This window comes from Grammomys surdaster, unplaced genomic scaffold (genome assembly GCF_004785775.1).
Source record: "Grammomys surdaster isolate TR1022 unplaced genomic scaffold, NIH_TR_1.0 125750, whole genome shotgun sequence".
NCBI lineage: Eukaryota > Metazoa > Chordata > Mammalia > Rodentia > Muridae > Grammomys > Grammomys surdaster.
This window is the reverse complement of record NW_021620582.1, coordinates 1,486,828-1,558,916: the sequence shown is the minus strand read 5'-3', so window position 1 is coordinate 1,558,916 and position 72,089 is coordinate 1,486,828. Positions and strand designations below refer to the sequence as shown.

Below are 72,089 nucleotides of genomic sequence, written 5' to 3'. Positions count from 1 at the left end.
GTTTTGGTTACATCTCTTCAGAGAATTGTTCTTTTAAAAGATTTATAGACACATGAGATCCAGTGAACAGTCTCCGGATTATCTGTGGGTTTATACAAAATGGCCAAGAGCTGAAGATCTGTGTAACTCTGCACCATCATCACCAGTCCTTGCTTTGTGAGTGGATTGCCTTATGTCCTTATGTCTCAGCTCAGCTCTTCACACTGCAGGGCATCTTAAGAATCTGTCATTTCTAGGAACCCTGCAGTGCCCCCTAGTGAACCCACACAACCAACAAAAGTGACTTCAGGCCATCTCTACAAGCCTCATTGAACCAGCCCTTCACTTCCTCGTGAAGGAAATGCAGATGGTCAGAAGACAAGACTGGCTAGATGGAGTTCTCAATAGAAGAAACAAAAATGGCTTTAAAGCTCTTAGAATTGTTCATCAGCCTTAGCAATTAGGAAAATGCAATTTAAAACAACTTTGTGATTTCATCTCATACCAGTTAGAATATCTAAAGTAAAACATCTGACAATAAATGCTGGGGTAGATGTTGGGGAAAGAAACACATTCACTGTTGGGGGACATGAAAATTGGTGGAGCTGCTCTGGAAATAGTGTGGAAAGTCTTCAAAAAACTAAAGATAGATGTACCACATGATCCAACTATTCTACTTCAGTGTATGTCCAAAGAACTCAATATCCTTCTCCACAGACTTTTGCTTTTGTTCATTGCTGCTCCACTCAAAGTAACTAGGAAATAGAGATAACCTAATGTCCTTCTACTGGTGAATGCACAATGTGGCACTTATAGTTCTGGAGCATTTTTCAATGTAAAGAAAATCATAATTATACATTTTGCAGATAGATAGATAGATAGATAGATAGATAGATAGATAGATAGAACGAACTAGAAATTATTATTTTAAATGAGTTGACTGAGACCCAGAAAAAAAAAGGCCACATGTTCTGCCACTGAACTAACTCCAGAGGATATTGTAGAGACTCATAGCTCCACATTTTCAGATAGAAAGATACAACCTGGAGTAACCACAGAGACCAGAAAGGTACTAAGGGGAAAATGTGGTTGGGGAGAAGCACTAGAGAAAGTACGGGCAAGATAAGCATAAGTTAATGGGAAAAATAGGGAAAAGAGAACAAAATGTGGTGCATGTACACAACTGAGTATTACTCAGTTTTAAAGATCATGACATCATGAAATTTGCAGGCAAGTATAGGAAACAAAAAGAAATCATTCACAATGAGGCAATCCAGACTCAGAAAGACAAATATGGTATAGACTCACTTATAAGTGGATATTAGCCATAAAGAATAACCATGCTACAATCTACAGGCCCAATAAAGCTAAGTAACAAGGAGGGATGAATGGTAGAGAAACACATGATTCTTGCTGAGAGGAGGAAATATAATAAACATGGTGGATGTGGAGCTGGGGCTGAATTGGAGTGAGGGTGAGGATGGGAACAGAAAGGATTGGGGAGGACAAAGGGAGAGAATAATGGGACAGACAATTGGAATGGAGGTGATGTGTCTGGGTTGAGCTAGAAACCTATGGCAATGGAAACTCCCAGAAATCTATGAGATGATTTTAGTTAAGACTCCTAGCAAGAGGATTATGAACCCTGAACTGGTCATCTCCTGTAACTAGGCAAGAATTCCAATGAGGGGATTGAGATATCAAGCCAGCCACAAAACCTTTAACCTATAATTTTCCTGCCTACAAAATGTGCAGGGGTAAAGATAGAACAGAAAACGAGGAATTTCCTAACCAGTTACTGATCTAGCTTGATAACCATGACATGAGAGGGATCCTACCCTGACACACTATGCAGACAGGAGCCTAGCATAGCCATCATCAGAGAGGCTTCATGAAGTAGCTAGTGGAAACAGATGCAGAGACGAACAGACAAACATTACATGGAGTTTGGGGAATACTGTGGGGAGATGGGTAGGAAAAATGGTAAGAGCCATAGTGGTCAAAGGACAACAAGAAAACCTACAGAGTCAACTAACCTGGGTCCATAATGGCTTATAGAGGCTGTACTGCCAACCAGAGAACTTGCATGGGACTGACCTAGCCCCTCTGCACTTATGGAACAGTTGTGTAGCTTGGTCTTCACGTGCTGGTACTCCTAACAGCAGGAGCAGGAGGCTGTCTCTGTTGCCTGCCTTTGGAATTCTTTCCCCTAAGTGAGAGGCCTTCTTGAGCCTCAACAGGAGAAGATGAGTCTAGCTTTACTGAAACTTTATATGCCAAAGCTGCTTGATACCTATGGGAGGTATCCCCTTTTCTGAAGAGAAAGGAAGGAGGAGTGAGTGAGAGTGAGGGTGGAGGTGGAAGGAGGAAGGACTGGGAGAAGAGGGAGGGGAAATTGCAGTCAGGATACAAAGTTAATTAATTAATTATTTTTAAACATCTTTTTTTCTTACTATAAAAAGTAAAAAAGTGGAGAAATTTTCATTGCCCTTTATAACTTATCAATCTTAATATTTGAATAAGTTCATGAACATATACATTATTTTTAAGAGACTAAAAGCACGCTACATCCAGGTAAGAAGTCTATACCCTGAACATACTGATCTATTCTGTCAATTTCATCGCTCACCACTCTAACCTTCACCTTCAGCTTGTCATTTTGGAGCTGATGCTTCCTGGTGTCTTATTTAAAAATAATAATCATATATTATATGTGCAGAGCAATAGGAAATATAGAGTATTTCGTGTTTCATTTTCTGTTTGATATAAAATGTCAAATTTGTGTTGATCCTTTTGTAATTTTCTTTGCAATCTCAAAGTCTTAGCTGGGGATGCTGGAACATGCCTGGGATCCCAGCAACTGGGAGGTCAAGGATGGAGAATCAGAAGCTCAACATCATTCCCAGCTAAGTATTGAATTTATCTGATGTTATCGTAAACCCCATAAAACTCTATCACAACAAACAACCTACCAAACAAATGAGCCTTTCTTGTGTTAGCAGCAGCTGTAGCTTCTGGTATAGACTTGTGCTGTATTACGGGCACATCTCAACTTACACATCCCGTCTTCAGATAGCTTGAGAATGTAACAATATATGCACATATATAGTTTCAACAATGGAATTCATCATAAAAACTGAAATACAGTTCTGTATGCTGATTTTTCAATTCATGTTGTGAAAGAGAACAATGAAATCTTTGTCAAAACAACAAAAGAAAAAATCAAGATAACCAAAACAGTAAAATATAAACTTTATCCAAATGTAAAAGTTATCAAATTTATATATAAAAAAACCATCTTCCAAAGTAATTAAAACTTTAATTCTTGGTACGTTGAAGTGGAAACTTAAGGGTTTTTTGGAAAGTCAGTTGTTCTGGAGGGTGTTTTGTTGGGGTAAACACATGAAGGAATGCTTTGCTAAAGCAGACACGGGTAAAATTCTAAGGCAGACTTGTGAAGGACCATTTTGCTGAAGTGGACATAGGTGAAAGAATGTTTTGCTAAAGCAAGCACAAGAAAGAACACATGATGAAGAATTCTTCATTTATGACAAACATGTATTGGTCTGCTTTACATTGACTGAGTAGTTAAGTTCCATTTGTCAGGACTCCATAGAGAGGAATGCACCAAAAAACTTCTGGTGGTATGCTGCTGCTTCTTGCTGCTTCGTTGGACTCAGGTTGATTGGCAGAGTGATGTCATCTGAGACAAATGCAAGTGTTGAGGTCAAACCCCAGTGGAGGACACGTGATGTTTGGAGGGAGGTTAAAAGGACTCGACAGATAGTGATGAGAGATTGCTTGGCTTGCTTGTGTAGCTAAATGCTTCTCAATCTCACTTCTTGGCTGATCTTCGCTTCATCTAAATAGACACAGCCAAGAACTTTCCCTGGCATCCCTGATGATACTGGTCCCTCCTGCTGATTCATGCAGATTCAGCTGTGGTCTGGCTGGTCCTGCTAGGTTGTGACACAGCTGTTGCTATCCTAACTACTGAACAGGACTGCTGGTATATCCATGAAGTGTTTTCAAGTGGATCGAGCTACTGCTGCTGCTGACCTATAACTAAATGGCTGGTTTCCTGACAATGCAGATAGACTTTGCTCCAAAGAACCATATCTAAACAGGTCCACATCGCCTGCATCCTTTCTTTTCCACTATCTTTGGTGGGTGGTGGGCTAGAAGGAAGGTTAAAGCATTTAAGAACCATCATTAAAAGTAGAGTTCTGAAAAAAATAGTTATAGTACATGTTACTTTGAAAAACTCTAAACAGAAACCAAGAGTGCTAAAGACAACATAGGATACGTTTCTACTGCTGTCCTTATTGAAGGACTTCTCTCTAATCCTCTAACCATGACAACCACCACAGCCTTCTCTAAAGCACCTTTGTTCTGCTCTCAGGTGGAGAGAGAGGTGTGCATTATGAGAGTGTCAAGTTTTTCACGTGAACCAGCTTATGCGACACAGAAACCATGTATCCAAGAGGTATGAGTGAGGTTGACTTAACATTTAGACAGAAGGGAAAATGGGAAATAGGAAGAGAAGAAGGGCCAAGAATAAATAAGGCAGAAAGGAATGAAGCCAAAACTGAGAAACTTTTATGTACTGAGATGATAGAGTGCTACATATCCAATTCTGGATAACAGTTCTTCAGCTTCAGTTATTATCAAGGGTCCCTTTCCTTCTATTCCTTCACAGTTACCTGATTTTATGAATTGTTTATCATTTTGATTCAGATTTTTTTAGAAACATGCAAGTGATCGTATGAAAAGGCAGTCACCAAACTCACATGAGATTCAGTTGGACTCACTATTACACTTGTACACACATCAACACACTCAAACTTATACAGGTACATATTTACACACTTGCATATATATAGACACACACACACTTAACACATACATCTACTCACATACCGATACACATATATACATTCCCATGGAATAAAATTACATAAAAAAAGGCAACTGTTTTGCTGAATCATCATTTTAAGTATTGCAATGCACTACTTTAGAAAAATACAAAGTAAAACAACCCAAAATTTTGGCGTATAGAATAGGATTCGTCCAGGTGTGTTTGTGTGTGTGTGTGTGTGTGTGTGTGTGTGTTCATGTGCACAGCAGAAATTCATATAATATTGGATTAAGGAGACCTCAAAAATCTTCATACACATACCATTAATATTCTTAAAATGTTGTTAAAGGCTGAATTATGTGCCACCCAAAATATATATGCTGGAGAGCTCACGCTAAGGATTCCAGTGTGATGATGCTTGAAGACAGTTGGTTAAAAGTTAACTGAAGTAAAATAAATGTACCCACGAGGCCTAGACAAATCAGACATGGTGAGCACAGACCTGCACATCCTCTGAGAAGGACCTTGTGAGGATTCACTAACTGTAGACTTCTGTGACCACAGAGAGAAATCTCAGGAAAAGTGGGTCCTGCTCACAATTGCATCTTTGAGCAAAGAAGTTTTGTTGTCTCAGCCACTCACCCTGTTGTGTGCTGTGAAATCTAAACCCCAAATGAATATAGTTGGCCATTTTTAAATGCTACTGCACAAACACAGCCAAAAAGCTTCTGAAGGCATAACGCTACTGATCAAATAACTCAATCATTTGGCATTCTACCTTTTTACCTTGTTTTAGAGCCATTGTCTCCAAAGTAATACTTCCCCATTCTTGCCAAAATTCACCCGAGAATTCTACCTAAAGGTCTGATGGCCTTACCAATTTGCCAAGGTGCTGAGAAGACTGGAGTCTGTGTTTCCTGCACTGTGCTCCCAATGCTAATAACACAGGAGGGAAATCCCCCCTGTAGGTTCCTAACATGGCTTTGGATATTTTCACAATCAGTGCTTGTATCAAAGTGCTACTATCTCTTAAGTTTGCTTGGAACACTTATGGAGAAGGGAAAAACTGCATGACATAAATCTTCAGAGTTTGCAGGGGCTATTTCTAAAAATTTTGCAGCATATGTATATCTCAACCACTTAAAAAATCTGTATACAAGTACAATTACATATGTGTACGGTTGATGTTAAATCATTTTGATTCAGGCATGTTCTACTGCTTCAGTTCTACTGAAATTACTCTCACTTAGCTCACAAGTGCTAAGAATGCTCCCTCCAGGGGTTGCCAGCTGCCATTTTAAATAAAGACAATAACAGAAGAAACTGAAATTTTGTTGACAACATGATCAAAACACAAAGTATCACATTTCATAGGGACTATCACATAGTGAGTCTTGCTAGCAAGAGAAGAAGCATGACGCATAGTATAACCAAACAGAGAAAGACCTTTTAATGGAGGTTCTTAGGTTGGAGATTTTAACTAAAGTTATGTTAGAGATACAACTTTTCCCAAATGAACACGGTATAATAAGCTATATTAGCCTGTACCTTGACATACTAAGAACCAAATATTTAATCCCTAACAATTCTTGTCTAGCCACTGTGAGCCACGGTGGAACAGTGCACTGTGTTTGGATATGAGGTACTGCACTGTAATGACAGTGATGGATGATGACGATGCACATAAGAACGTGTGGATAGATCAACTGCATGCGAGTGAGCAGAACGAGAAACACAGGGAGCTCTGCCATACAACTCCATGGACGTGAAGCGCTCAGCCAGGCCAAATGTGTAGTGGCAAGAATGGGAAACCCTCTAGCCTGCAGCAGGTGAGTGGACTGGAAACGCATACATGAGCATTCCTGGGCTGATGTAGGCTCTGTGTCTTATGATTGTTTACAATATCCCTGTCTTCTCATTTCATTATAAAGAAAATCAAAACTAAGAATGAAACAGGGAAATATGTAAGATAGATTACTTAGTTTTTGTGTTCTATGTTAAAATATTTATGTGTGTATGTGTATTTGTATGTGCTCATGATGTGTGGGTACAACCTAGTGGAGCATGTAAAAGTACATGTGTATGTATATATGTGGAGACTAGAGAAAAACTTTAGATGTTCTTCCTCATATTCTGAAGAGCTTGTGTGTGTGTGTGTGTGTGTGTGTGTGTGTGTATGCATGTGTCTTTAAGTGTACATATGTGCACATGTGTGTGGATGCCAGAAGTCAATCTTGGGTTTCATTTTTCTGAAGCTATCTGGCTTGTTTACTGAAGACAATCTCTCTCACTGATCCCTGGAGCTCACGGTCAGGCTAGGTTGGCTGGATAGCAGGCTATTGGGATCTGTTTGTCCTCACCTCCCAGCACAGCTGTTGGGAGCTGACTCCTAGCAGAAAGCGGCTATCATCTTTGCAGCCATCTCAGGCCATATACCCTGACAAGAGACTTGTTTTCAACAGCCTACAACAGCTGAGCAGACTCTGATAAACATCTTGTTTTTCTCACATATCTTGTTTTGCTGCTTAGTGTTGCCAGATGCAAGGCACACATGGTATCCACGCTGCAAGACAAGTGGCAAAGCACCTTCAGCTGTGTTCCCCTGCTTGTCCACGAGGGCAAGGCACATGGTAAAGTGTATAAATACCCAGGATTTCCTTTCAATAAAGAGAGACTTGATCAGACCCTCTGTCTTGTCTCCATTCTTCTCGGTTTCTTACCCTTCCATCTCCACTCTCTCTCTTGCTAAACCCTGAGCCGCAGACTGGAGCAACAGAATGGGCCAGAACAAAGTGGCCCCCGAACATGAGGCAGAACAGGCTGTTACACACAGCCACCATGCGCAGCTTTTTATGTGTGCTGGAAATCATACACAGGTGCTCACAGGTCCATGGTGCCTAACTACTTCCATTTCTGAGCCATGCAGCAGCTAGAAAATTCTCCCTTCTTTTTCCTTCTTATCCTGAGTATTCATCCTCCGATGCTCTATGCACAGGAGTATAAAATCATCTTCTACAATTCTCCCAATCAGATGGAGAAGAAACCAAAATTCCACACTGTAGTCAGTGAGCACTAACTTTCCCTGAGGCTCTGGCCTGTATCTCAGCAGGGCAGGACTATGTTAGGATAAAAGAATCTATCATTGATATTCTCTTAGTAAAAATCATACACACCAGAGTGAAAGCAATGAGCAGTTATAAAAGATGCAGAAGGAATCAGACCACGGATTCCCAAGGAGATTTGAAGATTTTAAGGTCGCAACAAAAACAAGATAGTACATTTACAACTGTGAAGAACTCTTAGGAAAAAAAATACCAATGAGCTCGAATTCCTTATTCTCCTGTTTTATTTTTATTGGCTGCTAGAGCTGACATGACAGATTTCAAAGTTTTTGTGGTACTGATGAAATCCTATCTTGACTAATAAGGCATCAAATTAATTCCAAATGGTCAATACTTAACTATTACGACCAATCCTGACCTGTTACACATTCAGCAGCAAGAGAAGAATTTATAGGGAATTAGTACAAAAGATTGAGAAGAGAAGGAAAATTCCAGGACAAAAGCTGAAGAGTATACCTTTCACTTTCTGTGTAGACAATACTTAAAATGACACAATGAAAGTCCAGTTTCCTCTTCAGCCGCTTAGTCCAGTCACTGTCCAAGTGATATCCACTCAGGAAATAACAACCAGGATAACAATAGAGTCTCCTCCATTCCACAGAACTAGGATTGAGCATTGGATATAGCAGATGTTTTAGCTGGAAATGTGTTTGAGAAAAACAGCTGGGAGTGCACAACTTTCCTTCTTTCCTCTTCAAGTCCAAAGAGATGTCACAGAGTCCACAAGGAGAGCTCTTAAGTCTGAGCACCCATGATCATGGGTGTTTGTGTTCAGCTACCCCTACAGCCCCACACACTGTGTTAAGAGCGCAGAAGTACACAGCCGAGTCGCTCCAGTGCACAGAGGCTTTCCGCAGGTGGAAGGAAGAATCACTCTCGTTGAACTCAGCCTCAAAGCCATTCACTCTTTGAATCACTGGGTCTCCTGAATAGTACTTGAGGAGCAGCTGCAGCCCTTGTCCTGGGTACTGGACATACCAGAACAGATAAGGTGCCCCAGGGGAGGAAAACTTGCATCTCAGCTGCAGACAGGTTTCTTCAGAGACAGTGACATGAGCATCAGGCTGAGTCACTGACTGAGCTTGGGCTTCTCCTGGAAAGGAATATTACATCAGTTAGCTGCAGTGTAGACTTCACTGAGGACAGTCAGAATCCAGAGATTCGGGGACCACAAGGAAGCTGTACTCACTTAGGAGAAAGTGTATCCCCAGCACTGGGAGGAACACCAGGAGCATGGTTGAGCCTTGGGAAGGCTGCAGCTCTGTTGGGGAGGAACTCTGGAACAGGACAGGCAGGAAAGTGGCTGAAGAAAGCAAGAGCTTGAAAGCTGGAAGAATCTGCTGGAGAAGTCCCCTCTCAGATAAAAGCTGACACTGCAAACAGGAGCCTGGGAGGTTTTGAATATCTGATTCTTGTCACTTGCCTTTGCTAAATACTCAGTCAGCTGCAAGAAGGATCAGATGAGAACAGGTGGGGATCTTCAAAAGAAGGAGCACTAGTGAGTGCAGCAGCGCCTTCTGGAGGCCATATGAGGAACCAAATGTCTTGAAGTTCCATAGCCTGCCTCCTGCTGCTGTTAGAGACATGAAAAACTTTGACAAAGCACATTGTAGTCTTGCCATTACACCTTGGGACAAATAAGACACAAAAGGTTAGGGTTTTAGTAGTGGTGGTTTGTGTGTCAAGAAGGAAAATGTGTCAACTTGTTTTGGCTTTTCTCAACTTGACACAAACAACAGTCATCTGGAAAAGGGGAACCTTAACTGAAGAAGAAAAAAAGGAAAAAGCAAAAAAGCATATCAATTGGCATGTAGGAAAATGTATGGAGCATTTTGTTGGTGATCATTGTGAGAGTGCCAAGCCAACTGTGGTACTGTGACTCCTATTCTGATAATTCTGTGTTGTGTAAAAATAACAAATCTCCTGAAACACGAGAATCAACTCAGCAGCATCCCTCCATAGTTCTGTTTTAGATCCTGACTCTGGGTTCTTCCTTGACTTCCTGCCTTGGCTACCCTTGGTGATGGACCGTGACCTGTGAGCCAAATAAACTTTACTCTCCAAATTGGTTTTGGCCAGATTTTATTATAGCAGTAGAAAGAAAACTAGGACAGTATTTTAAACACTGCTGTCTGAAGGCAGTCTGCCTGCAAGGACAGAAGCTTGGTCTAATAAACAGGCTGTGAAAGCTCCAGGCAGGAGACAGTGAGCATTTCAACTCAGATACAGAAACAAAATGGGCAGAGTCTTAATAGGCTTGGAAGGTAAGTGTTTGTTTTTACTTCATGGATATTTACTCTCAGAACTAAGGCTTTTCAATTTGTTAGAGATCTGTATTGTGAATGTTCTATTGAAATACCATTCAGACACTGTACAGTTCAGCCATCCAAAGGGTGTCTGAAGATTATTGTGCTACTCACAGAACTGTCTCAGCATCATCAAATAGATTTTATCAAAGTTCCTCACCATAAAAATAAACTCCACAGCTAGGAACAGTTACCCCATCTCCTTCCATTAAGTTCTGCCACTGATAGAGTTTTGTATACTGGCTATTACATAGAAATAGATATTTGTTCCAAACGGTCTCTTGTGCTTTTGTATATTTCAAATTTCCTTTTGTAGCAGGAGTCAGTATACCATTCCTTTTCATTGCTGTATGTCATCCCATTCCATGGGTCGGTTACACCTTTCTGTTCATCAGTTGATAGCCACTCTGGGATGTTATGAATATGAAGATGTGAGCACTCATAGACACACCTTCATTTGTCTTTAGTATATGACTAGGAAATTCATTAGCATTTCCCAAAGCAGCTTCAATATTTTCCTTCCCATGAACAGCAGTTGTGGATTTCATGTTCCCCACACCTTAGACAAAGCTTGTACTATTATCTCTATCTGTATTACATGATTTAGTGGCAGTGTTGTGGTATTTTGTTGTATTTTTTTCCTTTTCTGAAAACACGGTGTTCAATATTCTTTCATGTGCTTATTGAGCACTTCCATATCATTCTTGGACGACTGCCTATCCACGTTTGTTCACTTTTAACCTAGGTTATTTCTCTGTTTACCACTGAAGCATGGAGGTGATTATGCATTGTGGTTGGAAAGGTGTTATCAGATAAATGATATGCAAATAATTTTCCCATTGTGATGCCATTTTCATACTATTGCTCATCTTCTTTGAATCATAAAGACAATTTTTCTATCTTCATTTCCCCTCCCTTTTGATTATAAATACTTAAGAAGGATTGCTCAAGCCATTTCAGATGAGCATACACTCTAATGTTTATTCACATATGTTTTATAATTTTCTTATTACTTGTCTAATCTAGGATCCATTTAGACTTAAGTTTTATGTATTGCATAAAAAAGAGGTGTCTTAAGACTTTCACATGGAACCATCAAAATTTGTCCCTGTTTTTCTTTTCTCTGTTTTTACTGGATATTTTATTTATTTACATTTCGTATGTTATCCCCTTTCCTCGTTTACCCCCCAGAAACCCACTATCCCATCCCACCTCCTTCTGCTTCTATGAGTATATACCCCCAACCACTCACCCAATCCCTCCTCCCTGCCCATACATTCCTCCACTGTGCAGCATCCAGCCTTCACAGGACCAAGGGCCTCCTCTCCCACTGATGCCCAACAAGGCCATCCTCTGCTACATATACAGCTGGAGCCATGGGTCTCTCCATGTGTGTTCCCAGGCTGGTTCTTTAGACCCTGGGAGCTCTGGCTGGTTGGTATTGTCACTCGCCCCATGGAAACACAAACCCCTTCAGCTCCTTCAGTCTTTTCTCTAACTCCACCATTGGGGACCCCCATGATCAGTTCCATGGTTGGCTGCAAGCATCTGCCTCTGTATATGTCAGGCTCTGGCAGAGCCTTTCTGGAGACAGCTATATCAGTCTCCTGTCAGCATGCATTTCCTGGCATCCACATCAGTGTCTGCATTTGGTGGTGGCACATGGGATAGATACCCAGGTGGGGCAATCTCCTGACAGTCCCTCCTTCAGTGTCTGCTCCACACTTGTTTCGATATTTCCTCCAGTATTTTGTTCACCTTCTAAGAAGGACCAAAGCCCCCACTCTACCCCCACCCCAACACACACTTTGGGCTTCCTTCTTCTTGAGCTTCATGTGGTCTAAGAATTGTATCTTGGGTATTTCGAGCTTTGGGGCTAGTATCTACTTATCAGTGAGAGTATAACATGTGTGTTCTTTTGTGATTGGGTTAGCTCACTCAGGATGATACTGTCTAGTTCCATCCATGTGCCTAAGAATTTCATGAATCCGTTGTTTTTATTAGCTGAATAGTACTCCATTGTGTAAATGTACCACATTTTCTGTATCCATTCCTCTGTTGAAGGACATCTGGATTCTTTCCAGCTTCTGGCTATTATAAATATGGGTGCTATGAACATAGTGGAGCATGTGTCCTTGTTATATGTTGAAGCATCTTTTGAGTATATGCTCAGGAGTAGTATAGCTGGATCCTCAGGCAATGCTATGTCCAATTTTCTGAGGAACCACCAGACTGATTTCCACAGTTGTTGTACCAGCTTACAAGCCCACCAACAATGGAGGAGTGTTCCTCTTTCTCCACATCCTCACCAGCATCTGCTATCACCTGAGTTTTTAATCTTAGCCATTCTGGCTGCTGTGAGGTGGAGTCTCAGGGTTGTTTTGATTTGCATTTTCCTGAGGACTAAGGATGTTAAACATTTCTTTAGGTGCTTTTTGACCATTCGAGTTTCCTCAGTTAAGAATTCTTTGTTTAGCTCTGTACCCCATTTTTAATAGGGTTGTTTGATTGTCTGGAGTCTAATTTCATGAGTTCTTTGAATACATGGGATATTACCCGTCTATCAGATGTGGGGTTGGTAGATCTTTTCCCAATCTGTTGGTTGCTGTTTTGTCCTATTGACAGTGTCCTTTGCCTTACAGAAGCTTTGTAATTTTATGAGGTCTTCTTTGTCAATTCTTGATCTTAGAGCATAAGCCATTAGTGTTCTGTTCAGGAACTTTTCCCCTGTGACCATGTATTCGAGGTTCTTCTCCACTTTCTCTACTATTAGTTTCAGTGTATCTAGTTTTATGTGGAGGTCCTTTATCCACTTAGACTTGAGGTTTATGTGGAGGTCCTTGACACATAGACTGAGGTTTGTACAAGGAGATAAGAATGGATTGATTTGCATTCTTCTATATGTTGTCCTCCAGATGAACCAGCACCATTTGTTGAAAATGCTTTTTTCCACTGGATGTTTTAGCTCCTTTGTCAAAGATCAAGTGACCATAGGTGTGTGGGTTCATTTCTGTGTCTTCAATTCTATTCAATTGATCTTCCTGCCAGTCTCTGTACCAATACCATGCAGTTTTATCAGAATTGCTCTGTAGTACAGCTTGAGGTCAGGGATGGTGATTCCCCCAGCAGTTCTCTTATTGTTGAGAATAGTTCTCATGATCCTGGGATTTTTGTTATTCCAAATGAATTTGAGAATTGCTCTTTCTAACTCTACAATGAATTGAGTTGGAATTTTGATGGGGATTTCGTTGAATCTATAGATGGCTTTGGGCAAGAAGGGCATTTTTAGCTATGTTAATCCTGCCAATTCATGAGCATGGGAGACCTTTCAATCTTCTGAGATCTTCTTTGGTTTCTTTCTTCAGAGACTTGAAGTTCTTGTAATACAGATCTTTCACTTGCTTGGTTAGAGTCACACCAATGTATTTTATATTATCTGTGACTATTGTGAAGGGTGTCATTTCCCTAATTTCTTTCTCAGCCTGTTTATCCTTTGAATAGAGGAAGGCTACTGATTTGTTTGAGTTAATTTTATATCCAGCCACTTCGTTGAAGTTGTTTATCAGGTTTAGGAGTTCTCTGGTGGAAGTTTTGGGGGTCACTTATGTATGCTATCATATCATCTGCAGATAGTGATATTTTGAGTTCTTTCCTTCCAATTTTTATCCTTTTGACCTCCTTTTGTTGTCTAATTTCTCTGTCTAGTACTTTGAGTACTATATTAAATAGGTAGGGAGGGAGTGGACAGCCTTGCCTAGTCCCTGATTTTAGTGGGATTGCTTCAAGTTTCTCTCCATTTAGTTTGACGTTGGCTACTGGTTTGCTGTATATTGCTTTTACTATGATTAGGTATGGGCCTTGAATTCCTGATCTTTTCATGACTTTTGTCATGAAGGGGTGTTGAATTTTGTCAAAATGCTTTTTCAGCATCTAGTGAGATGACCACGTGATTTTTTTCTTTGAGTTTGTTTATATAGTGGATTATGTCGATGGATTTACAAATATTGAATCATCCCTGCATTCCTGGGATAAAGCCTACTTGATAATGATGGATGATTGTTTTGATGTGTTCTTGGATTCGGTTTGCAAGAATTTTATTGAGTATCTTTTGCATCTATATTCATAAGGAAGATTGGTCTGAGGTACTTTTTCTTTGTTGTGTCTTTGAGTGGTTTAGGTGTGAGCATAATTGTGGCTTCATAGAATGAACTAGGTCGTGTTCCTTCTGTTTCTATTTTGTGGAACAGTTTGAAGAAAACTAGTATAAGGTCTTCTTTGAAGGTCTAATAGGATTTTGCACTAAAACCAACTTCTTGTCCCTCGCTTTTTTTTTTTTTTTTTTTTATTTTGGTGAGGAGACTTTTAATTATTATGTGACAGGAGGAACTTCTTTTCTGTTCTAGTGTATTTGGAGTTCTGTAGGCTTCTTGTATGTTCATGGGTATCTCTTTCTTTAGGTTAGAGAAGTTTTCTTCTATTATTTTGTTGAAGATATTTACTGGCCCTTCAAGTTGGGAATCTTTACTCTTTTCTATACCTATTATCCTTAGGTTTAGTCTTCTCATTGTGTCCTAGATTTCCTGGATGTTTTGGGTTAGGAACTTTTTGCATTTTGCATTTTCTTTCACAGTTCTGTCAATGTTTTCTATGGTATCTTCCTCACATGAGATTCTCTCTTGTATCTCTTGTATTTTGTTGGTGATGCTTGCATCTGTGACTCCTGATCTCTTTCCTAGATTTTCTATCTCCACTATAGCTTCTCTTTGTGCTTTCTTTATTGTTTTTTTGTTTTGTTTTGTTTTGGTTTGGTTTGGATTTTGGTTTTTCGAGACATGGTTTCTCTGTGTAGCCCTGGCTGTCCTGGAACTCACTCTGTAGACCAGGCTGGCCTCAAACTCAGAAATCTGCCTGCCTCTGCCTCCCAAGTACTGGGATTAAAGGCGTGCACCACCACCTCCCAGCTTCTTTATTGTTTCTACTTCCATTTTTAGATCCTGGATGGTTTTGTCCAGCTCCTTCACCTGTTTGGTTGTGTTTTCTTGTAATTCTTTAAGGGACTTTTGTGTTTCCTTTTTAAGGGCTTGTACCTGATTACCTGTGTTTTCCTGTATTTCTTTAAGGGAGTTATTTATGTCCTTCTTAAAGTCCTCTGTCATCATCATGAGAAGTGATTTTAAATCAGAATCTTGCTTTTCCAGTGATCCAGGACTTGCTGTGGTGGGACAACTGGGCTTTGTTGTTCTTTTCCTAGTACTTTAAGGTACAACATTAACATTAGTTTGTTTATTTAATAACTCTGATTTCCTATTTTAACTTGCCTATCTTTCTTATTTGTTATTTTAGAATTTCATACATACAGACAATATGAATAATCAAACTCAAACCTTATTCCCTCACCTTTAAACTCTCCCCTACCCTTCTCATAACTCATGCCCACAAATCTCATGTCCTTTTTTTGTTTGTTTGTTTGTTTGTTTATAACTACTGAGTCTACTTAGTGCTGTCTGTATTAGGATAGATGTAAGACCATCTACTGGGTCACAGTTATACCTCAGTGGTTACATGTTTAAAGAAAACTGACTCTCCTTCTCCAGCAGCCAACAACTGTCAATAGCTTCTCAGTTAGGGGTGGAACTTCATGAGCTCTTCCCACATCCATGCAGGGATTTTGGATGGCTTGACTGTATAGATCTTGTGCCTGTAGTCACAGCCATTTATTCATTCAATCACTGGCAGACATTTAGGCTGTCTCCATTTTCTAGCTCTTATGAAAAATGAGGCAATGAACATGTACAAGCAAGTATCTCTGTGATGGGATAGAATGCCCTTTGGCATTCTGTCCAGAAGTGACATAGCTGGATCAGAGGTTTGATCTATTTTTACTTTTCTGAGCAACACCCATATTAGTTCTCACCGTGGCTGCACTAGTTTACACAAACAGTGAATAAAAATCCCACTGTCTCCACATCATCATTTGTTGTCATTTATTTTTGTACTTTTATCCTATTTGTCAATAGTTGGTCTTAGTGGTTATGCTACAGTCATGCTTAGAGAGGCCTTTCTTGTGACTTTAAGTTGAAACAAATTTCCTGTGTTTTTCTTTAGTGGTTCAAGCCTTCATGTCTTATGCTGATGTCTTTAATATATTTGGAACTGAGCTTTATTTAGAGTAAAAGAAAAGTTACCTTTCTTTATGTTGAAGCCGGCTATATCACAGTTGATTTGATCTCTTGGAAGTGTTCTTTAATTTAGTTTGCAATTACTTATAAAGAATTTTTGTATGTATGTGCATCATGAAAATCAGTCTATAATTCTTTTTTGTTGCATATTTGTCACATTTTAATATCAATAATACTGGCATTATGAAAAGAATTTGAAAATGGCCTGAAACAATTTGAGAAGTATTGGTGTTAGTTCTTTGAAGTCTGACATAAAACTCTATGTTAAATCTATCTGGCCCTGGGCCTTTTTAGTTGTTGGATTGTTAATTACTGTTTTCATCTAGTTGGTTGTAATGTGTCTGCTTAAATGTTTTTACTTCATCTTGTTTAAGCATTTGAAAGTGATATGCATCTAGAAATCCACTTACTTTACAATTTACAATTGGAATACAAACTAGGACAAAATGTTTATTGTTTTACCTGTAGACCTTTAACGATGTCAGAGTTGGTTAGAGAAGTTTTTTGTTGCAGTGGACAGCATTCAATGTTGCTATGTTGTTCAAGGAGGTAGTAAACAACTTTGGCATGTCCACTAAGTACTAAACAAGAAAACACATGGAAATCACACAATACACTAGCGCCTCTACCTCAGACACTGAACTGGAACTGCTTACTGTGCACTCCACAAAGACTAGCAAGCATACTCTATAGGTTGTAGTGTCTACCATAAAACAAAGCTCATGGAGTCTTCTCAAGTCTATTTGGTAATATATCCTACTGACTGCTTTCATGGCTTCTCACAGACATCTGGGTTCTGTCACATGTCTTACTGGTAATGGGAGTACATGTTGGGAGGGTGGAAAGCAGAGTAGAAGGCAGCAAGAGCTCTCTGTCATGGTACTTGCAGGAGCTTCTTCTGCATTGATAATTTGTTTCCACTACTCAGGATATTTCTCTAGTTCCAAAAGGGTTAGAATATAGGCACAAGTTTCACCTAGCAATGAAAAGCAATTCCAACGTAGGCAATAATGCTAAGCTCTGTGAGCTTTTGTCAACCCATGCAGATTTTGTCTGCTGGATCTGGGCTTTGAGGACCTGATAAGTTGTCGAGGACTACAGTATAATGCTGTATATAACATTATTACAGCTTCAATACACTTTCACACATGAATGTAGCAAAGAAAGCAATGATGAAAAGAAGGTTGCTTTTGAGTTCAGAAAAACATGTAAAAAAGCACTAGTAAGCACAGACTAAATGTTAGCAGAGCAGCACTTTTCCAGAACTTTCTCAGGACAGACCAATTTAAACACAACTTCCTGGCATGTAGTATAGGTTATATCTGGGAAGGCAATGAAAGCAAGATAGAAGGCCATAATCAGATTCTGGGTACACTGACCAGATTGGGTTTTATGGATACGTTCTGATAACCAACAAAAATAAGTATGTCTTATAAGTTGAATGTAAATGCTTGTCACACAAAGCACAAAATCACGTCCAAGAACAATCCAAGGAACAAAATGCACCTGAGGTAAAAGGCCCTCTGCCTTTTTTTCCTGGAGCCTCTTTCACAGTTCCCCAAGGCATGGGTCATTCTTTAGAACAATAAGCCCCAATCTTCTGTTTCCCAGATCCATGAATCATATTTGGCACTCCTGCATGAATCACCATCGCATCTGACAGCTGTAGGTCAAATACCACAACCTTCTTACTGAATCTTGACTGCCATGATTATCAATCACAATGTTCTATCTTCAGATCAAGGATAGCTGCTGCAACCACTAGGCATTCTTCCAATTTAACTCCTGAGCACTAGAGGGCAGCCAGGAGCTTAGCTCAAAAACCAAATACCAAATACCAAATACCAAATACCAAATACCAAATACCAAATACCAAATACCAAATACCAAATACCAAATACCAAATACCAAATACCAAATATCAAATACCAGATATCTGGTGGCAGATTCAGTCAAAAACTACTTGAACCTCCAAAAGACAAATATTACATCTTTTTCCTGTGCGGGTCCTAGATTTTAATGTGTATATATCCATAGATGTGTGTATGTCTGTACTATCATACATAATGACTTAGCCAAATTTCCAGGACTTACTTGCAGGAAAAAACACTTTTCCAAATCCCCAATAGAGTTTAATTACACTTGGATGTACTTATTTTGAACTAATGTTGAACTAGTGAAATGAGTAAGGAAAGGCAAAAGATGGGAAGAAGGAGTTAAATAAAAAGGGAACCGTGAAAGTCATAGTTTGGGGCAGTAGAGAAGCTGTTGTAACAATAGAGTCATAAACAATTTGACAATAAGATTATATTAAAAGACAACAACATAACAAAATATAAAACTATACATAGTACTAACAACTGTGCAGGCTTCTGAGAAGGACACGGATGGTAAATTCATGAATTCACAAAAGCCATGGATACATGCACAAGATTGGACCTTTCAGTATTCTATGATTGTTATGAAGCTCCAATCCTATATGAGGAGCAACATCCTGTAGGTACTTACTGGGGGAGGGAAATCCATATTCCTCAGTGATATAGACACTGAAAGACATTTATCTTTGCTCCAATGACTTCCTCACTCACATCCACCCTAGAGGAAAAAATCCTAATTAAGTGCAGTGAGCCACAGGGGAAAGACATAAATGTAAGATATAAATGAAAGCTGTTGAAAGAAGATGGTGTTTGTGGGGACAGGAAGGAGAGTCAGAATAATGGAGGGAATAGCATCCAAGTACATATATACATTAACACACACACACACACACACACACACTAATAATTATAATAATACATTTAAAACTTTAAAATATCCAATAGCATGAAATAGAAGGTATCATGTATAGAGTCATTATTTCTTGCTCTTCAGGATGACATGATCTTGCTGGTTGGATGGATGATATATCAGTTTCCACAGGTAGAAAGGCCTGCTAGTCTCATGAATTGAACCAAGTCATCAGTGGGTCCTTTCAGATGAGGATTTCTGTGACAAAGATTACTTTTCTGTCAAAAGTGTTGTGGTTGTTGCTGTTGCTGTTGTTGTTGCTGCTGTTGCTATTGCAAGATCCCTGTTTGGATTGTTTTAGTTGCTACAATGAAACACTGACAAAAGAGACTTTTGTCACAAAAGTCTCTGTTTTGTCACAAAAACACTGTTTGGGTAAGAAAGAGATTATTTCAGATGCTACTTCTACCTCACAGTCCATCATTGAGGAATGAAGTGAGAACTTAGGGAAGGAACCTGGAGGCAGGAACTGAAGCAGAGATAAAGAAAGAACACACTAGCACAGCTGAGATTTCTGTCCGTGGCTCTCACAGAGCCCATACAAGTGGACATCTCACTGCTGACTACGCAGGCACTAGCTGGCAGAAACAGCGTGCTAAAGCTCTGTTGTTTGGCTGGTTCTGTGTGGAGAACGGGCAGACCCTTCTTGTTTGCTTTAGTTCTTTCTCTTAAATGGCATATGGTGCTTTTACCATAAATGTTTTTCATGTCATCCCAGAAATCCAAGTTCTTTTTTTTTTTAACAGCTTTAAAATTTTTATTTATTTTACTTTTTTGTGTATGCATGTTTTGCCTATAAGTCTTTGTATCACTTGACTTCAGTGCAGAAGATGATAATCCATATCCCTAGGTGCTAGTAATTGAAAGCTGGGTGCTCTGCAAGATTAACCAGTGTGTGTGTGCGTGTGTGTGCGTGTGGTGTTGTAGAAACAGGTGGGTGGCTAGGGTTTGCTGGTAACCAGCCTAACCTAGATTCGGTGAGACCCCGATGAGTAAGGCTGATAGTGCAGGACACTCAGGATCCTCCTCTGTCTTCTACATGTACTCAAGAGCATGCGCATAGGCACGAATGCCTGTGGACAGATCTCTCTCCAGCTCTGCGATTTAACAACTTTGTTTTGGATGTTTATGAACAAAGCTTCTCTAAGTATTCATGTTTTTGTGTGGAAAATAAGCCAACTTGGTGGTTACCTAAGAATGGAATTTGAGACACAAGTTACGTGAATGCTTCAATTTGATTAGAAGTGGTCAAACTGTTTTCCAAAGTGGATGCCCTGTTTTTGCCTTTCTTTCTTTTTTTAAAAATTTTTTATTGGATATTTTATTTACATTTCATATGTTATCCCCTTACCCCATCCCCCACCCACCCAGGAACCCCCATCCCCTCACCCTTCCTCCTTCTTCTCTGTGGATGTAACCCCTACCTACCCTCCCCCCACTAACACCTCCCCACCCTCAAAATTCCCACCCCCTGGGGCATCCAGCCTTCATGAGGTCAAGGATCTCTTCTTCCACCTATGCCCAGCAGGGCCCTCCACTCTTACATATTCAGCTGAAGCCCTGGATCTCTCCCTAAGTGCTCCCAGGCTAGTGGTTTAGACCCTGGGAGCTGTGGTTGGTTGGTATTGTTGCTCTCCTCATGGGGCCACAAACCCTTTCAGCTCCAATGGCCTTCACTCTGACTCCTCCATTGGGAACCCCATTATCAGTTCAATGGCTAGTTGTGAGCATCTGCCTCTGAATATGTCAGACTCTTGAAGACCTCTGAGGAGACATCCATATTAGGCTCTTATCAGTATGCACTTCCTGACTTCCACATCAGTATCTACCTTTGGTGACTGCACATGGGATGGATACTCCAGTGGAATGGTCTTCAGATGGCCCCTCCTTCAGTTTCTGTCCCTCACTTTGTCTCCATATTTGCTCCCTTGAGTATTTTGTTGCTCCTTCTAAGAAGGACCGAATCACCCCCACTTTGTCTTCCTTCTTTATGAGCTTCATGTGGCCTGTGAGTTGCATCTTGGACATTTCAAGGTTCTGGGCTAATATCCAATAATCAGTGAGTAAATACCATGTGTGTTCTTTTGTGATTGGCTTACCTCACTCAGGATGATAAATTCTAGTTCCATCCATGTACCTAAGAATTTCATGAATTCATTGTTTTTAATAGCTGAGTAATACTCCATTGTGTAAATATACCACAATTTTTTAATCCATTCCTCAGTTGAAGGACATCTGGGTTCTTTCCAGCTCCTGGCTATTATAAATAAGGCTGCTATGAACATAGTTGAGCATATGTCCTTCTTATATGTTCAAGCATCTTCTGGGTATATGCCTAGGAGTGGTATAGCTGGATCCTCAGGTAATGCTATGTCCAATTTTCTGAGGAACTACCACACTGATTTCCAAAGTGGTTGCACCATCTTGCAGTCCCACCAACAATGGAGGAGTGTTCCTCTTTCTCCACACCCTCGCCAGCATCTACTATCACCTGAGTTTTTAATCTTAGCCATTCTGACTGGTGTGAGATGGAATCTCAGGGTTGTTTTGATTTGCATTTCCCTGACGACTAAGGATACTGAACATTTCTTTAGGTGCTTCTTGGCCATTCGAGTTTCCTCAGTTGAAAATTCTTTGTTAAGCTCTATACCCTGTTTTTTGATAGGGTTATTTGGTTGTCTGGAGTCTAATTTCTAGAGTTCTTTGTATATATTGGATATTAGCCCTCTATCAGATGAAGGATTGGTAAAGATCTTTTCCCAATTTGTTGGTTGTCATTTTGTCCTATTGACAGTGTCCTTTGCCTTACAGAAACTTTGCAATTTTATGAAGTCCTATTTGTCAATTCTTGATCTTAGAGCATATGCCATTGGTGTTCTGTTCAGGAACTTTTCCCCTGTGCCCAAGTATTAGAGGCTCTTCCCCACCTTCTCTTCTATTAGTTTCAGTGTATCTGGTTTTATGTGGAGATCCTTTATCCACTTAGACTTGAGCTTTGTACAAGGAGATAAGAATGGATCAATTTTCATTCTTCTACATGTTGTCCTCCAGTTGAACCAGCACCATTTGTTGAAAATGCAGTCCTTTTTCCACTGGACAGTTTTAGATCCTTTGTCAAAGATCAAGTGACTATAGGAGTGTGGGTTCATTTCTGGGTCTTCAGTTCTATTCCATTGATCTTCCTGCCTGTCTCTGTACCAATACCATGTACTTTTTATCACTATTGCTCTGTAGTACAGCTTGAGGTCAGGGATGGTGATTCCTCCTGAAGTTCTTTTATTGTTGAGAATAGTTTTCGCTATCCTGGGTTTTTTGTTATTCCATATGGATTTGAGAATTTCCTTTTCTGAGTCTGTGAAGAATTGAGTTGGGATTTTAATGGGGATTGCATTGAATCTGTAGATTGCTTTTGGCAAGATGGCCATTTTTATTATATTAATCCTGCCAATCCATGAGCATGGGAGATCTTTCCATCTTCTGAGATCTTCTTTGATTTCTTCCTTCAGGGACTTGAAGTTCTTGTCATACAGGTCTTTCACTTGCTTGGTTAGATTCACACCAAGGTATTTTATATTATTGGCAACTATTGTGAAGGGTGTCATTTCCCTAATTTCTTTTTCAGTCTGTTTATCTTTCATGTAGAGGAAGGCTACTGATTTGTTTGAGTTGATTTTATAACCAGCCACTTTGCTGAAGTTGTTTATCAGGTTTAGGAGTTCTCTGGTGGAAGGTTTGGGGTCACTTAAGTATACTATCATATCATCTTCAAATAGTGATATTTTCACTTCTTCCTTTCCTATTTGTATCCCTTTGACTTCTTTTTGTTGTCTAATTGCTCTGGCTAGGACTTCCAATACTATATTGAATAGGTAGGGGGAGAGTGGGCAGCCTTGTCTAGTCCCTGATCTTAGTGGGATTGCTTCAAGTTTCTCACCATTTAGTTTGATGTTGGCTACTGGTTTGCTGTAAATTGCTCTTACTATGTTTAGGTAGGGGCCTTGAATTCCTGATCTTTCCAAGACTTTTATCATGAAGGGATGTTGAATTTTGTCATATGCTTTCTCAGCATCTAGTGAGATGATCATGTGGTTCTTTTCTTTGAGTTTGTTTATATAGTGGATTACATTGATGGATTTCCAAATATTGAACCATCCCTGCATTCCTGGGATAAAGCCTACTTGATCATGATGGATGATTGTTTTGATGTGGTCTTGGATTCGGTTTGCTAGAATTTTATTGAGTATTTTTGCATCAATGTTCATAAGGGAGATTGGTCTGAAGTTCTCTTTCTTTGTCGGGTCTTTGTGGGGTTTGGGTATGAGTGTAATTGTAGCTTCATAGAACGAATTAGGTAGTGTTCCTTCTGTTTCTATTTTGTGGATTAGTTTGAAGAGAATTGGTATTAGGTCTTCCTAGAAGGTCTGATAAAATTCAGCACTAAAACCATCTGGTCCTGGGCTTTTTTTAGTGGGGAGACTTTTAATGACTGCTGCTATTTCCTGAGTGGTTATGGGACTATTTAGATGGTTTATCTGCTCCTGGTTTAACTTTGGTACCTGGTATCTGTCTAGGAAATTGTCCATTTCATCCATGTTTTCCAGTTTTGTTGAGTATAGGCCTTTGTAGTAGGATCTGATGATTTTTTGAATTTCTTCAGTTTCTGTTGTTATGTCTCCCTTTTCAGTTCTGATTTTATTAATCTGGATACTGTCTCTGTGCCCTCCGGTTAATCTGGCTAACGGTTTATCTATCTTGTTGATTTTCTCAAAGAACCAGCTCCTGGTTTTATTGATAGTTTGTATTGTTCTTTCTGTTTCCATTTGGTTGATTTCAGCCCTGAGTTTGATTATTTCCTGCCTTCTACTCCTCCTGGGTGTATTTGCTTCTTTTTGTTCTAGAGCTTTTAGTTGTGCAGTCAACTTGTTAGTGTGTGCTCTTTCCAGTTTCTTTTTGTAGGCACTTAGAGCTATGAGTTTTCCTCTTAACACTGCCTTCATGGAGTCCCACAAGTTTTGGTATGATGTGTCCTCATTTTCATTGAATTCTAAAAAGTCTTTAATTTCTTTCTTTATTTCTTCCTTGACCAAGTAATCATTGAGTAGAGAGTTGTTCAGTTTCCATGTGCATGTGGTTTTCCATTGGTCTTGTCATTCTTAAAGACCAGTCTTAGTCTGTGGTGATCTGATAAGATTCATTGGATTATTTCAATCTTTTTGTATCTGTAGAGGGTTGTTTTGTGACCAATTATATGGTCTATTTTGGAGAAGGTACCATGAAGTGCTGAGAAAAAGGTATATTCTTTTGTTTTAGGATGAAATGTTCTATAGATGTCTGTTAAGTCCATTTGGTTCATAACTTCTGTTAATGTCAAAGTGTCTTGGTTTAGTTTCTGTTTCCATGATCTGTCCATTGCTGAGAGTGGGGTGTTGAAATCCCTCACTATTATTGTGTGAGGTGTAATGTGTGTTTTGAGCTTTAGTAAAGTTTCTTTTATGTATGTAGGTGCCCTGGTATTTGGAGCATAGATGTTCAGAATTGAGAGTTCACCTTGGTAGATTTTTCCTTTGATGAGTATGAAGTGTCCTTCCTTATCTTTTTTGATTAATTTTGTATGAAAGTCGATTTTATTTGATATTAGAATGGCTACTCCAGCTTGTTTCTTGGGACCATTGGCTTAGAAAATTGTTTTCTACCCTTTTATTCTGAGGTAGTGTCTCTTTGTCACTGAGGTGTGTTTCTTGTATACAGCAAAATTCTGGGTCTTGTTTGTGTATCCAGTCTGATAGTCTCCGTCTTTTTATTGGGGAATTGAGACCATTGATGTTAAGAGATATTAAGGAAAAATGATTGTGACTTCCTGCTATTTTTGTTATTAGAGTTAGAATTATGTTTGTATAGTTATCTTCATTTGGGGTTGTTGGAAGATTACTTCCTTGCTTTTTCTAGGTTGTAGTTTCCCTCCTTGTGTTGGCATTTTCCATCAATTATCCTTTGAAGTGCTGGGTTTGTGGGAAGATATTGTGCAAATTTGGTTTTGTCATGGAATATCTTGGTTTCACCATCTATTGTGATTGAGAGTTTTGCTGGGTATAGTAATCTGGGCTGGCATTTGTGTTCTCTTAGGGTCTGTATGATGTCAGTCCAGGCTCTTCTAGCTTTTATAGTTTCTGGTGAGAAGTCTGGTATAATTCTTATAGGTCTGCCTTTTTATGTTACTTGACCTTTTTCCCTTACTGCTTTTAGTATTTTTTCTTTGTTTTGTGCATCTCATGTTTTGATTATTATGTGACAGGAGGTATTTCTTTTCTGGTCTAGTCTATTTGGTGTTCTGTAGGCTTCTTGTATGTTTATGGGCATCTTGTTCTTTAGGTTAGGGAAGTTTTCCTCAATAATTTTGTTGAAGATATTTACTGTCCCTTTAAGTTGGGAATCTTCATTCCCATCTATACCTATTATCCTTAGGTTTGGTCTTCTCATTGTGTCTTGGATTTCCTGGATGTTTTGAGTTAGGAGTTTTTTGCATTTTGCATTTTCTTTGACAACTGTGTCAATATTTTCCACTGTATCTTCTGCATTTGAGATTCTCTCTTCTATCTCTTGTATTCGGTTGGTGATGCTTGCGTCTATGACTCCTGGTCTCTTTCTTAGGTTTTCTATCTCCATGGTTGTCTCCCTTTGAACTTTCTTTGTTGTTTCTATTTCCAGTTTCAGATCCTGAATGTTTTTGTTTAATTCATTCTTTGTGTTTTCTTGCATTTCTTTAATGGATTTCTGTGATTCCTCTTTAAGGGCTTCTACTTGTTTACTTGTACTCTCCTGTATTTCTTTAAGGGAGTTACTTAATTCCTCCTTATAATCCTCTATCGTCATCATGAGAAGTGATTTTAATTCTAAATCCTGCTTTTCAGGTGTGATGGGGTGTCCAGGGCTTGCTATATTGGGAGAACTGGGTACTGATGATGCCACAAATCTTTGTTTTCTGTTGCTTATGTTCTTGCGCTTGCCTTTCGCCATCTGGTTAACTCTAGTGTTACCTGCCTTCACTGTGTAAGACTGGAGTCTGTATTTCCAGTTATCTTGCTTGTTGCAGAGCTCCTCAGAGTCCAGATGTCTCTGTGGTCTTATTCTCCTAATCTCCTGGGTGGAAGAACTCCTGGGACTCAGGCCACCTCTTGGATCTGGAAATCCTTCTGCTCTGGGTGCAGTGGTTCCTCTAGGATGGCTCAGGATACGATGTCCCCCAAGTGCAAACCACCTTGGTGTCTGCTGCTCTGAGTGCAGTGGCTCCTCAGCTGCTCTGAGTGCAGTGGCTCCTCCAGGATGGCTCAGGATTCAGTATCTCCACAGGAGCAGACCAACTCTGTGTTGGCTGCTCTGAGTGCAATGGCTACTCTAGGATGACTCAGGATTCAGTATCTCCACAGGAGCAGACCAACTCTGTGTCTGCCCCAGCCCAAAGTACCAGGCAGGGGCAGAAGGGAAGTGGAATTCTGGAGGGGCGGGGTTTGGGTAGCTGCTGTGTCCTGAATGTCCCTGGCTCCCAGATTTATCTCTGGGGCTTAGGGAGTGAGATGGAGTTCTTACCGGCTGCTCTGAGTGCAGTGGCTCCTCTAGGATGACTCAGGATTCAGTATCTCCACAGGAGCAGACCAATTCTGTGTCTCAAAATCCAAGTTCTATCTGATAGTTTACCCAGATGACCTGTGGTAGTGTTGTAGTCTCAACACAAATTACCTGAAAATAGGGGATGTAGAGTTGACTCAGTGGTTAAGAGAACTTGCTGCTCTTGCAGAAGACCCAGATTCTTTGCCTAGCCCATCTGTTAACACATACCTTTCAATAACTCCACTTTAAAGGACTCTAATGTCCTCTTCTATCCTTCATGAGCTCCAAAGCACACAATTCATACACATACATTTGGCCAAAACAATTACATAAATGATATTAAAAAATAAATCTTTAAAAATATAACTGAAAACACATTTCTCTGAATTTACTTCCCCTGTTGCTCAGGTTAGATGTTGGACATGGAAAAGGCAACTGTAGAAGACTTAAGAAACGGGTTTGATATTTATTTTTTATTTGCCTCTGAAAATTCAGGCCCAAGGTGCATATGATCTCAATTATTCCCTGATGACTTTATTATTGACACCTTAACCGTTAATTCCAGTAGCATATTTTCATCTTGATTCAAGTATATGTGTAGCATGTTGGTAAGTGACACAGCTTCTTCTGAAGTCCCATCTCTATCCACACCCCCGCCCACACTCCCACTCTCCACTCCTGCCACATACACACATGAGATTTGGAAGGTAAGAAAGTTTTGTTCTTCTAGACACCAATTGTATTCTGGGTCTCACTGTATTTTTACAAATCTCAGTACATGAGATGTCTTTATGCAGCTGTCCATCCCAGTTGCTGGTCAAGCTGATCTTCAGCACTTCAGGCTCAGTCCCAGATACAAAGACAAAGTTTTGTGGAGATAACCCAGTCACCACCAGCAATTTCTTGGGGTGACCTCCTAATAATCTGTCTCTGACAACTTTGCTCATGCTGGATCTTTTTCTCAGAGTGTAACTTTTACCAGGAAATTATTTTTTCTATTCCAGATACCTCATCTGCGGTATGTGCTATTCCCAACTTAAAGGAAAATCTGATACTTTATCTTATTGTGGTGCAAGATTTCCAACTGTAGAAAATACTACACATGTTCTCTGTGATCTATTTTTAACCGTTTCAAGACAAAGTATTACAGAAAGCCGCTCACCATAACTGTTTCTAAGTTGCATGGACTGAGGTTTTACTTAGAAACACAGTACTGATGCAGACCACAGATTCAGCATCCACAGTTGAGACCTTCTGGTTCAGGATATGCAGGTGTGCTTCTCAGCTTGGCTCTCTCCTTCAGGAGGGCTCTGCTTAAGAAACCCCAGTTTTTGTTCAGCTTGTGCTGTCACTTCAAACACTGTGTCAACTCCCAGAGAGCACAGAAATACTTCCCTGAATCCTCTGGCTGTAGGTCTGAAATGACAAAACTGATGGACTTGAGTGATTTCTGGAAGATAACAGAATAGCGGCCACTCCTCTCTTCTGCAGTAGAAGAAGAAATTTGACGAATAAGGAAAATCATCTCTCCATTAAGAAGCTGCTTGTACCAGAAAAGATGGTATAAAATCTGACTCGTCTCATAAGAACAGTCCAGGGTGAGTTCTTCTCCTTCCTGCCTGCTTGCCGTTGACTGGACCTGAGTCACTCTCTGGGCCATATTAGATCCTGCAGAACAATCAGAAGAGTTAAAAGTTTATTCTGTGACAGTGTGAACAAAACACTGTTGGAATTGGGCATCTTAAGACCCAAAGAGAAGCCTGACAGAATACACATTCTGCTGGCTTCTCTCCAATCCCTCTTCCCCCTCATGTCTATAGGAACTACCATATGTCTGGGGCAATGTTTTCTGTTATCCTTAGTTATACAGGATGCATTCATACCAGAGAAAGCCAACAGCACCAGCACACAGAACAGGCTGTAAGGAGGCATGTGGCACACAGTCCTCTGCATGAGTGTGTATGCTCTGCCTCAGCTCAGCGATCAGTGTCTGTGTACCTGACGGTGGACATTTGCACTACCTGCATTCTTATACAGCACCCTTAACAGGAAGTGGGGTTTTGTAAGATCATAGGCCACATGTTCTATGTAGAGAGAGAAAAGGTGAAGCTCACCACAGACTGTTACTCACTTCCTCGTCTTTCTTGTTAGATAAACAAGGCAGCACTTAAAAAGGAGTATAGAAAAATTCATGCTAAGAAAGTAGCTGCTTTACACATGTGATTATTATTTAGTGGGATAATTTTAGGACCCAAAGTCAAATTTATCATGAATCATATGTGATAAGGAGTGCACTTACAGACCATTGTCATATGTTTACTTCTCTACATCAATTTGCTAATAAAGGTTAACAATTAAAAATTCTCACAGGAGCATGCATCTCACTGTAAAACACTGTGATCTGAAATAATCTTCCTCCTTTATTAAGTGCTAGGGTTTACTTAAATTCTGCAATTAACAAAGCTAGCTCTAAATTGTGTGGTAAAGGGCAGTCCATTAGATTTCCAAAAGATACCTGTTTGCTTAAGTTCTGTGAAATTGTAACAGGAGTAAAATAAGAGTCTTTGGAGGTCTAGAAGATATTCAGTTTCCTTCTAATCACCATGAGGACCTATGTGTGTATAATTAACAGCCACATAAGAATCCAGATGTTGTAGAGAGCACCTGCAGTTCCAGATCTAGAACTCAAAGACAGTCAGTGTAGTTGAGTTGATGACATTCAGGTTCAGTGAGAGTGTCTACCACCACCCCAAATAAAACAGTGGATAGCAATAGAGGAAGATAGTAAATGTTGACCATGAGCACTGGTTAACAGACACACACACACACACACACACACACACACACACACACACAGAGAGAGAGAGAGAGAGAGAGAGAGAGAGAGAAACAGAGAGACAGAGAGACAGGCACAAGGACACAGAAACAAAGAGATAGATAGAGATACATAAACAGAGATAAAGGACAATAATTAAAAACCCCATTTTTACAAACATGGATGAACTTTTAGAAGTCTAACATTGAGATTCATTCAGAGTATGGTTCTTGCACTCTTACATAGAGAACTCTACATATTACATGTCCCAAAAGTTTTTATACCATTGCCCTGAAGTATCACTTGCTAAATTCTGTTTAATTTTTATTTGCAAAATGGTCATTGATAAGCTTGCCATGTCTCTCTCTGACTCATCTATTACATGTGCATCATACAAATAGCCTGCAAGAACTTAGGGTCATGTTAATGCCATGTAAATTAGTGGCTGGATTTTTGTGTACGATAGTATTGTCATTTAGAATGCAGTTCATAATCTTTCACTTGCTCTCATTATTCCAGTGGATGAAATAACTCAAAAGGGAATCAGAATAGAAAATATAACTGAAAGAGTTCCAGACCTCTCATGAGATCAAATGACCTACAAGCAAGTACATCAGGGACTACTGTCTGGTATCTGAGGTATACTCCTCTGTCCATTTCACTGCTGAGAACTGAAAGCTGACAGCTGAGAGCACATGCCTTGGACTGCAGTCTCTATCATGAGCAGGAGACCATAGGAGCCATAGCAGCCTGGCAAGCTCAGGATGGCAAGGCTCTGCCCCTGCTCTCGTTCTCCACAGAGCAGAAGGATGCTCTCCTGATGTGCAGCTATAGCCTCTGAGATGTGGCGTTGGAGTACACTGGGTTTGAGTCCTAGGCTGGACAATTGGTATCATTCTAAATGCTGCTTTGTCTTTTTTTTGTGATTTATTGACAGACAATACTTCCTAGTGAAGATAAAGCTTAACGCTGGTGAAGAGATAGCTCAACAGTGAAAAGCACTTGGTGCTAATGATAAAGGCAGAAGCTCAGCTCCCAGGACCCATTTGACAAGCTAGTGTCCTATAAAACATGCAACTCCAGCTTTGAGGGATTAGACACAATCTCATGGCCTTCACACGCACACATGTGTGCTTACACACAAGTCTGTATATACACAAACAAAAATAAAGCTTAATATTTAAGGAATCACAAAAGAAAGTCATTCATTCAGGAAAATAGGGATAATGGTGTGCTTAGTTCAGAAGTGGGAAAGGAGGTCAATAAAGAAAGAAGAGGGGAGAAGATAAATGCCGGGGGCCTGCGCCAGCTGGAATGGGTTGGACAGGACATAGCATTAGACGCTGGCCAAAAGACTGATAGTTCTGGCCTTGTATGAAACTTAACTCTTTCTTACTGTTCTGTGCTTCATTAAGTGCCGAAGACTTAACTCTTTCTTATTGTTCTGTGCTAAAAACTTAAATGTTTATTACTGTTTTGTGCTTCATTAAGCACTTGGGAACCTTAACTGTTTATCTCGCTTATTATTTAATTTATAATTCCCTGTTCTTGAATAAATGCTAGAAAACCTAACTCTTGCTCACTTTATAAACTTATTTTATAATTCTCTGGCAATTAACATACGCTGTATAGCAGTAGAGGATTAAGTAAAGACGATCTTTCTCTCTCTCTCTCTCTCTCTCTCTCTCTCTCTCTCTCTCTCTCTCTCCTGGAAGTCCAGTCTCTAGCAAGACTATAAGGAGGCTTGGAGCAATTAACTTTTAGTGAACCAGGAAAAGAAAGTCATGCTCACAGAAAGAAGCACTTTTATACAAGCAAATATGCATAGACATGCATATGCATTCATACACACATTCATACACAAACAAACATGTCGGGCTTGATTACCTGTCTCATCAACTCCACATGTATTCATGCATACTTATGTGCACATTCCTATACTTACATATGCATGTATCTATTTGGTGGACAGAGCAAAAGCCCCCATGAGCAAGCTCCATAGAGCAAGCGCCAGTACAGAAAGAACTCACTCATTCTGGATGAAAAATAAGCTTCAATCTTTATTGCTTAGACAAAGGAAAAAAAAACTTCTTTTGATTGAGTATGAAAACTCAATCCTGTTCTTATCAGTAAGAAGAAACTTGCTGTTAAGAAAAAAATACCTGTCTCACAGTAAGAAGAAATGCGTCTTCTCTCTCTGCTTGCTCTGCCCTCTCTGCTCTCTCTGCTCCCTCTGCTCGCACTGCCCGCTCTGCCCGCTCTGCTCGCTCTGCCCGCTCTGCCCGCTCTGCCCGCTCTGCCCTCTCTGCCCTCTCTGCTCCCTCTGCTCGCTCTGCATGCTCTGCTCGCACTGCCCGCTCTGCTCGCTCTGCCCGCTCTGCCCGCTCTGCCCGCTCTGCCCGCTCTGCCCGCTCTGCTCGCTCTGCCCGCTCTGCTCGCTCTGCTGCTCAGCTTTGCCCTGCTATGGTCTGCTTCTCTTCTGCTTCTTCTATCATTCCTAGTTCTTGTACATTTTCAGGATACATGATCGCGTGATATTCTAATCCTTTTTTTTTCAAACGTTCACAACAAGTTCAAACATAAATTCAAATCACAAATTGAATAAAAAGTTACAGCAGAGATGTTTACATGTGTTTCCATTAAGACTAGCTATCTAATTAAACATTCCTTATCTATCACTAGCTCACAGGTTCATTAAGAGTTTAAAACAATAATTCTTATATCTAAGCACGGTTTTGTCAAGTGGAAAATCATATACCTAGTGTCTCATTAGTATTGAAGTTTTGTATAGATAAACCAGACAGTATTTTATTTTTTGTTCTTGCACCTAAAATAAATTGTTCATTCTCAGTTTATGACATTTAGTTATCAGATAATGGTTTCACATTCAGTCCAAATGTAATGTTATCCCTGATTGTAAATCTGCTTCAAGCCTGCTTTCTTAGTGCAGTTAGCTCATGACACATGAAAGTTTGCAGAGTCCTAATTACAACTTTCATATTACAGAGGGCTAAAAATTACTTGTATAAATTTAGAAATTCTATAGAATCATTATTAGGAATTATGGAATCATCAATTTGTCTACATAGCATTGCTACAAAAAAAAGTATGTCTTAGTTTATCTGCAGAAGATCTTCCCAATAAGGTGGGCTAATGCTCAGGATTTGTTATACTGATCTAATAATGACAGAAAAGGCATATCATAAGAATCGATCCTGAGGTGAGATTTCTGAAAGCTTTGAAATTCAGAATTATCCATCACAGCCATGTAATATGCTATGCTATCTCCAGAAAGTCATTCGTATGTTTTACCATTTCCTAGATGGCTCCTGGCAGATAAATACCACTGAGGACATTTGAAAAACACTTATAGATATTTATTATTGTTGTGTTTACCTAGAATTACATTACACATATATTTTTAATGAAGTTATTCCATGTGGCCTAGCCATACCTACCTCATCCAACAAGAAACCAAGTACCAGGCATAAGAAACCTCTTTTGATATGTTGATCATGGGAATCAAATGGATCTTGGAAAAGTGCTGGCTATTGCTGTTGGCCTTTGATCCCAGAGACTAAAGTTAAGTCCCTGCTGAGATATCATGCACAGTAGACACAGGACATGGAATATTTAAACTGTATCTGACCTGAAAGCCTCATCACTGACCACTAACTTTAATGATATCAGAAGGCACTATGCAAGTTGCCAAAGGGGAAGAGTAATCAATAGTTTATCTTTATGTAATGTTTATGAACCACAACAATGAACAGCCCTGCATGGTACTTACAAAGGTATGATAGTGCCACTCATACCTTGATGATAACCAACACATCTCTGGTTGGACTTAAAGCCCACTCAGGAAGAGGAAAACAAGAGGACCTTTTGCCATTGGGTGAATAGCCATAAAGACTGCAGCTGATTCTATTAGAAAAAAATTATATTCAAAATTATATTTTGTTCATCTGTAATATACAGATATGAAGTCACTTCTTTAGTGAAGGTTATGCAATTTACTATTTGAGTAAATTGGATTCTTCTTTTCCCACTGACTTCATTTGTATTGTAGACACCTACATTATTGATAAGTCCTCCTGGTTTACAAACTTGAATTTCTTGGAGGTAGATGTGGATATGAGAGGTAAAACATGAGGAAGTAGAAGAGGTCAATGGTCATTTAAATCACCACTTCCCTGGTCAACAGAGGAAATTAAGGTAAAAGAAAACCCTATGTGATTTCTGTCCCAGAAGTCAAAGTCAAGATCTCCTGACCCTGGGTTGTAACATCCACACGTTAGCGTCATGACAATAGAGTAGACAGGTGGAGCCTTTATAATTTATAGCTGGCACAAACCAACCACACAGAGAACTAGTTGTACAACCATTCAGAAGAGCAATTCATCTAAACTAGTTAAATACATGCAAAACTTCAGCTGTTTCTGAGGAACAAGGGGACAATGAAGAAAAGCAAGCTGTGACTTGAGCTTGGGCTGTCTCCAGCCTGAATGAGTCTAATCTTTACATCCACTGTTCCTACAAATGAAACTTCCTTTGCATCTCTGCCAGGCTCAGTCTACAGCAGGGCTTTGCTGGAGCCTCAGCTGCAGGTTTGGGTATAGGCTGCAGGTGCCTGGAGAGCACTGTGTACTTGCTGCGCAGAAGTAGGTGGCAGAGTCTTCAGGCTGAGAGTCTGAGATGTGTAAGGAGAGCTGTTTCTCACTTTTATTGAAGAAGACTGTGAATCGTCCATCTTCCTTTTTGTTGGACACTGATCGTATGGCTATCAGGAGTGCAAGGCTTTCACCAGGGAACTGCCGGTACCATAGGAAGTAGTCAAATAAACTGTTCTCATAATTGCAGTCCATAACTGTGGTCTTTCCTTCCCACACTGTCAGAGCTTGGGGACTTTGTCTCACCTGCTGCTGGTCACGTCGCCCCTTCTGCTGGCCACTCACCCCTGTGTAGAGAAATAACAACTGTTGTTAGGTTTCCAGGAATGTACTTCCTGCTTAGATATCATGACTTGCCTGGTGCCCCAATTCTCTCTTGCCTTCACATTAATCCCACACCCTCAGGTTTCAACTCCATGACTCACCAGCTAGGTGAAGGCCTAGGAGCAAAAACGATGCTGTCAGAATCTTGCCCATTTCTGCTAGTCTGAAGCTTGGGAGAACTCAGGTGGCCTTTTATCTCTCACAGAACACTGACTTCAACTTCACAGGCACCTCAGTTCTTTCAGCAGGCTCCACCCTTCACAGACAGTTTATCTGAAGCTCTTTCTGACATAGGAAGCACTTCCCATTCTGTTCAAATTTAGTTTTGCTGAAAGCAGAGTCCTGAGAATCAGAAACCCTGTCATTGTAATTCTGACATTATTGTTATTGGTAAAATTTTGTGTTGATACAATTACCAAGTATAGCAGTGTGGATTCTCTGAAATAAACAGAGGAAAAAAAGAAAGAAAGAAAGAAATAATGAAAGAAAGGAAGGAAAAGGAAGGAAGGAAAGAAGGAAGGAAGGAAGGAAGGAAGGAAGGAAGGAAGGAAGGAAGAAGAAAAGGTGGACCAATGATCCAGCTAATCTAATATTTATAAACATTTATCTAGGGGAACTGAAGTCATCATATAAGAGAGTCAGCATATAAACACATACTTGTGTGTGTATGTTTATTATAGCACCATTCACTGCTGCCAAGATATAGATGCAACCTAGCCAGACAATGAATAAGCAGAACATTGTATCTGAAACAACAGAGTAATACTCAACCAGAAGGAAATATGAACTTATGCCATCTGTAGAAAAAATTAATGTTATTGAAGGACATGATGTTATGCAAAACAAAGCAGACGTGTAGAGGCACACAACACACATATGTTCTCAAGTGAAAAAAAATGAAAGAAGGGCAAAAGGAAAGTAAAGATGATCTGAAAATAGAAGTTAGGCAAATGAGTAGGGAGAGGGGTGCTTGGAGGGGGAAGGGAGAGGACAGCAAAGGGGACTGCAAGATGAATGTGGGGAAATCACTACAAATGCATATAGTAAACTGATACCACAAACCTACTAACTTGTACAATTAATGTGTGCTAATAATTAGGATATTTATGATTAAGAAAGCATGAATTTTTCTCCATTCTAGAAGTTTATGCACACACTTACATAAAAAGACTTAAAATAGGGTTACTATATATGGGGCACAAGTAGGCCTCCCAGACTAATGAACAAAAAGGCAGTGCCAGAAATGGGTCACCTCTTTTGGTGTTTGAATAAATTTGCTATCTATTATTAAGAAAATTATAAACTACCAGAAGCCACTGAGAGAGGGACTAAATGTTCATTCAGTTTATATTCTAATCATTGTCCATCTTGGAAGAAACCCAAGTCAGGAATTCAAGCTGGAATAGTGACAGGAAACAGAGATGACAGCTGCTTAATGGCTTGCTTCTCCTGGCTTATTCATCTTATATAACTCAGGCCTTCCTATCCAGGGGTGATAATGCCCACAGTTATAATTTTTCACATGTGTCCACGTTTTAAATCCTCTTACAAGTGATAGGTTTAAATTAATTAAAACTTTATTGAATCTGTACAAAATAAAGACCAGGTTAACTAAATGTATCTAAGAATACGCCTGTGGGAAAAAAATCAGAAGTTAGTAGGATGACCTTGGAAAGTCTATGGTCTTCAGATAGGTGAGAGAGGATAGAAAACACTCTGCAGCCTGCACAGGATGAACACCTTCAAGAATGCAGCATTTTGATTGCTTTCATCACGAGTCTATATAAGCATTTAGTATCTTCCTCATATTTAATTTCATAGATGAAATACAAATATTAAAAACAGTTTGGCTTTATATGTTGATATCAAGAAGGCATTGAGTGGATGTGGAGAATAAATGAAACAACATCTGCTAAAGTAGAGAGTCTCTGTGGTATAAAATATAGAAGTTAAAATAATGTAGGAAAGCTGTAACAAAGAGAGTAATTCACTGTATATGTGATGTTACCACAAGTCTACTCAAAGAATAGCAACATCTCAGTCTAATAACCAACTATGATCTATGTGCCAAAACATCTCCAAGGATAGACTGTGGATGTAGTCCATTTAATGCAGTGCACCTCCACTTGCCAGCACATATAAACTAGGTATGGTGCACATATTTGTAATTCCAGCACATGGAAGTTAGCATCAGGAAGATCAGAAATTGAAAGACATTTTAGTTATGTGACAAGGTTGTGGTCAATATTGATACCTGAAACTTTCATAAAAAAGAAAATGAGGAGGACACAAGGACAAGGACAAGGATGAGGAAGATGACAACAAGGAGGAATCTATCCAAACAGGTTTATACTTCAACATCCTAGAGAGCATTTTGTTTTGTTTTTACAATTTTGTGTCTTCTCTTTTTCCTTACTCCTTTCAGCCAGACTTCTATCCAACATTCATCATCTATGGGGGATATATTTCTCTTGAATGTTTCAAACCACCAATGGTGCTGAACCACTACACACACACACATACACACACACACACACACACACACACACACACACACACACACACACTATGTTTTTTACTGGGCATACACACGCACCTACAAAAAGCTTTAACCTTTACACTTGAATGAAGCACATGTGTCTGGGGGTTTTTTTGTTATTTAAATTGCAGCACCAACAAGCACTATGATACTGAAGACTCCTTATAGTGACACAGATGGCTGTTCAGTCAAAATAGGCTGGTGACCTGGACAGCAGGTAGATGCTGGACAAAGAAGCCCACTGGTGAGAGATTTCTGATACAAATTAGAAGAATGAATGGTTTAAAACAATTATCAATGGTGAGGGATTTCTGATACTATATTGAAGAAGGTGTGGTTTAAAACAAATGAACTGTTTACTTCTGAAGTTTCTTTGGTTCATCCAGCCTCTTAGATGGTTCCAATCAGGACTTCAGTTAAGCATACAGATACTGGACAACAAATGCTTCAGCTAGCTTTCTTAAGACTAACCATTTTTTCTAATTTTCTTGCCCCACCAAAGGAATTTTTTGCCCCAATTCAGCAGGAAGCAAACATAAAAAATCATCATCCCAATCTCTTAAGCTGGGTTGTCTGGTTTTGGTTATTTTTTAAAGTATAAATATTGTCATTTTAAAAGATAATTTACAAATAACTATAGTTCTGGACAGGAGGGAAACTAAATAGGGAGCTTAGGTTTGGGGGATTTTATATTTCCTTTCATCTTCTCTATCATTCTTTCTTTCTTGGGTAAAGGGATGGGGGTTGAAAAGAATAAGGAGGGATGAAGTAATATTATAAGAAATTGGGAAAATGAAGATAGATTATTAAATTTATTCTTAAAGCATTTTATAGCCATAATCTTACTTTGGTATAAATCTTTATATTTAAAAAAATTGAAATTATATTTTGTTACATTGATACAGAGTTTTGGATATAAGATTTAAGATTTTCACTGGTATAAATCTTTGTATATTGATACAAAATTTAAAATTAATTGTATTACTCTTAGGCAATGTGCCTATGCAACTCATTTAAGAATACAAGGCTTAGACACAGTCCTTTTAATAGCTGCCGTTACAAACTGTTTAAAATAATTAAGTAATGCATGTTAATAGTCAGATAGTCAAACTCATGCTCATATCAGATTATAATTTAATTTATTACAATAAAATGTTTTTATTATTCAAATAATAAATAACTAAAAATAATCAGTGTTTGACAATTCGTTTATGCTATTTATAGATGAATGGTCTTCAAAAGCATCAGAGATCCATAGAATATGGCACTAAATGTTATTTCATTATTAAAAGATCTTTTGACTATGAGATATGTCTGCTCCTGATAGTATCCCCATTCCACCTCAAGGAAGGTGGTGAGCATCAATACTTCCATGTGGAGTTGCTTAGATTATGGCAAACTAGCCACTGGGGGAAAATGCCCTAACTTCATCTGCAGACAAAACGCTGTTCAAAAAAGGACAAACAGACATAAGATCATCAACTACTTAGCTCTTCCAAGACAGAATAAGTTAGTCCTTCATAAATCCTTCTTCACTTAAGGTCTATCAGATGTTCTGGACCAAAAGACTGAAGATAGATGCTCCAGTGTTATAAGGAAGGTTGGGGACTGTCCAGGCGGTCAGCTGTCTGTCTCATTTTTATAGTTTTGGAAGCTGCGTCTTTATTCTTCCTGTATACTCAGGTAATATTTTATTCCTTCTCAAGTCTCTGAGGGGGTTGAAGACTAGCTATAGTCTCACATTTGAACTTAAGTTGTTTAGCTTGAAAGGAGATGTTCTAAATTTGAAAAGATGGTTTTAGGATGGTAATACAAGTTAAAAGAGAAGAGGATTTATGTACAGAATGTTAGACTCATTGAGATAGAATAGATAGTTAAGTACCTCATCTAAGTTACAAAATACAGACTGGACTTTAAATGTAATTCATACTTAATAATTTTCATAATTGTTTCAATTATGTATTGTTTGTCACTATAAGAGAAAAAGCCTTCTTAATTGAACAAAAAGGGGTAAATGTAGTGGATTGGGCTGATGCTGCTTGTATTCTAATGTGAATTTTGGGCTTCCAAGACTGGTTGCCCCAGAGATGAAAGAGTCTGCATGTAGATGCTGAGTGACCCTTCCTCCAAGTAATCTTTGATTGGTAAATAAAGATGACCACAGTCAATATCTTGGCAGAAAGGTAGGATTTAGGTTTCATGGTGCTTGGGGTTGGAGGAAGACCATGAGGAGGAAAAGGAGTGCAAGAGGAGAAAGGACAAGCTACCATGGGTTAGGAGTAAAGAGAAGATGACCCTCTTGACTGGCCAAGGAGAGTTAAGAGCAGCCCAGATGAAACATAGTAAATAATGACTCCTTCTTGCCCCAGCCTACAACCACCATAAGATGTCCTCACAGGAGCTGTCAAAATGGCTGCACCATAACACCTCAGCTGCTGCCATCACAGGAGCTGTTCACAGTGGCATATCTTCTTTCCAGCCTCACCTTATGACTTTCTTGAGATAACACCACTGAAGCTGTCCTACAGGGGCTGTCCACAGTAACAACACCTCTTCTCCAACCTAACTGAGCAACCCACAGATATGTTACCTCAGCCAAAGCCATCTGAGGCTAAGAAGAACTTCCCACTCTATCCCAGGAGCCTGATACAGGAAAAGGGGGTAAAAAAAGCCACCAATCATCAGGCAGGAAAACCTCACCAATCCCTGAGCACAAATAACCCCCAATTTCTGAGCTCTGCAAGCTCATGACTTGAAATTTCAACAATATTCAATCTGGAAATCTCTGTCCTGGAAATCTCTGACTCCTAAGAAATCCTATATAAGACCTACCCTTTGGCCAGTTCCCCACTGTCAGCTCTTGATAGCAGAGGTAGCCATTCCTGAAATTGACTCTCCACACCCTGGACCCTCCAATAAATCTCTTTTCTGAGTTTTGCTGCCTGGTGTGACTGTCTCATCAGAAGCCAAGAAACACTGAAGAGAAAAAGAGAAGAAACAAAGAAGTGCAACCGAGCTGAGCTCCTGAGCTCTTCATGTCAGTTGGGGATGCCCTCCCCTGTCAGCTGCAATGCCTCTTCTTAGGAGGCTTCTTCTCAGAGCTGTGTTGTTCCTGAGCTCCCATGTCTCAAGATGCCCTTGCCTTGTGACACTGTTACACCTCAGAGATGTGTGGTTTCTAGGCTCCCATGTATCTGGATTTCCTTCCATTGGGATACCTTATCCCTTCAGAGCTGTGTGGTTCCTGGGCTTCTAACTCCCAGGCTACCCTTCCATCTGAGCAGAAACACAGACCTAGCCTTCAAGGATAGATTACATCTTCATGTTGTTCACTTACAAATGGCTATTTGTCAACATTATGGGCCCAGAATAGACAGATATAATACTGATAAATAGCTAGATAGATGCATGACTTTGATCTCTGATTAAGCTTAGGCATCATAGAAAACAATCCATTAATTATTTTAAATAATTTTACATCCTAGTTTACTGAGAAGTATGTTGAAGAGCCAGAGCCTTCAGCTGCTTTGAAGCAGCACTGCCCCCCTGTGGCCACATAGGAAGGTCTTCACTCAATAGTTTCCTGATCTTGAGGCCCAAGCCTTAAGGAAATACATTTACTCTTTCTCTGGGGACAATATTTTTGAGATGGAAAGAGATTTTGTCTATGTTGATGTCAGCTACAGGATGGTTTTCTTTCCTTCCCTTCCGGCCTTTTCTCCATGCACCATCATGAGTCCCCATTTTTCTATCTTTCTAAAACCACTTCCTTCTGGAAAATAAGGGAAGTCACTCATAAGAAATGAAAAAAAAATGAGAATTTCACGACTTACAATAGAAATTTATATAATAAGCAAATGGCTGCATTTCACATGAGTTATACTTTGACCCCTTATTTAGACCAGTTAACCACATGGCGGTTATTAAGCCACAAACATTCTTTTTCACTAAAATATTTATCTTTTATGCTTTGAGATTATAATATAATCACATAAATCCATTCCCTCATCATCTGTTCAAATTTCTCCTTGCTGTTTTTGAAATTTATGGCCTCTTCTTTCATTAATCATTGTTATAAATGTATGTGTATACATTTTTATTCCTAAATACATAGATATAACCAGTTCAATCTATATAACGTTACTTGTATGTATGTTTTCAGGAGTGAACAATCAGTATTGGATAACCAATTGGGATGCTCGACTCAGGAAAAGACTATTTGCCCACCATCAGCATTCTTGGTTTCCAGTAGTTCATTGTCTAAGATTGAGACTGTGAAGTGAAGTGTCTAAGATTGAGACCGAGAAATGACAAATGGGACTTCATAAAATTGCAAAGTTTCTGTAAGGCAAAGGACACTGTCAATAGGACAAAACGACAACCAACAAATTGGGAAAAGATCTTTACCAATCCTTCATCTGATAGAGGGCTAATATCCAATATATACAAAGAACTCAAGAAATTAGACTCCAGACAACCAAATTACCCTATTAAAAATGGGGTATAGAGCTTAACAAAGAATTTTCAACGGAAGAAACTCGAATGGCCGAGAAGCACCTAAAGAAATGCTCGGCATCCTTAGTCGTCAGGGAAATGCAAATCAAAACAACCCTGAGATTCCATCTCACACCAGTCAGAATGGCTAAGATTAAAAACTCAGGTGATAGTAGATGCTGGCGAGGGTGTGGAGAAAGAGGAACACTCCTCCATTGTTGGTGGGACTGCAAGATGGTGCAACCACTTTGGAAATCAGTGTGGCGGTTCCTCAGAAAATTGGACATAGCATTACCCGAGGATCCAGCTATACAACTCCTAGGCATATACCCAGAAGATGCTCGAACATATAATAAGGACATATGCTCAACTATGTTCATAGCAGCTTTATTTATAATAGCCAGGAGCTGGAAAGAACCCAGATGTCCTTCAACTGAGGAATGGATTCAAAAAATGTGGTATATTTACACAATGGAGTATTACTCAGCTATTAAAAACAATGAATTCGAGAGGTTCCTAGGTAAATGGATGGAACTAGAAATTATCATCCTGAGTGAGGTAAGCCAATCACAAAAGAACACATATGGTATTCACTCACTGACTATTGGATATTAGCCCAGAACCTTGAAATGCCCAAGATGTAACTCACAGGCCACATGAAGCCCATAAAGAAGGAAGACCAAGTGGGGGTGATTCGGTCCTTCTTAGAAGGAGCAACAAAATACTCAAGGGAGCAAATATGGAGACAAAGAGAGGGACAAAAACTGAAGGAGGGGCCGTCTGAAGACCTATCCACCTGAGTATCCATCCCATGTGCAGTCACCAAAGGTAGATGCTGATGTGGAAGTCAGGAAGTGCATGCTGATAAGAGCCTGATATGGATGTCTCCTCAGAGGTCTTCAAGAGTCTGACATATTCAGAGGCAGATGCTCACAACTAGCCATTGAACTGATAATGGGGTTCTCAATAGAAGAGTTAGAGTGAAGACTGAAGGAGCTGAAAGGATTTGCGGCACCATGAGGAGAACAATAATACCAACCAACCACAGCTCCCAGGGTCTACACCACCAGCCTGGGAGCACTTAGGGGGGGGGATCCAGGGCTTCAGCTGAATATGTAAGAGTGGAGGGCCCTGCTGGGCATAGGTGGAAGAAGAGAACCTTGACCTCATGAAGGCTGGATGCCCCAGGGGGTGGGACTTTTGAGGGTGGGGAGGTGGGAGTGGGGGGGAGTAGATAGAGGTTACATCCACAGAGAAGAAGGAGGAGGGGTGAGGGGATTGGGGGTTCCGGGGTGGGTGGGGGATGGGGTAAGGGGACAACATAGGAAATGTAAATAAAAGATCCAATAAAAAAAAAGAAAAAAAAGGAGGAGAGGAGAAGAAAAGGAAGAGGATGAACTAGGAGATAGGAGAGGAGAATGAGAGAGAGAGAGGGAGACAGAGAGACAGAGAGACAGAGACAGAGAGAGGAGATGGAGGCAGATGTTCACATGTCTGTAGCAGTCAAAGGTAGTTGGTATATCTAGGTTGGGTATTGGGTTACACTTCTGATTGTATGGGCACCTTGTTACTGATGATTACCAAATATATAGCCTTTGATTAATCTTTAAAAAAAATTTTGTTTCCAGATTTGTATATTATATAATATACAGTCTTGATGAGTCTCATCATCCAACATGCTGAACTGGCCTGCTTGAGCTCCTGATGTCTTGGAATTTCAGCCAGATCTAGTCAGGACACAGATATCAGAAATGATAACAATAGTTTCTTAAGGCCAACCAACTCCCTCATTTTCCCTACCCTTCCCCCACCCTTTAAAGATATCCCAACACCTATATTTAGCTCAAAGTAGTTATGAAGAGTTGTTTCCCCGGTTCCCTTGACTTGGGGGTCTGAAGTTTGTTTTTCTTTCTCAGGATTTTTGAAATGGTCATTATTTGAACAGGAAGGAAATAGCTAGAATTGACTGTGTAGCCATAATCTCATTTGGTAGATATCTTTACAATAGTTACTAAATTGAAGTCATAATTTCTTATTTTGGTACAGAATTTATTTTGATGCAGAATCAAAGTTTTAATTGGTATAAATTTCTTCTATTGATACAGAAAATTTAAAAGTACAAAGCTTGGACCCAGTCCTTCTATAAATGCCATTACAAACTTATCTGAGATGTTTAAGCCTGTGACTTAAGAGCCAGATAGCAAATTCATGGCTCTGAGTTTATTGTTAGGGTGTTTTCAGATAATTTAATTAGAAATAGCTGACAGTAGTTAACAGACAACAGTATAGATTACATAGAAATTTGTTTTCAAAAATGTCAGAAAATCACAAAATATGACATATAATGTTATTTCTTCTTTTATTGTCGAGACATATCTGCTCCTAGCAGCTCCGCTTTTGTGGATTCAAAGAAGAAATTGAGTGTCTCTACCTCCAGGTGAGGTAGTATACTGTGGCTTGGTAGCCACTGGGCAAAAATTGCCTATTCATCTACAGACAAAATACTGTCCAGAGAAAGGATACAATGTGTGGAATAGTTGACTAATAATCTCTGCCAAGTCAGGATAATCAGTCCTTTGAAATTCTGCGTTACAAAGGTCTGACAGATGATCCTGGACCAGTAGGCTGAAGACTGATGCTCCAACTTCCTTACATACAGGAGCTGTATAGGTAGATAGCTATGTCTACCACTTGTCTCAGTTCTAAAAGCTGTGTTAGGCTTCCTATATTTCAGAAAATGTTAATCATTCTTGGATTTCTGATGGGGTTGAAAGACTACTTATAGTCTCATAGCCAACCCAGGCTATTTAGCATTGAAAGAACATAGTAGACAAGATAGTTTTCAGATAGTATACAAGCTAAACAAGGACCTAAAAGATATGGATTTACAATCCTTTCAAAAGTTAGAATAGATAACAGAGTGTTCTATTTACTTGTCAAAGATGATGAACTGGATGTTAGGTGTATCTTACACTTTATACTTTACAAAATGGTAATAGTTGTGCTCAATTTATATTAGAGAGAAATTTTTTTTTTATTTGGACAGAAAGGGTAAAAGGTAGAAGAATTTTCCCCAAATTAATTTAAATATTAATACAACAAGAAGCCTGTGATTGGACAGGGAAAAGGAAGGCTGAGCTAAGAGTTTCAGAGACAGGGACAGGAAGAGAGGAGAAGGGTGAGGAGGGTGAGAGAAGATGGAGAAGAGGATGAACCTTATCCACGTGGCTTTATATAGCCACAGGTAGCTATGAATATCATAAAAGGATAGAATAATTGGGATAACTTGTCTGATCTAGGTGGGCAGCTTGTATCATTACCAACTGGCTCTGAAGTTATTATGTGGGTGTCTTGTGAATTAAAAATTTATTGGTATATAAAACTGATAATTTTTTTTAAAAGAAAGGTAATTCACACTAATGAATTAGAAGATTCAAAAGCCACTGTGGGTCCCACCGTTCTGTGGGAAAGTGGTCCTGTGTTGTATAAGGAAGCTAATTAATGATGAGTCTGTAAGTGAGCTAGCAATAGCCTTCCTCCATTGTTTCTCTTTGAATCTCCTGTTTGAGTTCCTGCCCTGATTAGCACCAATGGTGGACTATGACTTTGAAGTGAAAGCTAAATAAATCTATTACCTTCTAGGTTGCTTTTACTAAGTGTTTTATCACAGCAGCAGAAAGGAGATAAGAGCGACCAGCTATCTGTGCATCCTGTATCTTACATGGCTCAATGTTTTTGCTGTTGCTACAGTTTGATTTCTTCTCACTCACCCTGATCCTGTCCACAGTAGTTCTACTGGAAGCCTGCATTTTCCTTCCATTCCTTTTTCTCCTTACCATTTATGATTTCTGCACACTGTGGCTTAAATGATCACATTGATTCTGTCCTCCCATCAGCTTCTCTGGTAGTTCTAAGATGGACATTTATGCTTTGAGAGGGTGTGTGTATTGACCAATGAAAAAAAGGCTAATGTCCTGACGCTACAAGGTCAAAAGCTCACCTGAGGTTACAACTCTACCAATACAGGTAAGGGCTATTAAACCAGGCAGATATTCTTTGGGGGTTCCTAATGTCTTGTGACTGGTAAGGGATTCACCCACCCAGCTGAAGGTTTGTGAACAGGCTGCAGGTGTGTGAGGAGCACTGTGGATCTATAGCACAGAGATAGGTGCCTGAGTCTGTGGTCTGGGAGGAGGAGATGTGCAGAGAGCTTCGACGTTCCCTAGTGACTGTGGTGGATGTCAGTCTTCCACTCTGCTTTGTCCCAGAAGGATTGGAGAACAGTCTGATGAGGCTTCCCCCAGAACTTTGGTAAAACCACTGCACTTGGTTTGTAGAGGTGGAAAAGTTACACTGCAGCTCTGCGTTCTCTCCCTCCTGCAGAACCAAGGACACAGGACTCTGATGCACTTGCTGCCCTTTCACCCCTGATTAGGAACAGAGAAAGAGACACAGATGGTTGTCATTGCAGTGTTCACAGAGCCCTGAGAACACCCATGTCCTCTGAGAAGGTGGGAGCTCTGCAGGACTCCTGAGCTGCTCTCCCCACCCCTCCATGTGCTGAGCCAGATCTTCTCAGGTGCCCTGAATGCTGACAGCCAGACTCACAGCAAACCTGGGTGCACAGAAGCCCCAGCAGAGAGCACAGCAGCGTCTTCATGGTGCTTGTGTGGCTGCTGGAGACATAAACAAGTAACCAACTTCTGGGTTGTGGTGTCAGGGTAGCTGTTGAAGTGTCCCCTCCTCCTGCAACTAGTCAGCTCCACCCAGGAACCCTGCCAGGCCACACCCTGCTGAGTTCACTTCCAACCTTCAGAGACTCCTCCTCAAGCAGACCTTCCCAGTAGTGTCTGGGTGGAGAACAGTGAGGGGATAGAGGCATTCCGAGATGACTCTTGTATTGTATGGGAAACCAGGAGCAGGAGAGGACTATGCCATTCCAAGAGAAGATGCCTCAGCTGTACAAAGTTTGAGCCTGGCAAACTCAGGAAAAAAACAAAGTTTTTACTCAGGAAACAGGTGCATGTTCTAACTAAAGACCCTTTATTGAAGCCTCAAAAATAGCTTAGCAGTTAAGGGTACTTTTCTTTCCTAGAAGCCTTAGCTCCCTTGTTATCGTCCACATCAGGTGACTCACAGCAGCCTCTTCCTCCAGCTCCAGGAAATCAGATGCTATCTTCTGTCCTCCTCAGAACCTGTACACAGGTACCAGATGTTTACACAGACCCACACTCATACACATCACCAAAAGAAAGAAAGTCTTGACCTATGAAATAATTTAAGTGGGATCATTGCAGCCGAGTGTAATGGTTTCCTAGCTTTGGAATGCATTTTAAAATGTGGAACTCTCCTGTAACAGTTGAGGTGTGTTCTAAATGCTGATGAAAAAATGTGACGCCATAAGAAAGAAGTGCACGGGGAAAACTAATGTAGGAGTGCTGCATTCCAGAATGACTGGGGAATTCAGCAGCCCTGGTGTGCTGGTGCACTTGGTGACTGCAGGAAACACTGTGTTCTGCAGAGGAATGCATTCTTCACCATAAAAAGGCAGGATGAGAAATGAGACTAGTGATAAAAAAACAAAACATATAATCTGATCAAAAAATAGCTTACAGCAAACCTCATGCCCTCTGAGTATGTCACTATCTCAAACAGAACAATGAATGATTTCTACTTTGATCAGAATCTTATAGCATAATTAGGGTAAATTTTTCCTCTTGGGTAAAAATGTTTCTCAAGTATCAGATCATTCCAATTATAAACAAGAAGTAAATGGCAACTAAGATTTATCCCATAGGAATGAAACACTTCCCAAGATTCTACTTTCTCTGCACTGTTGTGTTCATAGAACATAGCAGCTCCCTAAAAGTGCCTGAGGCTGGGACCCTGGGCTCTTACTCTGCAAGTCTCAGGTTGTGTCCAGCTCTGCACTTGTGACTCAGGGCAGAGGAGCACCCAGCTCCTTCAGTCCCATTGTCAGGGGATCCTCAGGTAGAAAAATTTACATCCTTCCTGCATTCAGTTTGAAAGTCCTCCATACCTGAGACAGGCTGACTTCCTGGTGTGAGCTTCAGGAGGCACTGGTGACCCAAGTGAGAGTGTCACACATGCAGGGAAGGACCCTGAGGGTCAAGGGATGAGCAGCTGCCCCTCAGCTCCAGAACAGCTGCTGCACATGCACAGATGCAGCCATCAGGCTGGGGGACCCCTGGGCTCTGCCTCCTCATGTAGCATCAGTGCTGTGTGGGGAACTCAGCCACAGGAGGGTCTCTGTTCAGAGAGAAGCCACACCATGTTCTTTCTTGAAGATGGACTGAGGAAGAGTAACATTAACAGGGCTACTCTGACCCTCAGGATCCACAGCAAGGTCACCAATGTGAGCAGGAAGCAGCTCACTCCTTCCTGAGTGATTCCCAGGAAACGAAGCCTGAAGAGTAGGAGAGGTAGACCTTCATTCTAATAACATTGGAGAGAGAATTAGGAAGAAACACTTTCTTTTATGCTTTCCTGCCTCTGACATCTGTGTAAAGTATGTTCTGCTAGAACACCTACTGAAGCAGTAGAGGTTTTTTTAAAAAAATTAATAAACTCATATAAGAACATCATGTATTCATACCAGAGTCACCACCACCCTGCTCCTTCTACAGCTTCTTCTAGAACCTACTGTATACTACTCCCCTTGATAAAGCCAGGAAACTAATAATAGGGCATTAGCTGACAAAAAAAAAAATTTAAGAGTACAAGAGAGGGTAGTAGAACGCAGATAGTTTAATGTCAAGGGGCGTGAAGAGGGAGTGTGTAAGTGAGAGCAGAGCAGGATGGCAGGGTAGGGCTAAGACAGGGGATGTGTGAGTTTATTCTAAACAATGGAAAAGCCATTTACTTTTGTAGAAGGAATGTCCTTTGGAAGCTTAATACAGAAAAGAGAAGTTCACAACTGCAGTGGATTTCCTACTGTCCCTGCTGCCTCCCCAGATTCCAAGGATTTCTGATCATGTGCAGAGGAAGGTTTATACTTTCTAAGTGTAAAACTTGTGAGTTTTTAAAAAGAAAAATATGAAGTTATGAACTGGAATGGAGAAAATATTTTTTAGAGTGATAAAATTACAGCATCTTTACACCTGCAAAATAAGAGCCAGGAAGATAGAATTCAGATACTGAGTAGTTACCAGAGTTCCACGCGATGCCATCAAAGTGCCTGAGGAAAAAAGATGTGATTGATATTGCTGAGAATATTGCATGTGCATTACAATTTGAAGATTGAATTAAGAAGTATAAGTTTGAATAGACATTGTGAAAGTACAAAAAAAAAAGCCTACCACAGACCATCTTCATTCCCATGGTCTCAAATTCAAGTTCAACAGAAATCAAGTTGATGAGAGCCTCAGTTACCTGTTCAGTCCCTTGTCTTTTCTTATAAAATATGACATAATTCAGGAGTGTCACCTGCCACACTCTAGGCCCTGTCCACAGGAGGAGACTATGCAGTGCATGAACACCAGGGGGCAGGAGTTATGAGTGTCATGGTTTAATTCCAGTACCACAATTCTTACTCTAGCAGATATTCTGATGGTTAACTTGTACCAATAAATTCTCTCTCTCTCTCTCTCTCTCTCTCTCTCTCTCTCTCTCTCTCTCTCTGTCTGTCTGTCTCTCTCTCTCTTTCTCCCCTCCCTCCTTCTATCCCTCCCTGCCCCCCGTCTCGTGTGTGTTATCAATCAAAACGATCAAGATGAGGTCATTGAGAAACTTAACAGGTACCATTCAGTGAGGCAATTTTGTGCCAAAGGTAGCACATAAAGGACAGAATCCTCCTCAGACAGACCAGAGTGCACAGAGTGAGAGCAGTGAACAGTGAAAGTAGAAAAGAATACTGGAGGAAGTTAGGGAGGGAAGATAAGAATTCCAATACCAGATGCTGTCTGGAAATACAGCAACTTGATGTGAGTTAAGGAACCAGGAAGCAAATACTCATACGTAAACCAGCATTAGCTAAAGGCCGAGAAATCATAATGGCAGCACCTAAGTGCACAATGAAGAGACGGTGGGCCACATGAATACAGTCCACTCAGCCATGCATCCTAGACAGATCCGAAACATGTTTGTGGCTACTTCATCATCACCTGGTGAATGAAAATTGTAATTGGGGAGTATTTGGTAACAAACCATCTTCAAAATTATTTACCTTGTAAACGCAGTTTAAAACAGCACCACATCACCATACCTGTTCTCTTCTTAGACCTGGAGTCTGTTGTATAAGGGATTCTGGAGTCTGTGCGTCATTATCCCCATGTTAAGTATTCTTCCAGTCACAAGAAAATATTTTGGATAATTCATTACCTGTATGTTCTAAAAAGAAAATTTTACTGTAATAATTTATCATATTAACACTCATATTATGGTTTTACATGCATAAATCTAGCTTTGGAGTAAATTCATTAAACAACAATCTCAGTATCAAGAATAGGATTTATTATTAAGGGAGGCCCCAGAATTATACAACACAACGTAGGCTATTGTCGTTGTTCCTAGTTGCCGACTATAACTAGATAATAAGATCCTGTGGCTAAAAGCACCGCATTCTGCTGCCACAAAACATAGATCAACATTGAGCTGACTAGAGAAAGGTCCTCCTTTCTGGCTAGCTTTCATAGAGCTGGAAGGTCCTCTGCAGCCTGCTGGGGAAGAAAAGACAGCAATACTAGGAACCTGTGCTGGATCCTGCATGCTACAATACTAAACTTACAGATAATATGTGCTCAAGGGTGCTCAATAGTGGCCTGACTTCTACAGTATAACCATTGCTTTCTGATTGTATTTGAAGCCTACTCCATAGGAGGGAACTTATGCCCAGTACTATAACATGGCCCCAAACCCCATGGTTCAAAGGTCATAGGCCTTAGGGGAAAAATACTATTGATATTTTGATAAATAGTCACATTGAAGTGATCACTTCTAAGTGTGTGTTTATACACAGATTACTGATAGTCTCAACTTCGGTTGGAGTATGTGTTTCAGGAGCTTTCTCTAACAGAGGCTTTGCATATTGTTTTGTTCAAAATACCATTAGTATTAGATATCCTTCCCCTACATTTCTTCCTCTGCCCTGCCCTCTCATCACCACACTTTTAATCCTGTCTGTTCTGGTTCCTCTTTTATAGAAGGTTTGTTTTGTTTTGTTTTGTTTTGTTTTGTTTTGTTTTGTTTGTCTGTTTTTGTTTTTGTTTTTTTTTTCATATTTCCCTTTCCTCCAAAGATCACCCTCTTCTATCATGACCTCGTACTGATTACCTAACATCTATGGATATTCCAAATAAAACACAGATGTTAAAAAGCTAGCATCCACATACGGTCTGGGTCACCTTGAACAGAATGACTGTTTCTAGCTCTACTCATTTAACTGAAACTTCATAAGTTTATTTTTTAGCAGTTGAGTAGCATCCCACAATGTGCCACAGTTTCATTACTCCCTTCTCAGCTGATGGGTATCTAGAGTATTTCCAGTTCTTGGTGATTATGAACAAAGCAGCAATTAACATGGAAGAGCAAGTAACTCTATAGAAAGATATAGAATCTTATGGTTAAGCCCTCAACAGTGGTATAGCTAGATCTTATGGTAAATCTATGCTCGGCATTTCGAGGAACCTCCATACTGATTTTCATATTACTTGTACCCATTTGTATTTACATCAGGAATGAATAAGTATTCTCCCTCGTGTCATGGTCTCCACTTGTGCTCTGATCCTCCAGTTCTTATAACCCCTCCATGCTCCTTTTCTGTGCTGTTTCCTAAGCCTTAGATGTAGTAATTGCATTCTAGATGTATTAACTGGAACCGGAGACTTCACAGTCGCTTACTCTCTGCATTTTGACCAGTTGTCAATCCCCGTAGCAGCTTCATATGCTTCAAAATGAAACTTCTTTGATGAGGATTGGGAACTACACTGATCTGTGTGTCTAATTAAAAATGTGGAATACAGTTAGGAGCTGCCTTGACTTAGTAAAGTAGCTATAGTAAGTTCTCCTCTAAGGTTTATGACCTCTCCAGTCATGGGAGTTAACTAGGTTTACAGGACTGGACCTGAATTCCTTCCTATTGAGCATGCCTTAAGTTGAATAAGGCATATGTTAGTTTCCCACAAGATAAAAGTGCTATTGTTGCACCCTTGTGGATATTTTGCCACGGTGGTCATTGTTATGGTTTATAGCCTTTATCTATCTTGGTAGGATTATTTATTGCTTTATTCCCTTGTACTCTTGCATAGTGCCTTTGGATAGTATGAGAACTTGTCCTCAGAGAAGAATCTTCAAGTCAGTTCTAACTAAATCTCTCCAAACTCCATGTCTGAAGCATGTGGTGTACTCAAAAATAGGGTCGTAACTTCAAATTCTGGAAGGGCAATCAAGGGCAATGGCATAGCCTATAGCACTTAAAGGAGTCTCTTGACACACCCAGCTAACAACTGAGGGGAAGTTTCCATGCTTGGCACTGGAGCTTTCATTAGACCTGACATTCCATCTGCTATTGACAATGCTCATCTGACAGATTCTATTCTTTGCTGTGCCTTTAGAAGTAGTTTTGTCACTTATACATTCAATTAAACATCCTACTTTGCTCCCTAATGAGTATGTCTTCGCTCCTCTTTGTGTACACAAACATGAGTTTTTTCCTTGAGAGACATTATGGTCTTTGATTTCAGATTTTTCTTCCTTTTCAGAGAGATAAATTTGACTACTAGAGCATATTATTTTTAACCAGTATTTTTTTCCACAGAAACCTTGGCCTCCTTTCCCTTTTCAGAACAATTGTCAGAGGAACAAACTCTAATCCCAGGTGAGTGAGCATAACAGGTTGTCAGGATTTAACGAAAGTGCAATGTCAGACAGGAGTAGATCTTAAGAGGAAGGGACTTCTGGACAGTCTTTTAAGACCAGGCTGCATCATACACAGTGTGTAGAACAGGGAAGGACCTTCATCTTAGGGCATCAGTTTGAGAGTTCCAACAGCTATGTTTCATGAACAGCTTCACTAAATGAAGGCAGTCAGGGAGTGTGGTGGTTTGAAAGAGAATAGCCCTCATAGGCTCAAATATCTGAAAGTTTAATTCAAAATTGGTAGACAGTTTAGGAAGAATCATGAGGAGTGGCTTTGTCAGGGGAGGCATGTTATTGGTGGTGAGCTTTGTTCTCAAAGCCCAAGCCAGACCCAGTCTCTCTCTCTCTCTCTCTCTCTCTCTCTCTCTCTCTCTCTCTCTCTCTCTCTCTCCGGTTGTGACCAACTGTAAGCTTTCAGCTACTGCTCCAAGGCCATGCCTGCCCACCTGCTACTATGCTTCCCACAGTGATGTTCATGGACTCACCCGCTAATCTCTAATCAAGCCCCCATTTAAATGGTTTCTCTTATAAGTCGTCTTGATCATGGCATCTCTTCACAGCAATAAACAAAAAACTGGGATGGAAAGTTGAACTGAACTCTCTGTAACATGAACCAAGGAAAGGAAGAATCTAAATAACTGTAGAGTGAGACTGAAGCAGGTTTTTAAAGACTAGAGTCTATGTTCCTCATTTCAGTCATAAATTTGTGGGGCAATAAAAGAAGATTGTTGGAGAATTTGAATCACTGGATTTTGTAGGACATCTTGGTAGATAAATCCCATGTTAGGGTTTTCCTGGAGATGTTCACTGTGAGAGCTTCTCCATCAAGGGAGAGAATTTCTGGAGTTCAAAGCTTAGATTGTCTCTAGCAATGACTTCCATCCTATCCTGTAGAATATCCACCAATTCCTAGATTCCTAGGCGTCTAATCTGACATGTGTTGATGTTTTTCAGGAAGCTAGGTAAACACCACTTAGAAAAAACACATAGACTCCCTCACAACCCCCCCCACCCCTTCAGCCCTTCTGCACCCGTGGTTCATGTGCAGCTTCCCCTGCAGTGTCCCTCACTGTGTCACTCAAAGCACAGTAGTACAGGGCAGAGTCTGACGGCTGTGCTGAGGACTTCTGCAGATGGAAGGAGCTGCTGCTTTTATGGAGAGTGGCATGGAATCCTTGGTGCTCGGTCTTCTTGTTGTCTGTGGAACTCCTCAGGAGTAGTCGGGGGGCTTTGTTGAGATATTGCACATACCAGAAAACATAAACATTTGAGTAAATAGTCTGATAGGTGCAGTTCAGCATCACAGGCGACCCCTCTGTGACAGTGACCAGGCCTTCTGTCTGGGTCACAGAGTCTCCATTGCTCTTTCCTGAAAATAAATCATAGAAAAATGAATGAATGAATGAATGAATGAATGCAAAATACAGAGGAATTACTTTTTATGTGAGGAAGAACACTAAAGACTGTCAGAGTTGTAAGAAAATGGCATCACTAATGCTTAGGGTAAAATATAACTTACGGAGCATTAGGAGGAGCACAAGAACTGAGCAGGTGTCAGGAAGCATGTTCATAGCAGAAATGACACTTGGTCCTTGAGTGCACCAAACTCACAAAACAAGTCTTCTGCAGGATCGCCTCAAACTCCTCACTCATAGACAAGGACCTCTGTCTGCAGAGTCTGTCATGCTAAGTCACCACCTAAATGAGATGTTAACCACATCTGAAGAGGCAGCGCCCTCTGCTGATTTCCCTTCAACCTGCACCACAGATATCTGCACAGCACATTGTAAATAAACTTGGAACCTCACCCAAAGGAGGCAGGTCTTAAGTCTCCAGTGGATGCCTGAAATCATAAGATATGAGTATCTTATGGTAATAAGCATGATTATTATACATAAATACACACACATCTGTTAAAATTTATCTATGTTCTCTCATTTCTTTTTAGTTCTTAGAGAATGCTATGCAATGAATTTCATTTGTACTCACCTGTTCCCTCCCTTTCTGCTAAATTCACTCCCTCTTCCATACAAAATCAAATTTTTCCTGGTCCTTTTAAAAATGAAACATATCAAGTTTTGTGTTACACCTCATGTTGTTCATATACTCTATATGGCCTTCAGTGGAGGGTGATCTATGTACCAGAGTTTGTACCTTTAAAGAAAACAGAATCTCATTTCCAGCAGCTACCAGCTGCCAATAGCTCCTTAGCAAAGGGTAGGAATGCCCACTTCCCCTCTTTGTGATGGAATTTTGACTGACCTAATCCTCTGCAACTCTTATGTGTCCTGTTAACTTCTGTGAGTGCATATGTGCAGATGTCCTGCAGTGTCTAGAAAACAGTTTCCCTGTAGTTACCCACAACCTATGGCTTTTACATTTTTTCCACCCACTCTTCCTCAATGAACTCCAGAATCTTGGGAGGAGGGTGTGGGATATAGATGTCCCACATAGATATAGATGTCTTGGGGCTGAGTGAGCTACAGTCTCTTCTTCTCTGTAGCATGACGGATTATGGTCCTCTGTTAATCATCATGTGCTATAGCAAGAAGCCTCTCTGAAAAAGACTGTATAGATAACAATAACTCATTAGGAGTTGGTCTAGTAATATGTCCACTTAGCAGAATAATAAACATAGGGTCTCCTGTAGGGTCTACATTTTGCTTAGATACAGGTTCTTAGCCCTGAAAATGATGCCATGTGTGGGTTTCAGTTTGAGGAACAGATCTTAACTTGAATCAGGAATTGGTTGGTTCCTTCCTTGACATTTGTGCCACTATTGAACTAATGGGCATGTCTGCCAGGCTATGGCTTTAGATCATAGGATTCAGAACTCAGAAACGCTGGCATTCATTTTCTCTTTCAGTAGCATGTGTAACACGTTCTATGTGTAACATATTCTGCTATGAAAGCTATCCATTAGGACTGAAGCTTCAATGTAAGTACCAGCTTAATTTTTACATGTTCTGTGATTTCATCAATATGTTTTTACAATCAAGTTCTGGGGAGGTGACCAACAGTATTGCAAATAGTCCATAATATAGAGGGGTATATGGAGCCTCACTGGCCAGTAGGAAGTAAGCTATTTCTGGCACTTAGCTTTTTTCTTGTTAGCTTGTATTGGTCTTATAGGGGCTCTGTTGCCTCATTACAGAATAACTCCATTGAAACTCTTTATGTATGTGTACATATGTATTTATGGAAGCATCTGCAATTTATTTCTACATAAAATTTTCAAAATGTACAGTGGGAAAAGAGCTTTATTTTTCAGATATACATCTGAGAACATTAAGTATCTAGAATAAAAACAGAACATAAAAATCTAAACATCAACAAAACAAACAACCCAATAAAAACGAAGCATGGAACTATATAAATAGTTCAGAAAAGATGAAGAACAAATGGTGTTAACCCCTCTAGATATCATGAAAATACAGATTAAAGCTCCTTTGAGATTTCATTTTATCCAGAAATAATGGCTAATGTACAAACAAACCAAAGACAAATGAATGTACTATTGTTTAATTACCCATTCATCAGCTGACAGACATCTATCTTGCATGTATTCCCTAGTTAACCTGAGGAGAACAGCAAGGAACAGGAATAATCAGACATAGTCTATAGAGTAGTTTAGGTATATTGCAAAGAAAATATACCACGATCGTCTGATAGACATATTTCTAGACTTTGAGGAAACTTTACATTGATTCCCATGGCGATCCATTAGTATTCATCCATCAGCAGTGAATTAGTGTTTCCCTTTCTCCAAATCCAAGGCAGTATTTATCAACATTTGCTTTTTGGTTCTTAACTATCATTCCCAGAGTTATATAGAATCTCAAAGAAGCTTTAACTTTCATTAATATAATAAGAAAGGGTGCTGAACATTTTTAAATATTTCTCAGCCATTCATTATCTATATTTTGAGTATTCTTTGTTTAGTTTCAACTTTAATTTTTAAATTGTATTTGTTTCTTGTTGGTTATGGAATTTTTAGTTGCTTGTATAGTCTATATATGTGTAACTTTAAAAGGTTTTCTCATTCTATAGGAGGTCTCTCCACTCATATGGTAGAGTTCTTAGGTGTGCAGAAAGTGTTTAGTTTCATAAGGTCTTGTTTATTACTTGCTGGGCCTATGGCAGAGCAGAGTATGTGGAGGAAAGCTGATGTGTAAAATCGTATAAAAACTTACCTACTACTGTAGAAGCTTCCTAAGTCTATACATATATTAAATAGACTTACCATACAATGAGACAACAAAGCCCTTAAAAGACACCATGGAATAACAAATTAAAATCCCAGTGCCAGGAATGGGTTTTGGTTTTTGAAATTATTGTCCAATGGTATTCTATATTCCCTCAAACAGTACAAGTTATTGCCAGTTCTCTATATTGGCAATATATTGCCAGTGCTCTGGTTATGCTCCAGAACTTGATGATAAAACCCTATTTCTGAATGAAACACATACTTGAGTAGTAAAACATTAAAAAATGAAGCTGGTACTCACTTGGAAGCTTACTAAAAGACACATTTATTCACTTACTTACCTACTTACCTATTTACTTACCTACCTACCAGGACTTCACTGGGTAATCACTTGCTGTTTTTACCCAGATTTTTAGTGATAATAGAGAGAATAAAAACAGAAATATGTAATGTGTTTGAATCTACAGAAAGGATAGGTACAGACAGAAATCAATTGTAATTATTAAAGATATCAATGCTGTTATAGAGAGCTCATACTGCTTTTTACTGGAATGCTAGAAATGGTACCTGGAAGGTAAGATACTCCAAGATAAAAGAATAGAAGATTTTTCACTTATAGAAAAGGTTCCTGCAAAATAGTTTCTCTGGGCCCTTTCTGGAAACAGTCCATGCTGGGGAGTGTTTCCCTCAGTTTAGCTACTTAGGCATTCAGAATCCACTCACTGCATCAGTGATAAAGGGTCCAGACTACAGGGGAACCTGGCAGTAGAACTCAGTGCCATCTGCATAATGCTCATTTTGAAGAATATAACTGGGGCCACCAATGCCTGCATTGAGGCACAGAGGAAAGCTAGGGATACAAGGCACTCTACAGCAAAGCCAGATTCCTGGAAGTCTTGAGAGGCCAGTGGGTAAAGGGCAAGGGCAAAACACAAGTCACAGTGGTGACCACTGAGTGTTTACGATTCTAGGAAGAGTAAATATCTGCTGAGCAAAGCTGAAAGACTTGAAAACTATAGTGCACGTGTATAGTAGAAGCAAGTATAGCAAGGAATTAGAGTGTATTTAATCATAGAAATACCTACCTCCAAACTATAGCATTTCAGTATGCTGCTCATTATAATTTCTGATAAACCAGTACTTCCTGTAACTTGAAGGCTTACCCCAGTATGTCAGAGGCACATCTAGGCCTTGATGCTACACAGAAATATTAGCAATCTTTCAGTACTGATAAGTTCTTCCTCATGATCTACAAGGATGCAAAACTCTTTATTCTAGCTATTATGGACAAATCTGCTATGAACATAGTTGGGTAAGTGTCTTTGTGAGATATTGGAGCGGGTTTTGGGTATATGCCTAGGAACGGTATAGTTGGGTATTAAGGTAGAAACATTCCCAGTTTTTCTGAGAACCCATCAAATTGATTTCCAAAGTGGTTGTATAAGTTGGTACTTCCACCAGCAATGAAGAAGTGTTTTTAAAAGTCACAAGTTTTGAAAGGGTTCACTTCTCCTATTAATAATGGGGTTTTCTTCCTGAGAAGACATAAATACTGACTCCATCTATAGTTAGGATTTGCTGGAGGCAGCTCTGAGGTTTTGTATTATAGCATCAGCTGTATGATAAGCACTGCACCTGCAGCACAGCAGTAAACATCAGTGCGTGCAGCTAGGAAAGAGACAGGAATGTGCTCTGAGTAGAGGTTTTGTCACCATCTGGGGGCTGTGATAAGTTCCTTTTCTCTGTCAGTTAAACAATTACTAGGGAGGAAAATCATGACTGCAACATAGAAGCAGAGAGAACATAGTAGACAGAATCAACTGATGAAGAAAATCTTATATTTTCGTGAGGAAACACTAGATAGATGATAGGTAGATAGATAGATAGATAGATAGATAGATAGATAGATAGATAGATAGATAGATAGATAGATAGAGATAAAGAACAGAGAAAGAATCTCTGAGGAGCAGAGGAGGCATTCAAGAACCCAAAACTCTAGTGTATTCTGCAAGGCTGGTGTTTATAAAGGTCTGTAAGATTTCCTCCCCTCACTTAGGGCTGGTCAGTTTGAGTAAACACAAGATGGTTGATTGGTCCACAGCTTTGGCTTTTAACCTAACCAGCCAGAGGAAAGCGTAATCTACACACACACACACACACACACACACACACACACACACACGTCTAAAGGGACAGAAGCACTGCCGTATTGCCATCTGCTATCTGGTGTTTGCCACCTCATTCTGCCACTAGAACATGCTGTGAGATACCTAAATCCAGAGCTGATTCAGAAGAAATTTAAAAACCATTCTTTTCTCTGCCTTACCTAGAACAGTTAAGAGGTAACAGTTTAATTCAATAAGACTTGAATGTGGGAAGAGTTTTATATAGATCCCAGGGATGCAGAGACTTTAAGATGGCAGGCCCTTTCACAACTCAGCTGTACATGACTAAAGAATCTGGTGCCAGACACTGACATCACCGAAGATTGACCTGGGACAGTGTCTCTGAGTTTGTGATCTCATGTCAATGAAAGTAAAAATGTGGACTCTTGTATGTGTATGCAAAGCCAAGGCAATCTTTATTAAGGGAATTATAGAAAAGTGAGAATAAGAAAAAGTGAAAAATCTCTGAGAGAGATTTCAGAGAGGAAAGAGCTGCAACCTCCTTATCTAAGGTCTTTATAGATCTATGGAAGAGACTGGACATGTGACAATGAAGTTATGCTAACATTGATTAATTATCTGAGTGATCATGCTCTGTGCATGTCCTAGCTTGGGAGATGATCCTGTGATATTCAGGTACTAACCACCCATTAGAAGTTGATGAGGCGTCTTTTACCTACCTCGGATTTGTGCTTTCTTGGATGCTAACCTTGACTGCCTAATAAATAGCTGATAGTTTCTGGCCGATATTGGCACTTCTGCATTTCAGATGTCTCTGATGCTGATAAATATATTAAGCTTTCTATTCTCTAAGCTAACAAGAAAAGGCTGCATGGGATATAGAGAACACTGTGAGAATGCAGAAAGGAAACTGAATTAGATCTGCACAAAATATAACAAGATGTAAACTGACAGAAACCAAAATATGCATAAGAACTTTGACCTAGGCTTTAAACAGTACAAAGGATGTTAGCATGGGCTGACCAAGGCCATGGCCAGTGTTTATTCCTGAACCCCTGGAGAAATTCACAGAGGTATGACCATATCTGAGACTCCATCTATGAAGTTTTTTTTTGAACCAACATTGATAATCTGATCATCCAAAGGAATGAGTCAAAATGTGACTCCCAGCTTCAAGGAAGGAATGTGACCAGTTTCAAACAAGAGACAATGATCAGAATAGTATTGCTTTTTACCTTGCTCAAAGAAACTTTCTTATCATTGAAATAATGCAATGATGCATAAAAACTACCCAAGTTCTGAAAATAAGTGTTGAAGGCTCAAACCTAAACGGGATATCTCTATCAGCCCCTCTAAGGTTAGGAAAACATGATAAAAGAGAGAATTGAAAAACCGTAGAAACCAGGGATAAGAAGAATGCTCAGAGTAATGAAAACAGGAGGCCTCCCTCAAGTGCTCAGTCACCAGTGCGACATCTCTACCAATTCCTCATCCCGACAATGCTTAGGGAGCATCTTGGAAGAGAAGTGGGAGAAATGTAAGGCTGAGAAGATGACAGCTTTAAAACTCTTTCTTCTGCACATGGCATGGCTGTTGTCCAACATGAACTCACAGGACCTGTGCTTACCTGCACCAGACATGCACAAAATCAAGACATGTAAAACTTCAAGGTAAAGGGGCTCCTGAGGCCCATTCCTTAATGAGGAGCAATTGGCAATTGGTGGCTGTTGAGGCAAGGAGAGTCACTATTCTTTAGGAAAGAGGACCCTTGTAGGTTTCCCGTGCATCAGTGAGTGATCTGAACCCATAAACATTGCATATCACTCAGTAGATTCATTAGATTATCAGAAACAAAAGGAGGGAGGAAGAAGAAGAGTCACGAAGCTTAGAGCACTATGTATTCAAAATGAAGTATTGTCATAAGACAAAGACTTTCCAAATCAAGCATGCTCTAGTTCTGGCTTTGTGGGGGCCCAAGGTTTGTGTGCAGGCTGCAGGTGCCCGGGGAGCACTGTGTGCTCACTGCACAGAGGTAGAGAGCAGAGTCACCAGGCTGGGAGTCTCTGATGTGCAGGGAAACATGCAGGCTGGCTTTACTGAGGTGAGCTGTGAATCTGCCTTCTTCCTTTTCACCATCAGAGAAGATGGACACCAGCAACTCAAGGCCTTTTCCAGAATGCTGTCTGTACCACCTGAAGTTGTTAGAAGCACGATCACTGAAAGTGCAGTTAAGAGAGGCCTTGGCTCCCTCTGAGACACTGAGGGATTCTGGGCTCTGCTGCACCTTTTGCTGGCTGCTCACCCCTGTGCAGAAAGACAAAGGTCAGACAATCAAGACTGGATGTATTTGGACACTAACATTCTAGAATTACTTTTCCATGGGCCTCCCACCCCTTAACTAAAGGTTTAAAACACCTATTTCTACCACTATCTTAGAATAAACAATGACCTCATAAAACACCTTATATCCAAAAGAAGTACCTGAACTCACAATTAAACTGGAGCCACAGGACCACTAGTGAAACACTCAAGCGTTTCATCGTTTGCTCTTTATGTCTCTCTTCAGGGGATTCAGATCTTAAGCCCCTAAAAATGAGTTTCACATTTCTAATGTTTCTTCTTCTGCAAACATCAAGATTCTGTTCCACTAAGTAGGAGAAAAGCTCTTTTCAAACCCTTGTTTCATCAGCAAGCCCCTCCCCTTCTCCTTTCCCTCTCCCCTTCCCCTTCCCCTTCCCCTTCCCCTTCCTTCCTCCCACTCTCCCCACCACTCTCTCATTCAAAAACACTTGAGAGTTTTCCCTAGAGTCTCTGAGAAGAGGCTGCCATCTTGTGGATGTTGACACTGACCAAAGAATTGCTAAAAAATAAATACCTTTCCTATGTGAGTTGCTCAAAGTAAAAATCTGACATCTTAGTGAAATACAAATTCAAGAGACATTTGCTCCAAGTCAATGTGTGAGAAAGTGTATGTTTTCATGTATTTTAAGTTAAATTTGAAATATTTCCTGTGTTCAAGCATCCACTTTCCTGACTTTTCAATGACTGATACATTTTCTGTCACCAGCACTAAGTGAGATTATTTCACACTGCACAGCTTCTCTCTGTGCCAAATAACATACCTGTTTAAAACACTTCATTTTTGGCTTTTCAAAGACTGTCCTCTAATTAAAGGAATTCTGGAAAAACTTGATGGGTTAAAATCTCATTTAATAAACATGGTTCCATCTTAAAATCTCAGGAACACTTTTTTTTTAGACAGGGTCTGCTATGGTGGTTTGAATTGGAATGTCTCCCTTAGACTCATATATGTGATGCTTAGTCACTAACTGGCGGAACTGTTTGGAAAGAATTCCTAGGTGTGGCTTTCTTGGAGGAGGTATGTTATTGGGGATTGGCTTAGGAGCTTTAAAACCCCAAGCCATTCACAGATAGCTTTTGCTCCTTGTCTCCCACTTACAGAGCAGGTTGAAAGCTCTCAGCTCCTGCTCTAACACCATGCCTGCCTGCCTGCCTGCCTGCCTGCCTGCCCTCCCACCTCCCATGCTGCCATGCTACCTGCCATGATGGTTATGGACTTAACCTCTGTACTGTAAACCTCCATTAAACTTATTCTTGTCATGTGTCTCATCACAGTGGGAGAAAAGTAAGGCAGGGTACGGTGGTGTAAATGTAAATCTCCCCATAGGCTCATAGGGAGTGGCACTATTAGTAGGTACGGTCTTTTGGAGTAATGTATCACTAGGGGTGGGCTTTGAGGTTTCAACTGCTCAAACCAAGCCCAGACTCTGTCTTTCTGCTGCCTGCAGATTTATGTGTAGAACTCTCAGCTCCTTCTCCAGAAATGTCTGCCTGCATGTTGCCTTGTTTATAGACATGCTGATATCTCTGAACTCTAATATAGCCACAATTAAATGTTTTCCTTTATAAGAGTTGCCATGGTCATGGTGTCTCTTTATAACAGTAGAAACTCTAACTAAGACATGGGGTCTTTCTTTGTAGTTCTGGATGGCTTGAAAGTCACTGTACAGATCAAGCTGTACTCGGAATGCTTTTTATTATTATAATAATTTCTATAATAGTAGTTTTCTATAATAATTTCCTATAAGTTCTATAAAAATATTTTTAATTTATTTTCATTGTAATTGTTCTTTAAATTAAAATATGCTTTTAACAAATAAAGAGTCCAGAGTTCCTCAGAATATATCACTATATTTTGTTCTAATGAGATATTTGTGTCCAACTAGAAAGACAGAGCTATCTGATGTGTGTAGCAGAAGCCAAGGAGCCAAATCCTTTTCTTCCCAAATACCTTGTTTTTTAAAAAACATAACAAATGGATTTCTCCATAAATGTGAAGGCCAAAAGAAGCATGGTAATAGCATATGAAAGAATCTTTCATGCCTCATAAAATGTCTGAAAATTCAAAAGAAAACCTTAAAAGACAACGCATGAACCAGCAGCACAGTGTTTATAATAATCACACCTATTAGTAAGATGATTTTTAACAAATGACAGATAATACATTGAATGTAGTAGAAATGCAGGAACCACATCATGCCAATAAACTAACAAATTAATCTCGCTGAAATCAGGGTTGTTCTTGACACGCTAAACTTGATCATAAGGGAGTGTGAAGTTCTACAGGTTCATCCAAGAGAATAACACCTTTGACCATGAACCAGAAAAAAAAAAAGCAGAAGTACATTCAGTGTTACACTTTTATTTTCAACAAAAGTAAATGGCTATTTATTCCACAGTAAAAGCTGCTACTAAATTTATACAAACTTCAAATATGAAATTTTATTAAAAATAATGTCAGAACTCTTAATACATGGAAAGCTACACATGTATTTGTCTGATATATTATTAGGAAGAGATCTAGTGTTTATCTATTATAGTTTATTTTTTAAGCAAGCTAAAAGTAAAAGGGAACATGCTACAAAAGATACTCAGTTTACATTTATCTGTAGAACAATTTTTATTATGTTCATTAATTTTGTACAGCTCCAAGCTATTGCAAATTGCTTTTTTATTTCAGCTTGCAGTATTCTCCTTTTGATTTTTTTTATAAATCTTAAAAATTATATTTTATTAGTTCATTGAAAAGTTTACATAGTGCATTTTAATCCTATTCTCACCATTGTTGGCCACTCTCTGGTGAGCTTGCAAGACTCTAGATTTTCTTCAGTAATGACATTCTGTAGATGCTCAGGGAGGCTTGCATTGCCACCATCCTCTAGGTTCATACTGAGCTTTGTGCACATATGCCTTTTTATCCTCCAGCAAGTTTGGAAAGATTTGCAGTTAAGATTTCTTCAACTAGTCCCCCTTTCCATTACTCTTTCTCCTAGGCTATTTATATTGATGTCTTTATATGAGAAAATGTTCTGTAAAAATCTTAAGTTCTGTTCATTCTCTCTCTCTCCCTCTCTCTGTCTGTCTCTGTCTCTGTCTCTGTCTCTCTCTCTCTCTCTCTCTCTCTCTCTCTCTCTCTCTCTGTGTGTGTGTGTGTGTGTGTGTGTGTGTGTGTGTGTCCTCCTTTTCAGACTGGGTCATATCATTTGATCTTCAATTTTAAGAAGTTTTTATCTTGTGTGATAAAAAACATGTTGATAAATTCTTCTATTTCATTGTTAAGTTAATTTCCTCCACAAAATGACGCCTATGCCTTGGTAGAGTCCTGGGTTATATAAAATACAGAAACTCCCTTTGAGTCATTCTTTCAGGGAGGCATCTGACAGGTTAAAGCAATCAAGCATTGTTCCTTGATAACATGGTCTACTTTGTTTCTACGAACATCAAAACACTACACAGGCCACTATACAGTTTAAGGGCTGTCTGAGCCAGGAGAATGAAGGAGGGAATATGTGGAGAGAAAAAGGTAAAAAAGTTAAAGGCTATATGAAGAGTATCATAGAAACCTGATATAGTAGAAGCTTATATATGCATGTGTTTATGTGTGTGTATATTCATCTCTCTCTCTCTCTCTCTCTCTCTCTCTCTCTCTCTCTCTCTCTCTGTGTGTGTGTGTGTGTGTGTGTGTGTGTGTTCTAAATGAAATTGCCAAATAATGGGGGAGACAGAGTCCCAACTGACTGACTATCTCTTGTCACCGAATGAGGCTTCCAGTACTGTGATTGGGTTACAACTGTTTGAGTTGTTGGTCAAAGGGGGCCCATGGAAATCCCCAAACAATCAAGGCTCTGGTAAAGATGATACATCCCTCTCCACTAATGGGTGGCAAGCCCTCATTGCTGAAGACAACACTACACAACTCATTTGTCATGTAGAAGATGAGCTTGTGCCTACATAGAGCCTTCACCCCTAAGTTCATCTTTGATAAAGAAAAGTACTCTGCATACTACCTAAGGAGAAACATGAACAGCATCTCAGCTACAAACCCTTTGATTTACAACACTGCTCAGCTTGCAAGATATGCTAAGGCAATGGTTGCAAAACTTGTGGAAGTAATCAAACATTTTCAGGTTTGACTTAAGGCTCACACCCATACCTGATACTGCTTAGGTGCACCAGAACCTGAGACTAGATAGTCCAAGGACCTAGGATAAAACCGAATACAGTTTGTTTAATGTAGCAATAAAATTATTCCTAATGACACTCTGCTGTACTTGTAGATCAGAGCCTTAACGTCTCCACTAAAATCCCTTCATCCCTCCATCCCTTCAGCCAAGGCTTAGGAGATCCTTCTGAAGAGAAAACAGAAAGACTGTAAGAGCCAGAAGAGATGGAGGACACCAAACACACAAGGCCCTCTAAATCAACATGATCAAAGCACATGTGTACTCAGTGAGACTGAGGCAGCATGCACAGTGCCCGCCTGGGACTGCAGCAGGTTCTTTAGGCATATATTATGGCTTTCAGTTTGAGTTTTTATGGGATTCCTGAATGTATGAACATGAGAGTCTCTGTTTCTTGTACATTCTCTTGGACTTTTTCCTTTGGTTTGGTTTGTCTTGTCCAATTCAAACATGTTGGTTTTGTTGTTCTTTATCAATATCCTTTATAACACTGGTTGCTTTCTAATGAGAGATAGAAAGGGACTGAATACATCTGAGAGGGGAAGTAAGAGGAACTGAAAAGAGTAGAGGCCATGGAAACTGTAATCAAGATACATTATGTGAGGAAAAAATCATTTCCAATAAAAGGGAAAAGAAACATGGAGCAGAAGCAAGAGAACACAGCATGGTGCTTTTCTACTCACTTTCAGCTACTTTTGTCTTCAGTTCTTTGCAGTACAAATTCCGTGTGCTTTTTTGCTACTATAGACTGATCAGCTGTCCTAATAGCAGTATCTCCTTAACATGGGCCTCTGAGTGAAGGTAACGAGCGTTTCATCAGACTTTGTGCCCACCCACAGCTCCAGTTAATCATCCTTTGCATGACAAGATGAGTGTTGTGAAGCTAAAGAAAGCCCTAAAAATTCACTACTCTTTCATTCCTCAACTCAAAAACTCCTTAGTGTTTCTAACCTTTCTTTCTTCCTCTGAAGACGTCTTATGTTTATTTGTTGTTTGGAGAGTATTTTCAATTTTTTTCAGACAATACATTTTGATCATGATTTTACTCTCCTGCAACTCCTCCTAGATTCTATTCATCTTCTGTCCACACAAATTTCTCTCTCTCTCTCTCTCTCTCTCTCTCTCTCTCTCTCTCTCTCTCTTCCTCCTCCTCCTCCTCCTCCTCTTCCTCCTCCTCCTCCTCCTCCTTCTAGTCCTCCTCCTGTCTCTCCCTCTCCCTCTCTCTCCTTCCCTCTCTCCTTTTATCCCTCCATCCCCCCTCTCTCTCCTCCTCCCTCTGTCTCTCCCTCTCTCCCTCTCTCTCACCATCGAAAGTAAGCCCATAATAACAAAAATTTAAAAAAAAAAACAAAAACAAACGAGACAAAAATCACCAGAACAAAAAGTCCCTTATACAAACATGTTTAAAACAACAACAACAACAAATAACAGAAACATGGAGTTATGTTGGCCAACTACTTCTGGGAATGACACAATGGTGTGTGGTTGGTGTACTCAGTGGGAGGTCCACTGTAAAATGCAAAAGGTTTTTTTTTTCCTTTTCCATCAGGTATCCATTTCAAATAGCTTCTTGGTTAGGGGGAGGACCCAATATCTTCTTCACTCTCTCAGTTCTGGGACCCTGTCTGGTTTCAACTCACAGTCTATGTGTTCACGTGTGCATCCATCCTGTTTTGTCTGAATGACCCTATTTGCTTGGAGTCATCTGCCACTTCTGACTCTTACAGTCTTTTTACCACCTCATCCACACTGGCTCTTGAGTGTTAAGAGAGGGGAATGATGAATATATTCCATTTAGGATTCAGTACTCTAAAGTCTTTCACTCTCTGCACATTATGATTGTTGTAGACGTCTGTGTTACTGCCCATGTACTGCAAGAAGCTTCTCTAATGTAGGTTTAAAAGTGTTTTCATCTCCCATAGCGTCTTTACCACTTTTGCTCCATTGTATCTTACAGGGGTTACTGTTATAGGCTATAGAATTTGTAGGTCGTGGCTTTGACGATTGTCTTTCTTTCCTAGTAGCATGAAGAGTACTTTCCTCTACCATGAATTCTCATTGGTAGGGGTGAAACTTCCAGTTGGGCACGAGCTCAACTTCTCTGTATTCAGTGACATAAGTAATACACCAATAGGCATAAGCAGTAAGCAACAGAGCCTTATGATTAGGTCGCAGAGAAGTTAATAACCTCGGAAATAAGCTACAATATCTGCTGCTGGAAGCACAAACTGATATAACCACTATGGGAATCAGTATGGAGGTTCCTCAAAAAGCTAAAAATCAACCCAATACACCACTCTTGAACTTATACCTCAAAGTATTCCACATCTTAGTAAAGAGATACCTGCTCATCCATGTTCATTGCTGCTCTACTAATGCTAACCAAAAATTGTAAACAACCTAGATGTCCATCAACTGATAAATGAATACTAAAAATGGGACACTCACACAATGGAATACTATTCAGCTGTAAGAAAAGTAAAAGAGGCAAGTGGACTGAAAAAAAAAAAACCACCCTGGTTGAGGTAACTGAGATCCAAAGGGACAAATAATGCAGGTTTTTTCTTATTCATGAATGTTAGCTTTTAAGCTTTTGATATGTGTGCTATAATCTGAATAACCACATGTTACATATTTATTAAGGGTCTGAGGATAGAGAAAATGATCCCTACTGAAGGGGAATAGAATGTAGAGTTAAGAAGAGATAAAGGGAATATTAGAATAGGCAGGGTATGGAAGAATAGTAATGGAGTGAATTTAGAGAGGGGCAACTAACAGAAAAGACCATTTGAAACACCACATGAAAAGCTGCTACTGAGGAAGTGTCCTATAACATATACATATATGAGAAGAGTCTAAATGGACTCTTTATACAATGAGAGAGGAACTCCTAACTACACATCTTATGCCACAAAGAGAAACTCCTCTTCCAGGAATGGGTAACATCTTGTAGGAACCCCCACATAAACATTTCAGGGTCTGAAATTTTGTTAAGCTTTGGTTTTACCTATCCTCCAGGCTTGTCAACTGCACTAAACAGAAGAAATGGGAAGAGAGCTCTATAATGTTCTGAAAGTACAAAACACACTGCTTCTTTCCTTTTCTAAGCACAGCCTCAGTCAGCATTGTACATCCTCCTGCTATCAGCTTCATCAGGAAGTTGGTAAACTGGCTTCCGTATCCAGCATGGTGGCACATGTCAGTAATTCCAGAATGTCTGAGGTAGCAACAACAGGATCTCAAATTTGAAGCCAGCCTGAACATATTTTCAGACCAGCTTTGTCTACATGCTAAAACCTTGTCTCCAAAACCCTCCACTACCAACAATAAGAAGAAACTGAATTTTAGTTAATCATTTGTAATCTCTAGCTGGTAGCTATGGTTTTAGGCTATGATGATAACTGTTTTTGAGTTCATTATCCCATTAGACCCTGCAAAGTGGTCCAAGAGGGTCTAATAGTGAGCAAGATGAATCTCTTCAGATCTCATTATCTGCTCTTAGCCGTGTTCTCTTTTTTTTTAAAGTCTTAGTTACTCTTCTATTGCTGGGATGAGACATCATGACCAAAGTATCTTATAGAAAAAAGAGTTTATTGGGAGCTTACCCTTCAGAGGATGAGTCTAGGATCATCATGGTAGGTGGCATGGCAGCAGCTAGGCAGGCATGGCAGTGGAGAAGAAGCTGAAAGCTTACATTTTGATACACAAGTATGAAGCTGAGACAAAGCTACCTGGGAATGGCATGAGTATTTTTAAACTTCAAAACCTGCCCCAATAACTTCCTCCAGCAAACACGTATCTTCTAATCCTTCCCAAATAATTTTACCAACTGGTAACCAAGCATTAAAATATATAAGTCTACAGAAGTCACTCTCATTTAAACCACTACACTACAGAACAAGGTTCAGGTGGGAGTAAGAAATTAGAAAAGAAAAATTTTAAAGGAAGGAAGGAAAGGAGAGAAAAGGAAAAGAACAGAACAGAAAAGAAAAGGGGAAGGAAAAGAAAGATTGAAAAGGAATCACCTATTTTATGCTGAGAGAAAAAGAAACACCCTTATCAATTGTCGGGGGTCATTCTTTGTCTCTTGGTGGTGGGGGTGAGAAAGGATGTATGATTAATGCTTGTTTGTTTCTAGATCAACTACTACAGTTAATAAAAATAAAAAAGTCAATTATTTGTGAATCTCTTGTGCATTACATATTTTATTGGGTTTTCCAATAACATGACCACCCTACATGTACCATTTCCCTGACTAATGCCATCAGGATACAACCTAAAAAAGACTCGGTAGTATCTTAGCTTGGGTTAGTATAGACGTGATCAAACATCATGCTGAAAACAATTTGGAGAGAAGGGGGTTTGATGCTTACAATGCCATACCATTGGTCATCATCAAAGAAAGTCAGGACAGGAACTCAAACAGGGCAGAAACCTGGAGGCAGGAGCTGATAAAGAGGCCACTGAGGAGTGCTTCTTACTAGCTTGCTCACCGTGACTTGTCCAACCTGCCTTCTTTTAGAACTCAGAATCACCAGCCCAGAAATGGTAGCATCCACAATTGTGCTGCCCTGCCCTATCAATCACTAATTAAGAAAATGTCCTACAAACAGAATTTATGGGAATATTTTCTCCATTGTGGTTTCCTCCTTTCAGATAACTCTAACTTGTGTTGTGTTGTCATAAAACTAGCCAGCACAGGTAACATCTCTCGCTGTGACAGTAGAAAACTCACTCACTGCTTCTATTGAAGAATCATCAATATTAATATCAATAATATCTTCATATTGGAGAATCATCAATATCTGCATTCTATTCAACTGTAAAGAAAATGAAATCATAAAATGTGAAGATAGATAGAAATCAAAACTGTTATACTGAAGAAGGTACAGACCCAGAGAGACAAACACTACATGTTCTATCTTATTTGTGGTTCCTAGCCTGAATCTTCATATGCAAGTGCATAGCCTACAGTGATCACAAAAAACAGGAAAATAAAAAGGTACTACTGGGAGAAATGGAAGAAGGCGTTCTAGAAAGTGGATTGTAGGATGCAGGTGCTATGAAGGTAGAGATGGGAAAAAGCAAATGAGGTATTTAACTAGGAAGTGGGAAGGAAGGGAAATACAGAAGTGGTTACTAAGGCTGTTTAAAAGAGCTATATGGAAACATGTTATTCCATGTTTACTTTAAATACATATGTGTGTAGATAGATGATAGATAGGGAGAGAAAGAGAGAGGGGAAGGGAGAGAGGGATGGACAGAGTTTGAACGAAGTTACTGCACTTGGGGTAATAATGCTCTCCACAAGGGTTACAAACTTTCTAACAAAGCCTCAGTTGCAATCATAGGAAACTTTCCTTTGAGAAATCAGAGAGCGTCCCAATGACATTTGCTATTGCCACTGTCGCTGATTCCCTCCCATAACCTGAAGGTAAGAACCTATTGTTTAAGACAGCACATACTTGAGATACAAAACTTGGGAAAATCAAACTGGGCCCATCTTTGAACTCTCTGTAAGAATTAGCTCTCACAATATCCAAGGGGCTATTCACGTTTCCAAAGGAGAAAAGTAATCAAGAGCCTTACGTAGGTATACTGCATATGAACCACGGCAATGACTAGCATTACACAGTGTATGTCGTGGTAGCTACAACATTTGTGTAGCTGGATTTAAAGCCCATCAACGGAAGGAAATCCATACCTGGTATTGTAAACCGAGCTCACTTACCCATGGCTGACGAGGCTATGAACCCTCTAATTTCTAACAAAATTCTAAACACATCATTATACACACACACACAAGTTTAGCTCTCACCCCTCATCAAAGGAGTTTCATTTTGCAGCAAAGAAATGCCATTAAACATGTTCAGAAGTGGTCAAAGTGCAGAGCAAAACTAGTCACAGAGTGTCTAAGCTCTGCTGATGTGTCTCCAATCCAGCCCCTACACTCAAGGCTCAGGGAACCATGATGAAGGGGAGGGTAGAAGATTATAAGAACCTGAAGACAGGGACACCTGCTGTGAGACTGTGTCTTCTAAGACGGGACAGCTGCACTTATGAAATCTCAAAAACTGTGGTCACCTAAACAAGGCCTGCAAAAAAACAGCACCAACTGACAGATCAACATAGATGTGGAAAATCTCACAGGGCCTCGCTCCTAGATGAAAAAGGGCAAACAATTAATGACTGCTGCAGAAGAGAGACTCAGCTTTCTCCAGGGATAAGACGGTCGATAAGTTATCTGAACGTCTCTTAAACATGTACACATAGAGGCAATGCTAAATAGACTCAGCAATTGTGTGTGTGTGTGAGTGTGTGTGCGTGTGTACGTGTGTGTGTGCGTGTGTGTGTGTGTGCGTGTGTGTGTGTATGTGTGTGTGTGTGCGTGTGTGTGTGTGTACGTGTGTGTGTGTACGTGTGTGTATGCATGTATGTGTGTGTACGTGTGTGTACGTGTGTGTGTGTGTGTGTGTATGTCAGTGTATGAGTGTGTGGATGTGTATGTATGTTGTATGTATGTGTGTGTATGTATGTGTGTGGGGGGGGGTATGAGTGTGTGTGTGGGTGTATGAGTGTGTATGTGGGTGTATGTGTGTGCATGTATGTGTGTGTGTATGTGTGTGTGTGCGTGTATGTCGGTGTATGAGTGTATGTATGT

General features: G+C 39.9%; 5 gene segments (V, D, J or C); all 5 read right to left on the bottom strand.

Moving 5' to 3' along the window:
• Positions 1 to 8,714: 8,714 nt before the first annotated feature.
• Positions 8,715 to 9,194, bottom strand: LOC114639715. The segment is given in 2 exon segments: positions 8,715 to 9,052; positions 9,149 to 9,194. Coding segments are annotated over 2 exon segments (384 nt in total).
• An 18,990-nt stretch (positions 9,195 to 28,184) lies between these two features.
• On the bottom strand, positions 28,185 to 28,835 carry LOC114639714. The segment is given in 2 exon segments: positions 28,185 to 28,504; positions 28,720 to 28,835. Coding segments are annotated over 2 exon segments (390 nt in total).
• A 3,953-nt stretch (positions 28,836 to 32,788) lies between these two features.
• LOC114639727 lies at positions 32,789 to 34,859 on the bottom strand. The segment is given in 2 exon segments: positions 32,789 to 34,608; positions 34,747 to 34,859. Coding segments are annotated over 2 exon segments (441 nt in total).
• Positions 34,860 to 45,770: 10,911 nt separating this feature from the next.
• On the bottom strand, positions 45,771 to 46,346 carry LOC114639713. The segment is given in 2 exon segments: positions 45,771 to 46,105; positions 46,287 to 46,346. Coding segments are annotated over 2 exon segments (387 nt in total).
• Positions 46,347 to 60,837: 14,491 nt separating this feature from the next.
• LOC114639712 lies at positions 60,838 to 61,485 on the bottom strand. The segment is given in 2 exon segments: positions 60,838 to 61,190; positions 61,378 to 61,485. Coding segments are annotated over 2 exon segments (402 nt in total).
• Between the last annotated feature and the right edge of the window lie 10,604 nt (positions 61,486 to 72,089).